This window comes from Ixodes scapularis, unplaced genomic scaffold (assembly GCF_016920785.2).
Source record: "Ixodes scapularis isolate PalLabHiFi unplaced genomic scaffold, ASM1692078v2 PGA_scaffold9__187_contigs__length_104089568, whole genome shotgun sequence".
Lineage (NCBI taxonomy): Eukaryota > Metazoa > Arthropoda > Arachnida > Ixodida > Ixodidae > Ixodes > Ixodes scapularis.
In genome coordinates this window covers 5,227,227-5,293,576 of record NW_024609884.1, presented here as the reverse complement: position 1 = coordinate 5,293,576, position 66,350 = coordinate 5,227,227, and the positions used below count along the sequence as shown (strand labels likewise).

At 45.6% G+C, this 66,350-nt stretch overlaps 2 protein-coding genes and 3 pseudogenes across 2 annotated transcripts; 2 read left to right on the top strand and 3 right to left on the bottom strand.

Annotated features, from left to right (window-relative positions):
• The first annotated feature begins 6,849 nt into the window (after positions 1-6,849).
• Positions 6,850-7,380, top strand: LOC8052889 (ctenidin-3-like). Its single transcript, XM_029994215.2, has one exon. The coding sequence runs from the start codon at positions 6,850-6,852 to the stop codon at positions 7,378-7,380; it is 531 nt and encodes a 176-aa protein (XP_029850075.2).
• A 9,416-nt stretch (positions 7,381-16,796) lies between these two features.
• LOC115331943 lies at positions 16,797-17,511 on the bottom strand (annotated as a pseudogene).
• A 1,450-nt stretch (positions 17,512-18,961) lies between these two features.
• LOC115331942 lies at positions 18,962-23,664 on the bottom strand (annotated as a pseudogene).
• A 137-nt stretch (positions 23,665-23,801) lies between these two features.
• LOC115331941 lies at positions 23,802-24,413 on the bottom strand (annotated as a pseudogene).
• Positions 24,414-49,539: 25,126 nt separating this feature from the next.
• Positions 49,540-53,675, top strand: LOC8052888 (glycine-rich protein 23-like). The gene is made up of 4 exons (XM_040206111.1): positions 49,540-49,551; positions 51,328-51,520; positions 52,558-53,030; positions 53,583-53,675. The coding sequence occupies exons 1-3, from the start codon at positions 49,540-49,542 to the stop codon at positions 52,980-52,982; spliced, it is 630 nt and encodes a 209-aa protein (XP_040062045.1). The 3' UTR covers positions 52,983-53,030; positions 53,583-53,675.
• Positions 53,676-66,350: the final 12,675 nt, after the last annotated feature.

Here is a 66,350-nt window from a genome sequence, read left to right as displayed (position 1 = left end):
CCAGAGCAGGAAGCAAACTACGTTCTGCACCGCATGCAGTGTCTCTCAATCAAGCACAAGCGTTTAGTGACTTTGTGATTACGGTGCTAGTCCAGGGCAAGAATAGTGACGAAATCGACGTTCACAGGCAGACTGGCTAAATAAGTGCCTGTGACAACTTGCGATGCTTTCCAGCTTGATTTCCATCCATATTTTGGCCCGGAACATTCTAAATGTGCGGGTCGTCCAGATTTTCGGAACTGGTGCGAGTTGCAACAATAAAAAATTCTCTAGCTGGTGCTGCGCGTCTTGGTCGTCTCGATTCTTTGTTGATCTATACCAAAGTGTAATCAACAAAAAAAGCTGCTCGAAGCTCTGTACTTCTTTCACCTATTACATTCAAGCTGAATACATTTTTTTTGTGATTATATTTCTATTACGTTACTAGAGCCTCGCACACTAACTCCCGAGTGTGCGATGCGAAATTAAAATGAGATACACAGAAACCCGTTGCAGGTGCCCTGAAGTCGCTGACGCAAATTTTAAGAAATGTATTTGGAAAAGTATTTGGAGGAGACCAAATACATTTGGTTGTATTTGTGTCTTGTACTTAAATGCTTTTTTTTGGAAATGTAATTAGATTTGTAATTACATACATTTTTGACGGAGTATTTTGTATTTGTATTTCGATACATATTTGCATGTTTCTTGCCCATCCCTGGAAAGGGGCGTGATCTGAAAGTCTTGTTTGCAGTATCACTCGAATAATGGATTCGTTTGGTCTCGTACAAAAAAAGAAGCACGAGACAACCTGACGGAGAAAAAGATGTGGCAGTCCGAGACCGCCCTTGGATATACACCGAAAAAGATTATCTCTGCGCATTGGTTCTCCTGCGTTTTTCCACACAAACAATGCTAATACACGGTGCACCTTCTGTCCTGCCCTCCCGCGGCCGAAGCGCGGAGCTTCGGCAGCGGGAGGGCAGGACTTCGGCCGCCAAGATGCGCTTTGATAAGAAAACAAAACCAGAGAACGCGTAGAAAAAGAAGGGTTTTTCCAAACGTCATCAAATGCCGGCCGTGCTTTATACCTGTCTAAATAAGGTTGACACAGGGGTTTTCGATGATGCCCAGAAAGTTCCTAAGTGAAAGCATGCCCTTAAACTCAATATTAGAAAAACAATTACGCGAAAATAATTAACAACTTAATTATTCGGAGCTTTAATAATTTCCTAAATAGGCCCCTGGCCCAAGACCAGAACTTCAGCAGCCTTTCTTCTGTGCCATACGTACTTTGGGCAGGAACGATTTGTTCCGGGTTTCGCTGAACACCCTGTATGTTACTACGGCTACGCTTGTCACTCTTCACTCAAAAAAAGCCGTGAAAGTTACACTAAAACGGTTTTTATCTGGACGCTGATCCGGACGCAGATACACGCACGCACGCGGGAGCACGCGAACAGACGCACGCGCACACAGTAGCACATGCACGCACACGACACACACAAACACATGCGCGCACATGCTCACAAACACGTACACACACTCATTCGCGCACACAACAGGTATATGCGCACACTCGGACGCGTGCACCACGTGCACATACACGTACACACTCGCACACGCCCACAGGCACACAACACACACTTCCGTGCACCTCACACGCGAAGAACAAAATAAACATGCGAGTCCCTTCTGCCCGTTCTCTCTGGCTTTTCCCCGCTGGCCAGGCAACACGACTGATTGCGAACCTCGAAAGCCTAGTCCAGCGTGACTTTGAGCGAACGTCGCCCGGAGCAACGCAAAAGGTGCTTCCCTAACGGAACTGCCCCAAGTTCACGGCCCGACGCCCATCTCGCCCCCTACTGCCATCGACTGCCGTCCTCCGAAATTCGAGAGCGCGAAGACAAAGACGTAGCCGCTCTTTTTCAAGTTCAATCGGCCGTGCCTACACGCCGATGGCCGGCCCTCTTCTACGAACGCGTGTCGAGGGAACGACGCTCGACAGCACCCCACTAAACAATATCACCCCCCCCCCCCCCCCCCCTTCCCGCGCACAGCTGGCGGGCTCGCAGGACACAGCTTTTCCTGGTGGCGGAACAGTGCGCTTCGGCCGTCATTAAGGGGGAGGCCATTCGAGTAATCGGTAGAAGGCGGTTGCAGCAAAGCGGAAGCATTGCTCGCTCACACACGGGCAAGCGCGCAAACACGTAGGACGCGCAACGCTCACGAACGCGATTGTTCCTGAATAATAACCTATATAAAGACATCCTTTACCCAGTCTTCCTCCTTCTCTTTTCATTCGAAAATACTATCCGCGGATGAAAACGGTCTAGATTAGGTTGGCGGGGGCTTTCACGGTAGACTTGGAACGTAGGGGGTCGAGGACACGTCGAGCTGCTCTATAGCCGCTTTTTTCCTCGGTCTCCCCCATCTTTGATGGAAATAAAGGCAATTATTAAATACCTCGCGCAGATAGCTATACCGTACACTACACAGGTGGGGTCCCGGTGCCTGAGCACATTTTGGAGTTCTTTGGAGCAGAGAGAAAATGGGGTGCGACGTCTGTACTCCATTCCCCGTTAGTCGATTCGGTCATTTTTGCTAGAACGAAGATATGCATGTATTGGTTCAGAGTTTTCTACTCGTACGAGTGTCAGAAGCCTCACGAATTTCGATCACAATATTAAATAAAAACCGTTAAAGAAGATGAGCAGAACAAAATAACTTGGTTGTACGGGAAGCTTATAAACACCGCCGGCTATGCGACAAAATATTAAAGTGCAGACTTTGTGGGCTCGCGTCGCCGCCAATGTAATAATGTTTTGCTTTAACTGACCGATAGGCTCGGTCGCTTGCCTGTCGGCGGACGACACCGCTCTTTTACCCGCTCTTTTACCCGCAGCGTAAAAGAGCGGAAAAAGAAAACATATATATTCGGTGTTTTTACGGGAGGCGTTAAAACGCTGCCACTTGCCTTAAATCTTACTACATACCGCATTTACTCGTGTAATAGCCGCACTATTTATGAACAAGGCCCTTGCTTCTACTTTCCCACAGAACACATATAGGGCCAATCACTGCGTTACGCATAAATAACATAGCAAATAGCCAGATCGAGAACACTATTCTCCATACAAATGCAATCTTCACAGACGGTATCTTCGCACGAAGATGCAATATTTGTCCTGTGAACAGCTGGAATCATGCTGTCGATCGAGGTGAATGGCAATCTGCGTGATCCACGGAAAAGCGAACCGTCAGATTTTCTTCGTAAACAGTGTGGCTATTACTCGAGTAAATACGGTATGAAATATTTAGTGGTTTTCAATTGTGTCTATGAGTTTATAATAAAACCGCACCTTTATATATATATTTTTTTTATTATTTTCACAAAATAAATGATTGATGGAAAACCATTGTCTAAGCGCAGGTTAGGCGTATTCGAAAGTGCATCTTCTGGTCAACGTATACACTCTAAAAAACGCCCGTGCGTCTACTTTCCCGCACAACACTCCGAGAGCCAATCTTTGCAACTTACGGACGCAGCTCAGCGAATGACGACGCCGAAACATATGTTTAGAACAACAAACGCAATCTGAGTTGTGACGTTAAGCAATGCAAGCAATGCAAGCGAGCAATGCAAGCGTGACGTTTTGCACTGCTTACTATCGCAACTCGGACTGCGTTTTTTGGTCTAAACATATGTTTCGGCATCGTCATTCGCTGAGCTGCCTCTGAAAGTTGCGGGGATAGGCTCTCCGAGTGTTGTGCGGGAAAGTAGACGCACGGGCGTTTTTTAGAGTGTATCAGCCGCGGGGGTGGTCTCTCAGAAAAGAGGGTGAGCACAAACTGTGCACATCTCCAAATAGCCCCATGTGCAGTGACCCATACGGCATCAATATTTTTTATTATTTTTTTATGTGAAATGCATAATTTGTTTAGAGAAAATTTGAGCGTATACGTTTTTATACGTGTCTCACCTTGTATAAAAATTGAAACGAAAATGCGTATATACTTAAAAAAGAAAAGAAAATTATCACGTTTCTTGCAGACATAAACTCTAAAAAAAGTCTGTGCGTCTACTTTCCCGCACAACACTCGGAGAGCCAATTAGCGCAACTTACGGAGGCAGCTCAGCGAATGACGATGTCGAAACATATGTTTAGACCGAAAAACGCAGTCTGAGCTGTGACATTAAGCAATGCAAGAGTGACGTTTTGCATTGCTTAATGACACAACTCAGTCTGCGTTTTTTGGTCTAAACATATGTTTCGACATCGTCATTCGCTGAGCTGCCTCTGTAAGTTGCGCTGATTGGCTATCCGAGTGTTGTGCGAGGAAGTAGACGCACAGGCTTTTTTTAGAGTGAGGAATGACTGCTCTTTATGGCGCACATCCAGCGACTGACGGACGGCTCAAAAGTTGAATCTGCACAAGACTAATGAGCATGACGCTTCGCGTTCCTTTTATCTCTGCGCACATCACGTTTTAAAGACCGTTTTTTTTTTGTTTTTTTTTTTATCCCCTATTTGTAAATTGCTGGAGGCAATCCTTACATCGTAGCGATTCGTCCACCGCGTGCTTTACGAGAAAGTAGACGCGCAGAAATTCCTTACAATTCACATACATGCCGCATTCATATTCACACGTGCATTTCGAAGAAAAAAAAACAACAAAAGTTTATCTATATCCGCATTGATATAACTGGGGGTGGAAAGAAATGTATGAGGTGTAACTTTCTCAGAATTCTAAACAACCTCCCTCTCACGTAAGGACGCTTTGCGATCAGTGTGTCCAAGAGAGTTTTCTTTATCAAGAGCATCATCACCCCGCGGTGGGCTAACGAGGTCTATCCATCTTCCCTTCCCCTTCCTATCACAAAGTAGAGCTCAACACTCGGCGCATTTATTTGCGGAACGCCGCTCTCCACTGACAATTAATATATACGACGAAGCATAAACGCAGGCAATCGGCACAAATAATGCTCTGAGCACAGCCGCGTACCGACTGTGCACCCACTGCGGGAGAGATATAATTCTGGTCTTCCCAACATTTGGAATCGAGGCCAGTCTGGCTCGCTACAAGAATACGTTATCCGCGTACAAAAGTCTGCTTTCAAATTCTTTGTTGGCCTTCTCACGCGAAGGGTGTAGTACCCCAACGGCGCGCGCGAAGGAAGTGCAGGAGGCTTTTTTAAAACTTCCAGGGCTGTTCCGCACGTCTGAGCGCGTACACGGGCTTCTAAATCCAGGGCCTCCGAACTGACAACAACACCAGCGGCAGAGGCGAACATCCTGCTCCTTCCCCCCACGGCTCGACCACGAGCGAGGTTGTCGAGGTGCCGACTGCAAAGCACGGCGGCCACCCGGAGAGGCCCGCCTAACCCTGGACGTGAGATGAATGTGGTCCGTGAGCTTCTTCACGAAGGGCAGCGCCGACGCATAACCAACGCGGCTGGCGAATTTGGCCGTGGGCGAGAGAGCGTGGGGCGTCCCCGCCCAGGCGGGAGCGACGTTCCTCCGGAACCACTTTCCTGGTGATTGGCCCAGATCCGGACTCTCCTGTCTTCCGATGCCCGGCAGGGAAACAGGATCCCCGATGTTTCCTTAGAGGCGTTTGGGAACCGTGGAAGTGGCCACGTCCGGGAGGCTTTTCGGTCCGAGGAAACCGGAGCCGATTGCTTTCCTCCCCACTTGCGCCGCGGTGTCCCCTCCCGCTATTTTTGGTGACGCGCTTAACATATATATGAAGCTGACTGTCCCCAGACAGCGGCAGTCTGGAGCGTGGCACGTCGTGGGAGTGTTGACGGCAAGCAGGGACCGGTCATGATCGCGCTCGTGAGTATGCCACGGGCCTCACGAACAGAGCTCGGCCACGTGCGTGTCCGCGAACGAGACTCGGAAGCCGTTGACCCCAACGACAAGAGGCGGCCGAATCGCCCGGCGAGGATGCGGACAACAAAGCCCGGAGTCACGTGGTTCCATCTGGAAAACCGGAACGGTGTCGGCGCTGTCCGTGTCGTGCGACGCAAGCGCGCTCCCCCGGTTCTCAGCGGCAATGAAGCGAGCTAGCAATTAGACTCTGAACGAGGTTGCGCTCTTTCGAACTAGCGGGGTGGTTAATGGCGGTAGACGCGCGCAGATGGCCCCGGTTCGCGGCGTACTCCAGTAAAGCCCCTGATGGTCGCGGGCTCTCAAAGTCCACCAACATGTTGATTCTGCATATTCGTCAAGTTGAACGAAATGCGAAACTTGAGTTCACGAGGAGGCCGTTATTCGAATGTTTTCTTACAGAGTCGCGCGATTTCAAAAACGAGAAAATCAGTCTTGAAAATCAAGGGGAAGGGGTAACAACCGTCAGGCGAACTTTGAAGGTGCTGTTGGTGAGGAGAATACGGGTCTTCACAGTGTAGCACATAAAGCAATGCCTCAAAACCTGAAACCAGAAAAAAGAAGCGACGGACAAAGCACGCAGAGTGTATTTTGCACTCAAGTTTGTTCGCTGACAGTTTTTTCTTCACTGGTTTCTGGCGTTTTTCAATGTTGAAATTTCATCAGCTCACCCGCGTCTTGAGTGTTCAGTACCGTACTCCTCACTTATTACGTAAACATCCGATTGACGTTGGTCGTACCCTCACTGCGAGCTCCTTAAAAGTTGACCGCAACAATAGATAAAAAAATCGATTGTGTTTTATGTTTGTATTTTAGTAAATGTTTTTTAGGGTGTTGCGATATACCAGAATTTTAGCGCACTGCTTGATTCAACGTCCGTTTTGTAAAGCTGGTTCAAGAGCGCAGTCTGGCCCACAAGAGAGTCGCGAGGGGTGCATGCGAGAAACCTGCAGGGCCACCCCGCAGCCACGGCTTCATGAGCCTCCTCGTGCAGGTCTTGCTCGTCTTCACCTTGACGTCGTCGGCCTTTGCCGGAGGCGGCGGCGGTGCCGTTGGCGGAGGGAGCCTGGGGTTCGGCGGTGGCGGCCTTGGATTCGGAGGCGGCGGTCTTGGATTCGGAGGCGGCTCCGTGGTCGTGGCTCCAGTAGCCGCCACACCTGTGGCATTCACCACGCCCGTGGCGCGGGTCAACTACGTGGCGAAACCCGTGGTGAACGTGAATTATGTCGCCAAACCCGTGGTCAACTATGTCGCCAAACCCGTGGCCACCGTTACGCATGCCGTGCGGCCGCGGCTGACCATCGCGGCGGGCGTTCCGGTCAGTCTGGTGGACGGACTCGGCAGTGCCGGGTACGGCGGGGGTCTGGGAGGTGGGTTCGGCGGAGGTCTCGGAGGTGGATTCGGCGGTGGACTCTTTCTCGGTGGTGGCCACGGGCTCGGTTACGGTGGCGGAGGAGCTGGACTCCTTTTGGAAGGCGGAGGTCACGGAGTCGAATACAAGTGGTAGCAGCGGTGCTCATCCAAGCTGCGCTGGGACGGCGAGAGCGGCCTCATCGCCCCTCTCAGTTGTACGTATTCGCTCTTTCTCGCGTGAGTTGAAACGTGGTGGCGCCAGTCTGCCAATATCCCTAGAAACCTTTTCGGTTCCCAGCTATTAGCGGCGAGATGTTTCGGTGGCGCCCTCCTATGGTTCCCCCTTGTGACGTCATTACCTTGCAAACAACAAGTTCGATGGTGTTTGTAAATAGCATGGTGGAAGCTTGAAATCATTGCGCTCTCAAAGGAACACTGCCAACACCGTCAAATTAAAGTTCTTTCATTCCCCTTATTTCCGTCGATGGTATACCCTTCCGACGTCATAGTCAGCTTTTGGGCCAATTGTGGAAGGCCGACCACAGCGACGCTTTCGGTCGCGCACGTCGCCAATACTCCGTTTCAGCTTATGTTGTACCGCAGCGAAGGCTAGAAGCGCGAGCTCATACCGTTGGCAGCTGCGCTTAATGCACGAGAGCTTGTGCCACCGATATCTGCCCAAGTAGCTCGCGCATGTAGCCTTTCCTGCGGTATATCTTAAGGTGAAATGGAGTATAGACGGCGTCATGACAGTATTTGCGAAATCAATGCTACGCGCTATTATCGGGAAACGGTCGATTATGACATTCTTACACATAATTCACTCTTATAATAAAAGAACGATGCGTAAAAATTAAAAAAAAAATATTTAATATATATACACGTACCGGAAGCGTGCCATGGCTACCGAATAGATTGCGCCACTGAGTTTGTTGCCAAACAGACAAGGGGCGAATATCAGCCACAAAGCGCGCTTAGCTCGTCTATCTTCGTGGATCATTGTCCTTCGTAGACCGTGGTTTTTCGCAAGCGAGGTGCACGAGCCTATGCTCCATCTCACAAATGTCTGCAGTAAAGAGGAAGGCACAGGCGCGTGAGCCCAGCTCAGAAGGCTTTTGTTTGTACGAGAACTCGTGCATACGAGGCACTTTCTAAATCCACGCGCTTGTGCCCATGCATTTGTGTTCACTGCAGGTGTTTGTGAGATGGAGTATGGAGTAGTACCGCCAGTGGGGCGTATAATATCATTTTCGAGACCTCTTCGATTGCCTGCTCTACTATGACTGCGTGGTTGCTGCTTCGATACGAAGGGTGCGTTAATTTTTAGGAAGCGCATTGTTTTCACCTAACTTCTTTTCATCTATATCTACGTAATATGATAATTGACAAAAAAAAGTGTATTTTCGAGGTTCTACTTAGAAAGGTTTAGAAAGTGGAGCAGGTGAACACAGTTGGTAGGGAAAGCAGGTAAAAGGAGTGCACTTTCAAAGTTACTACTAAGAGGTTTATTGCGATGCCTCGAGTGGTTTCCGCTCGATATGGCGTATATAGTTATTCGGACAGTACATGCCATTTTCGCATGCACGGGCGACGTACCGTATTGATTTTTGTTTTGCTGTACATAAACGGCCACTTGGAGGTCGGTAGATATGCCCACAGTCTCGATGTATTCCTCAGAGCCGAATGCACTTGAAACACTGTGTGCCAGTTTTGTCGTGCTCTGTTGGACCCACTTCTTGAAAGTGCATCATACCCACGCCTGGGCAACTCAATCCAACTCCGCAGGGACTGCGAAATGGCGTCCTTGCATGGGTTTTCTCCATGGCCCCGAACAGGTGATGATTTCTGGGGGGCCAGTTCTGGCCACAGTAGACATGAACGACCAAACGTCCGACGCGTCGGAAAGATGGTCGAACTCGATTGGCGCCGGCCTATCATGGGGTAGCGGGCATACGTTCACTGTGGCCGTGATTGTCTGGCGCCCGATCGGGTTAGGCCTTCTTTCCGACGCGTCGTACAACCCGTCGGGCGTTCGGCCGTACATAAGCACGGCCCGAACTGGCCCCCAGTGATTATCATTTTTCGAGGTCTCGAAGAAGCCCTGCAAGGATGCCATTGTGCAGTCACTGATGAGCTGGAAGAAGTTGCGCAGGCGTGGGTATGATGCACTTCCAAAAAATCATTCCGGCAGTGCGTGAAGAAGTTGTCGCACCGGTAGCTCAAGGGCATTCGGCTTCGGGAGGAATATATATATATAAGGTGGGGATACCTATTGATCTCTAAGCGGCCGTTATCTGCAGCCCGAAAAGAAAGTGTAAATCAATATGGTATGCCCCTCGTAACTATATACAGGGGAAGTGGTGTAATGTTGTCGAGGACACGTTAACCAGTAAAATATATTTACTTTCAGAGTAACAACTTAAAGGTGTGGACCTTGGCTGCCGATGATTGCATGCAATAAATAGTTCCACTTCAAAAACGTAACCATGAAAAATGGTTGCACCAGAGTGGTTTGCGCGGTCCCTCAACAGGGTACTAGCTTGCTAGCTATGAGCCTGAAGTAAAATATTCCAAATTTGTTCAAACGATGTTGCTCGACGTCCTCGCAGAAGTCTCGAACAAACTTATTTCTTAGTCCGTGTTCTCTTTTTAATTCAGGATTTCCCTACATTCCGCACTGCGGAATCGCACGGCCAGTCCAGAGTTAAAGGCGACCCAGAATAACGACAAGGACAAAAGTGGAGAAAGTGGGTTTCTAGCACGCGCCGTACTTCCGAGTCGATGCGTCACATTTATGTTCTAGTGGCCGACCGATGCGACTCGACGTGGAGCCAATTCGACGCTCAATGAGTATCGGAAAAAGGACAGCCAATGGTAAATAATTAGGGGCCGCCTGACGTAATTACACGTTGGATAGTGCGAAGGCTGCTGATTCACTTCCCTACCACTTTCGATGGACTGTTTATCCTGTAGAGCACATTTCGTCCTCTTGTTTACGGCGCAAGGGCATCGGTAAGCTAAACTTATCTCCAGGATATTGCGATGTCATGCAAAACAGGTTCTCGAAAGGGTAACGGTCCCGCGCATGTGGTCAAATGCCGACTTCCTGGTGAGATACGCAACGCTTTACCCTTTGTTTCAGGCGGATCTGCGGGTCACGAGCTAACAAGTTCTGGGCCACGTCGGTCTTCCTGTACATTTTTGTATATAGCTCTCGCGATACGCTTCTCACCAAATAAAACGCATTATACTATACGGAGCCTGTGTTTTTACTCCTTATATTCACAGTGGGAGGGAGGTGGCGTATACCCGTGTTTCTTTCCGCCTTCATCCGGGGTAGAAATACGGCAAATAAATGCCTCGTTTCTACAGCGCTCAGCGCAAGTTTGCCCGTGAAGAAGCATGTTGTGCCGGCAGCTGACATACATAGAAACATCATGGAAAGCCCCTGACTGGCAGCTCGGGTTTCGCTGGGACACTAATTCTTCTTAAAACCCCGAAGAAACAAAGTCGCTTAACGAAACCTTAGTTTGCCGTCTTGAACTTTTCCAGGAGGCTTCATCTCGCGTCGTATACTCCTAGATACTTAGTGCTTCGTTTGAATATATCTATGAAGGTCAAAGTCAGTGATTCTTTATTCAACCAAGTACGTCTGTCTGGGTGCCGAACAGAGTGTTAGCACCCCCCACCCCCGATCCCCCTTTATATTAACGTTCAGTATTGTCATGGATGACAAGGGAAGGAATTATAGATGACTTAAGAAAACTGAAGATTGAATGCGGTGAACTTGAGGCAAAATATACGTACAATAACAAGCCCTGCGGGTGTTGATCTAGGCGTAAGAGCAGGATCGAGCAGTGGCGTGAGACTCAATTTGACGCAGCGCGCCACGGCTACTGTTATGCCGGCTCTATATTCGGGAATGTGGTAAATCAAAACGCGCCACAACTAACGAGAATTAAGTGACCCTTTCCACATGAGGAACGAAAAGGAACAAGAAACAAACCACACCGGTGAAATTAGAACGTTTTCCTTACGCTTGGAAGCCGTCTAGCTCAGCCACACAGTCCCCTTGTTTTTCTTATTGCCCCACGCGGCAATATAGACCAATGTGCAAAGAAGATAATGTGTTGTTGCATAAAAACGTGAATATGTTCCAAGGTTTCCACACACCAGATATATGTATGTCAACCCTGTAACATGTGTCGGTGAACCCAGGTGGCATCTTTTACAAACTTAGAGGCAATGGCGACAGGGGGCCAAAAAAGCTGCGAAAACCTACAGAATGTCACGCAGGCTCTCGTATTAAAGATTGATGACCTTGAAAATCGGAGTAGGCGGTGTAATCTTCTATTTTACGGTGTAAAGAACGTAGATGCTTACGAGTCGTGGTCGTTATGGAATCACTCGTTCAAGAACTGTGTGAAACGAGGCTTGGCGTGACTCGAACAACACTTGAGAGAGCTCATAGAAAGGCCAATTCCGGTCGGACAGAAACCGACTCTTGATTGCAAACTTTGCGTGATTTAAAGAAAAACAGACCATCATAGGGAACGCCAAGAAATCTAAGGGCCCGGTATCAGTATATCCGAAGATTTCTCTGAAGCGATACGTAGGAAGAGACTGCATCTTTAGGGTTTTGCGAAAGAGTCACAGGAGTGACAATGCGCGGGTCAACCTAAGAAATGCCGCCCTTTATCTTTATGACGTAAAGTATATCATGATGACAACATCAACCAGGTAGGTAGTAAAGCTTGGGTGGCCATGCCCTAGCACACCATCAACTCTTTTCTTGTAATTAATTGTTCAAGTATAAAAAAAATCATGAGTCATTCCACTCTGTGAAGTTGGATGACCAGGAAAGCTGTTTAGCGCACGACACAGACGTGACACGGAATTTTGAAGAAAGGTACGAACAGGTTTATTGTCTTGATAGATGGTCATCGTGACGAAAGGATACGCCCACACATTTTATTTGATGCGTTCTCCACCCCGTGACGTTCGTCGTCTTGTCTGGTTTGCCGTATGCACTTGGTGTTCGTCTTCATCGGTGGTGTTTCCCGCCCGCCGCCGCCGCTGACATTCTCGGTGCCGTTCCCGCCGTTGCTCTTCGTAAGCGCGTTGCTCTTCGGGAGTCCCGGCTATACGCGGCCTCTCCATTATGACGAGAGAGGAGAAGTGAAATAGACCTTAGATCTATTGCTAAATTAGTGATTACCCAAGCATCAAGGAGAATGCCGGGAATGGTGTTCCAGCGCCGCACATGCCGGCGTCTGCAGCAGTAACTGTTCTAAAGCAAACGCCTAAAACAAATGGAATCTTGCACGCGCGTTCGTCAATGCTTTCTTTTGGTTATTTACCTCGAATCTTTTATACAGGGAAGGCGTACGCGTGCGGCGCCTGCGGCGGTGCGAGCGTAGACGTTTTGGTCACGCACACGAAAAATCCACGAAACCCTAGACATAAACAACTTCGCTGTAAAAATAAGATTGATGAGTTTTCTGACCTCAAATATACGGTTAAACTATCGGTTGTTAAAGGCACAAAATCGTGGCTAGCTGAACAGGTAACTTACCGCGAGGTGTTTCCTGATCACTTTATATGCTACAGGAAAGATAGAAATAGTCACGGCGGAGATCTATTTATCCTCGAAGACCAGAAAATTTCTTCGAGTAAAATTGAATTTGATGAGGGCTCGTATACGAAGCGGTATGGCGCCAGTCGAAATTCTGCAATGGTAAAACTTTGCCGCTATGTTCATTTTCCCGGTCGCCCGCAAGTTCGCTTGAGGTATTATCAAAACTCACATTGATGGCTGAAACAACTAAATCTGATAGTATGGTTATAGGAGGAGATTTCAATTTGCCCGACCTTAACTGGCACCAGACAAGAGTCTTTTCTGGGGCTACCCGTGGACTCTGCAGTAATGACAAATTTTGTTAATTTGTTCGCGCTTACTCAAACTGTGTTAGAGCCCACTCGGGAAGGCATTTTCTTTTACTTTTCTTTTTCTACAAGTGAGCCGAATCTGCTGAAGACTACTTTAGTAATTCCATTCAGAATTCACAAAGAGCAGTGCTGTTCTTTGGGAAAGGACTTTGGAGCATGTAAAAATGGCATGTAAAAATGTGCGATAGTGGAAGTCGATTTACATTTAATTACAATAAAGCTAACATTTCTGAAATAAATGTTTTTCTGGATGCGCATTTTATTCCTTTTGAAACACTTGCCGAATCTCATTCATTAAGTGAACTCGATACTTTTGAGGGGTCCCTTCGTATGATCGTTTTGGGGGGTCCCTTTGTGGGTTTGTAGCCAAAGGCGAAATAAAAGTGAGCCGTGATTTACAAAAGAACAGCGAAAGCTTACACAACAGAAGCAAAGAATCTATCGCGCTTTTAAAAAGCTATCCGTCACCTGAAAATATCGGAAAACGAAAAGTGATAACCAGTGAGCAAAACAATTGAGATAGCGAAGACAGGGTCTGTTTTCTTTGAGTAATTTTAATCTAAAATCAAAGACTACGTAAAATAAATAAATAAAAAGGATAACGTACCTAATCAGTCTCTCGTGAAACATAACGTCGTCACTGACTCCGCTCAAAGGGCAGAATGTTTCAACTCTTAATTTAGTTCCGTGTTTTGGGGGGCCTTACAAATACCATTACAGCCAGCTTTGTTCTAGATGAAACCTTGGTCATGGAAAATGTTACAGCTATATTATAGGGATAGCTGTGAGTGGGACACTTAGCGGTTTTGCGCCGTCTACCGCGCTTATCGACGCGGGCCCATTTTCGGCACTCCGCCAAAACATTCAACGGGCCGTCGATAACAAGTTAAGATAACAAGCAAGCAAGATAACATGCATGGTCGGTAAAACAGTCCCCACCGGGCAATCTGGCAGTGCACCGGGACAGGTGCCCATGTGACTCAGAATTAGCACAAACAACTATTCTTGGTATAGCACGCAGATGAAACTGCCTTAGAATTTTACGATGCATCCTCTATAGGAAGTATTCACTGGCGGCTATAGCTGTGTGCGCGACTGCTGAGCCCGTGCTGATTTAGAGCTTCCACAGTTCTTTTGTAACGTGCATTCCGCACCCTCAAGATTGCCAGTCTTAGCAGCCTATTAATGTGGGCTCGTTCTGAGCATGCGCTCTAGACAGCACCCACAAATATGGCGCCCAGTGAATACTCCTTATAAGTAAGTAAGCGAAAAGCGAGTGCGTTAGTTCGCCGTCAATGCGTATGACAGATATAGTTTTACCTTCTAAACGAACAGCCAGAAAGATGGTATTAATAGTGTGTGTTCTTTTTTCAATAAATCTTCATTTGAGAGTGCACTTCGTCTTGTCTACTTCCTTGTCCCTGTTTATTCGGTGTTTTTTGTTTTTGCACGTGTGACTATTTGTACCGAAGTGACGAACGAAAACACGCTCCCCTTTTACGTAGACAGTTGAAATGCCCCTCTAGTTAATACGCCCTCATTGGTTCCAAAACGCTATGGAATTTTCGTCTGGTGTGTTACTCGGTTTAATGCGAAACGGCCTACGCGGACTCTAAGGTGCGCATATCGCACCTTTACCGTTCATTCAGTCCAACTACTCCGAAATAACACCTTAGCGGCCCCGACGTCTAACCTCAACTTTCAAAAGAGCGTTTTAGTATTGCGTAAAAGAGCAAACGCAAGCCCTTTACGTTAGCGTTAACGCTGCGTCCTCCACACTGCGCATGAGCCATACGTACGTACTGCAGCGAGCTATGCGTACGTACGCTCGCTAGCGATTTTTGCGAGCGTACGTAGCGGTCCCCTGCGTGCCATCCTCGTTGCTCTCGTCGCACACGGGAAAGCGCGAGACTACTCCAGTTTGGAAAATGGCGGCGGTGAGGCAAACCAGTGGAAGTGCTACGCGCGTTGTACGGGTTCGCTTCACCATTGAAGATGACCTCAACCTCGTGAAAGAAAGAGAAAAAAGGGAAAAAGGGCGAGGCTCGTGGCGGGCGAGGAACGCGGAGTTCGGAGCTGGAGAGAGACTAAAGAGCCGGTGCCGAGCAAGGCCCGGCTCTTTAGTCTGAAGGCCCGGACCACCAGACAGCCTTGGCCCTCCTCTTCATCGGACTCTGAACTTAAGTACAGATTAAACCTTTTCCCAATGGTAGCGCTTCCCCGTGCGACTTCCTCGGAGCGAGTGGAACTCGGCTTGATCGGGCGGTATTGACAGGCGACCCACAACCTCCTCAAAGAAATCAGCGCGACGAACCCTTTCGAGCGTCCACAAATGTAGGTGTCAATAGCCAAGAACGTTGGCGACGCCGTTGAAGCCAAAAATGTGTTTACCGTGCGGTCGGTACGCGAGCGGTGCGACATATTGCTTGAATACTTCCAAAGAAATGACGAGGCCAACATAGTAGTAGGGATCCCACAACACACTGGAGGGAACCATAGCTCAAACTGCTGGTCGCACAGCCCCCCCCCCCCCCCCCCCCCCCAAAAAAAAAAAAAAAAAAAAAAAAACACGTTCACAACAGGCAACTGCAAAGAGATTCACGCACTTCGTAGCAAAGCAAGGAGATTCGCGGTGTTAAATTGGCTTGACCTAATACCCGCCTTGGATTGTTTGAAACAGTTCGCGGGAGCACATCGATGGCGCTGCAAATCTTTACGTATCGTTACATATCCGTTTGCCTTCCGCTATACTAAAAGTGCGCGTTCAACGCGCTCCGTAACATTACGTCGACAGCTAGCGTTCGGTGTACGCAGTGCTGACGCAAGGGTCTTTACGCTATTCTAAAACTCTCTACTGTTTCACCTTACGGGTTGCGTACGTGTTTACAATTTTGTTCAATACTAACGGGATAGCGGTATTATTATAGGACTTATATGTATCGGAGGCTGCTGGCCCTGATTGCCTGCCGACATCATTGCTAAAGTATTGCGCTTGCTCAGTGTCCCCATATTTGAAAATCCTTTTTGAATAGTCACAGAATGATTGCTCTCTACCAGATGACTGGAACATAGTTTGTGTCGTACCAGTCCATAAATTTGGGGCTCATAACATCGCTTTAAGTTACCGTCCTATTTCACTGACTTCCGTTTCTTGTGCAATTCTTGAACACATATTGTACACATCTATTGTTAAACATATTGATGCTCAGTCATTGTTGAATCCAAAACAACATGGCTTCCGGAGGGCGAATTTCCTGCATCACGCAGTTCAATTAAATTAAATTTTATTTGCCAACACAATGTTGAGGGTCCCCGGGCGAAAAAGCTGTCGTTGACAGCTTAAGAGTGCCTGGGGACAGCAATGTTTTTGTGAAAAAATACAAAAAAATACAATATGACGCGTAACAATATGAGTACACGTAAACACCATATTAATGTATATAATTCTATATGGCAAGTGTCAAACACCTTATAAAAATTATCAACAGTTGATGAAATTATAAATGGCTCAGATAAAATTTTCCCAGATGACTTGTTTTTTTTGAAAAAATTACAATAAAGGCTTGAATACCAAAACTTTGCCATAAACAAGATAGAGACTAGTGCATTATCATCTAGTGTTTACAAAAAAATTCTCGCATTTTTTTTTCTAGCAAATGTATCAAAGTTAATATTTTGTTCTACATACTTGTTTAAAATAAAAAAATAAGTAATATGTCAGCGACTGCGTGAAGTATCCAGTGCCTGGGCGCGGCACTAACCACCTGTCACAGCTGCGGGTGCGAGGATCCCTTATTTGTTTCGATAGGTCAGATGTCATTTTTAAAAATGATCTGAAACTTTAATTTGAAACAAATAAAGAATGCAATAAACGAAATTCATAAATTCATAAATATCATAAATATCAATGTGTGAAGAATTGTGCGGTTGATTGTAAGCGGGATGGTGTGTATGTTTTCTGCTCTGGTCGTGCCCCATACGAGCGTGCAGTAATTTATAACGAAAAAAATCCGTAGAGATGGGGGACAAGAGGGACAAAGGACAAACACAAATCTCCAAGAGATTTTTGTGTTTGTCCTTTGTCCCTCTTGTTCCCCTCCTCCAGGCATTATTTTCGTAACACTTGTTCACCTCGCTAGCACATTCGCATTTAATTGCATTATAATTAGTAATTTATATTTGAAGTGAATTAGGCATGGTACATTTGAAATTTTGCATTGTCTTGAAGGATGTGTTGAAATTGTGACAAGGCTCCTGTCGCCGATGATAAGGGCATTGCTAAAGCTTCAATGTGATCTGTCCATGTCATATTGGTAGAGAATGTAACTCCAAGGATGATGTGTCTGTTAACTATTTTAATAGGAGTGTCACCGAGTAATAAATCGTGTGTTATTTGTGTCTGCTTATCTGTAGTTTTGAATAAAATAGCCTTAGATTTATTTGTATTTATATTTGAGACCGTTCTCGTTGGACCAGTGCCACAGTTTCGAAAGTTCTCTTTCAGCTTTTAAATTATTTTCATTTGTGTCCCACCCGGAAATAAACAGGCTCATGCCATCCGCATAGATCACGTAGGCTGCGTTACTATGCTGCTGAACAACATCATTAATATACACATTGAAAAGGAACGGTGCTAAAACACTTCCTTAGGGAACACCGGCAGTAATTAATTTGGAAGATCAAATGGTATTATCTATTGCTACGCACTGCTTCCGGTCGTAAAGGTAAGATTGGAACAACGATTGGGCAACGCCAGGGACACCGTATGCGTGCAACTCCTTTAGCAATATCTCGTGGTTTATGCAATCAAATGCCTTAGTCAACGCAATCAAATGCCTTAGTAAGTTTATGTAATCAAATGCCTTAATAATGTAGTCAATGAATACTCCAAGGGTAAGCCGATTTCCCTCAATTTTATTAATGATAAATTCCTTCATTGTTAAAAGTGCTGTTTCTGTTGATTTTCCCTGTCGAAAGCCATGCTGACAGTATGTAAGTATGTCGTGTTTAGAGAAAAAGTTGGTGACACGTGAAAAAAGTATTCTCTCAAGTCCTTTAGTTAACACCGGAAGAATGGATACTGGCCTATAATTGTTAAAGTTATTTTTTTTCTCCTCCTTTAAAGATGACCGAAACTTTTGCCTTTTTCATTCTAGTTGAAAAGCAACCAAACTCTAGAACTAGATTAAATATGTAGTTCAGATAGGGAGCGATAGCATCAATTACGTATTTTACAAGTTTTATCTGGACGTCCTCTCTCTGTTGAGTGGTTGTTTTTTAAGCTTATAAAGTGTGCGACAAATCTCGATTTGATCCGTAGGGTTAAGGAACATGGTTCCGCTACATTGGTACGCGTGTCTCGAACGAGTGACGTTATTCAAAACCTCGTTTATTATCTTCCATACTCTTTCAGGGCGCTTTTTGGACACCTCAAAAAAAAAAAAAAAAAAAGGACTGTTATAGTAAGATCAATCAATCAATCAATCAATTTTATTTCCTCTACGTTTTTGCCTTCCTTAACTCGGCGGTTAGCTTGTTTCGGTTTCTTAAAAGCTGCGACATTACACGGTTCCCTCGTGCGCAGGAACGCTTTAAAAAGTTTTTTTTTTTCGTTGATCATTTTTAAATGTTCAGGTCCTATCAAAGGCTTTCTCATTTACTTTTCTTTTTTTTTTTTTTGCTTTTCGGTTATGTGAGGGATTGAGGCAATATAATTGTGAAAAAATATTGATATGAATTTGCCATAAGCGTCACTACCGTTGGTTTTGCTATAGACGGATGACCAGTCAGCATTTACGATATACCTAGATTCATATTCATATTCATATTCAGATTCAGATTGGTTTTATTTTTCATTAGTAACAGTACAGATTAATGAAGAAACCATTTGGGCCCATAGTCATTGGCAAGTTTGGGCCCATTTTTAATAATGCATGAAAACAGTCACTATTACATAGACCATAAAAGGAAACAAAGTTATGAAAGGTTTATATGCTATAATGTGTTATGACACACAAACAATGATAATTGTTGAAACGAAGGTAGTCAAGGCTAACAAAGATTATCTGTATTGTGTGGGTTTGAGACTCAAGATGAAAATAGGCATGTTCTTTCAAAAGAGATGTGTTCTTTTAATGAGGCATTGAAGTTTTCTGAGAGTGTGATTGACGATGGTAAATGATTTCAGATTTTAGTGCCGCAGAATTGTATTAGTCCCTTGCCATATACATTATGAGATATTGGCAGATTAAACTGACCGGATATGTTTGCCCTTGTTAGTCGTGTGCCTCGATTTAAAATGCTTGTTGGAAGTGGATTGTTTGCCTTTACTATATTATCGATTACACAAGCAATTTTGTACCGTTTGATTTCTTCAAATGAGAGGATGCGGAGTTTATCGAAGAGTATACGGGATGGTTGAGAGTTGGAAGAGTACGTTAAGATTCTAACAGCTCGCTTTTGTAATTTAATTATTGGCAGAAGGTAAGTATTGTAAGTTAATCCCCAGGCCTCAATATAATATTTTAAGTGAGTATGAAATATAGAAAAATATACAAGTATACAATATTAAAACACTGTCTTGCCTTCAATAAGGCAAAACAAGCATAGGATAATTTTTTCCGAGTCTTTTCAATGTGCGCATGCCAATGGAGATGAGAGTCAAATGTAACTCCCAGATAATTAAATGAACTGACTTCTTCTAGCTGTGAGTTCCCAATATAAATATTAAAGCAGCTGGTGTTAACATATTTTCTAATGGGACGAAAAACAATGTACTTAGTTTTGGTTATATCCAATGCCAATTTGTTGGAGGTGAACCACTCCTGGAGAACTGCTAGTTCTTGGTTGATAGTGTTCGGCAAGGTATGTAGTGACGTGTCTGTGTAGATTGAAACAGCATCATCGGCGTACATTATTATATCTGAGTGCAAGGACTTGTGTGGCAAGTCGTTAACGTAGACTGAAAAAAGTAAAGTTACGGAAACAGTGCCTTGTGGGATTCCGGTGGTTGTTGGTTTTATTGTGGATGTATGATCTGAGAAAGACACAAACTGTAAGCGAGATGACAAATAATTTGTAAGAAAGCATAAAAAATGGAAGCCGTTTACAACTCCCAGTAACGCCGGGTTATAGCGGACCTCTTGAGGAGGTGGACGGAAGGGTACTGAGGGATAGGTGACTCCCTGAGGTCCCGTGACCTCGGGGGGGGGGGGGGGGGGGGGGGTCACGTGACCTGGGAGGGTCACGTGTCCTTACGGTTCCGCCGACGGCGACGGCGGCGGCGGCGGCGACGCCGACGTCGATGCCGCTTAAGCCGGAAACGGGCGCCTAAGAGCTGCGCTCTAAGAAGGAACCTCTGAAACCATATCGTTGTACTTTATTAAGAGGAATATGATGATCGACCATGTCAAATGCCCTTTTAATATCGAGAAACACACCGACGCTTATATTATTTCTGTTTAGAGATTCAATAATTTTTTGGGGAAAGAGATGACAGCACTTCCAGTTGATTTGTTAGGACGAAATCCATGTTAATGGGGTGTGATAATATTGTACTTTTCTATAAATGTGTTAATACGTCGTAGAATTAGCCTTTCGGAATGTGCGTTAATTGTGCTTAAAACTGAGATGGGTCTATAATTTATTGGCTTATTAATATTGCCTCATTTGTAGACTGGACACACTTTCGCAATTTTCAATGAATCTGGATACATGCTTTTTGTTATTGAGTTGTTAAAAATATGCTCCAAGGGAATACTTAGTATGCCAATATTGAATTTTAAAACCTTAACTGAGACATCATCATAACCAGGAGATTTATAAAGAGGCATAGCGTTAACTATGTTTATTATTTCTGTAGACGTAATTTCTTCAAAACTAAAAGTATTTGGGAGGAATTCGGGTAGTGAAAGGGAATTTCAGTTGTTGCTGATAATGTTGCTAGCCAAATTGGTCTCCAATGCTTGTAAAGAAAGTGTTAAAGTCTTCTACTGTTTCATCCGAGCTTATATCGGGAGTGGATTTGTTTTTTGGGCCTGCTTTAATAACCGAATTAATCACCTTCCACGTCATTTTGGGATCCCTGTGGCTGTTAGATATAAGATTCGAATAATACTCCCTTTTGCGTGTTCTTATCAGTGACACAAAATTATTGCGATTTTTTTTGTATTCTGCTAAGTAATACGAGTTGTGTTTATGTTTTTTTTACTTCTACTGCCACATGTTTCTCTCTTCAAGAGAGCGTAGAATTCGACGAGTCGTCCAGGGACAGATAGCGTCCGTATGCGGAGGGCAAGTTCGTCTGCTTCTTGCGCAGGGGGTAGCGGTGACGTCAGAACGCCGAGCCCTGATTGGCTGATCGCAACCCCCCTATCCGAGCGTCGTCTGCTCGCAACGTCGTCTGCGTCTGTCTTACCTTCCCCGCGACTTTTAAAAGTGCAGAGGCCAGATTCACGAAACAATCTTACGCCAAAAATGTGCGTAAGACAAAACTTAAGAACAAATTCTTATTCACGAAACGAAATTTTCGTAAGTTTTGCGCAGGTTACGACGAAATCCTACGACAGCTCCGAAGCTGTCTTACACACGTCTTACGATCAAATCAGCATGGCCGACAGCGTCGCGGTCGCGACGACCCACGGACGTTTATTTTTCTACGTGCGCTTCTCACGCGTCCCGACTTCAAGCAGCAGGAAAAAAGTAAAAAGTACTCGAAACAGACCACGACAAACAAGAACGCTGGATCCACAGACACCCGGGAAAAGCTCTACCGGCCACGACTCCACCGAACGCGACCAAGCGAGCTCCGCAGTTAGGCCTAGCAGGCACTCCGCAACTCGGCGACCGTCTGCCCACGACCGGCTGGCCTGTTGAATGGAATATGCCCGCGCGACCCTTGACAACCCTTCGCGTATTATACTTTGATCGCTGACCTCGATTTTAGATTACAAGGTCAATTTCTTCCCCTTGTTATCTCCTTGTTTCCCGAGGTAACGGTGACTCTCGCCGGTGAAAAAGCGGTGAATCTCCGACAGACGCAGGAAAGGTAAAGTAGCCATCGCTTTGACTAGCAGACGTAAAGCAGACGACGTTAACTGCGCCAACCCGCCGACGCCGTTAAAGAGTGGGGGGTTTCGCCGCACACGAAAGGAGGGAAAAGGGTTTGGGAGGGAACTTGCGGACACTAACACGCTCACCTCTCGGTTCTTAGCAAACAAACCTCGGCACCCCGGGACACCTCGCCAGTGAGTCCTTTGACTTTCCCCCTTCATGCGCGTCTGCTAGTTGTTAGACAAAAACAACGTACCGTTCGAGTTATTTCGTCTGCCCTCTCTGAAAGGCTAAGTCGAGCTCGCTCGTAAAGACCCGCACTTCCGAAAGTCAAAGGAAAGGTAAGACAGACGCAGACGATGTTGCGAGCAAACGACGTTTGCAAAGGAGCAGACGACGCTCAGATAGGGCGTCGCGATCAACCAATCAGGGCTCGGCGTTCTGACGTCACCGCTACTTCCTTTCTCATGCGCAGAAGACGAAAATGAGCCCACTTGCGAGGCGTATAACTTTGTTTTGTAATTTTAATAGATGAATCGGCAATTTCTGTTTTGGGTACTGATGCAGAAGTTCGTACTTAATGCGGTGGGTAAGATGAGGTATATTTATGAGATGAGATTGGTCAGCATTTGTGGGCAGAAATATAAATACAGGAAATTGTTCGGGCAATGTTTGTATCATAAACACCAGCACCGTCGTGCACTTCATGGTTAGAAAAAATGTGATCAATTGACGTCGATGACTCAGGTGTTACTCTAGTTGGTTCTGTTATTGCATTTGAAAAATTAAATGACTGTATCAGATGGAGATAATCCGTAGGCGTACCCTTGCACAAATCTATATTGAAATCAGTAGAGTCGATTGCTGGGCTAGTTGGTTTTGGAATTTGGAATACATTTTAGCGCTCAAAAAAACAGGGACAAAGAGGCGAGAAACAGACAGCACAGTGCGCTACTAACAACTGATCAGTTGTTAGTAGCGCACTGTGCTGTCTGTTTCTCGCCTCTTTGTCCCTGTTTTTTTGAGCGCTAAAATGTATTCTATATTGAAATCACCACAAATAACAGACTTCTTATTGCTTTGTGTAATCAACATTAGAAAGTCTTCCATTTTATTTAGAAAAACAGGCACAGATAAATCTGGTGGTCTATAAACAACAGCTACTATAATTCCGCACAATAGTTCCAGAAAAAGAGCTTCAATAGTATTAGTGGAACATGTTACATGGTGGAGCTCATTAAATAGTAATGATGATTTTATATACAAAGCAACACCCCCTCCTCTGTGAGCTGCGCCTCATGGGAAAAAGAACCATAACATTCCCAGAAATATAGAACGACTCATCTTTCTTTAACCATGTTTCAGTTATGCCTATTACATCATACGTAAATGAATGCTGGGACAAAAACGCAAGCAGTACATCTTCGTTCCTGTTCATGCTTCTGACGTTGCAATGTAATACAGACAGGCAGGTGGTTTCTGAGTGTAAGGTATTTATTGTGGTAACAGACAACATTTCAATTATAGTTAAAAAAAGAAAATGAAAAGGGGGGGGGGGGGGGGGGCGGGGTAGGCTTACACAATTTGAGCGAAGTCGTTATCACATGTAATCTAACAACCTTAGAAGTATCTGCTTTCCTCATCAATACCCTTCCCCGGGATGTCCACGTGGATTTCCAGCTCTTTTCGAGCTTCAATTGAAGCGCTTTCCCGAGCAGTATCTTATTTCCTATGCACAAGTGCTCATTTATATAGACTGGTTCGTTCACTGTGAAACCAATAGGAGCAGTGGTGAGGCGCAGTTTCTTTGCGGCTTGAAGTGAACTGTCACGAATGGATGGTGAAAAAAATCGAACAATTATGTTCGGTTTTGCTTTATCTTTTGACAGTACCCGGTGAATGGCATTGATATCCTGACTTGTAATTTTTGTATAAAGCTTCGCGCCGATGTTCGCGATTAGCTCGTCAAAAGACTCGGTCGATGTCAGAGGGATTCCTTTTATCTCGATGTTGCTCCTCCTGCTATACTGTTTTAATTTTATAAGCTCTTGTTTCCGAGAGTTCTTGTTTTAAGTCAAGGCAATCTTTGCGGGTTTGTCGTTGTTCCTGCTTCAGCGTAGCGACGTCAGTTTTTAATTCGTTTATTACTTCTTTGAAACCTTCAATGCTGCAGTTCATTGAGGACATCGACACTTTCTGGCCTGCAAGTTCCTCTTGTATGGCCGCGTTGAATGACTTACCGCTGCTTAGTTCGCTTTTGATTTCTGTGCTAGTTCCATCCACTTTTGTATATACTTCGGTGAGTAGTTTAGCAAGCTCTTTTATAGTTGGCGGCTGTTTTTCGGTCAGTATAACCCGAAAGAATGTTGATGTACACAGGAGAATAGGTCAGATCTTCACTTGAGCGATCTAGGCATAAAGTACAATAGAAATAGCGTGTTCAAATACAACGTACCTGTAACAGTAGATTTCTTTTAGGTGACTATCAAACAGAGGCTGCCTGGATCGCTCAAGGAATGTGCTGCCGTCCGTCGTTGGGCTTTTTGTAGGGGCTAACAGGAAGCCGGTAGGGTCCAAGTAAACGGAAGTGGGTACGTCAGGGCAGGCGTCCGGCTCCGATGAAGGGTGACGTGTCGATGAAAGCAAGTTACCTCGGCGAGATGGGTTCGCCCATTTCTGCTCGACCCAAATCTGCAGACCTGGGGCCCTAAGCTGGACGCTTGGCGGAAACGACGGCGAGAAATTTGGCGGCCGCGATTGGCCAACACCACACTTGACCTTGGCGCCGGCCAATCATAGCCGCCGAATTTCTCGCCGACTTTTCCGTCAAGCGTCCAGATTAGGGCCCCTGGTCTTGATGTTGTATCGCCGACTCACGGAATGCCTGTAACAGTAGATTTCTTTTAGGTGACAATCAAACAGAGGCTACGGAAGGTATTCAGGTTTCTGCTTGATAAGCACCGATATGTTAATTTAGATTGACGTGTTTTTTCCATGATGTAGAAGTAGAATACGCTATAAAAATTGGACAATGATCACTTATATCGTAGCATATTCTACCAGCCGCGTGAATAGGTGTGTCTATATTTGCAATGAAAAGGTCAAGATTGGATTGACCCGTGAGTGATACACGAGTTGGGGTTGTGATACATTCTGGAAACCTCACAAATTTATTCTGTTGATAGAATCACGGCATGCGTGTTATCATCGAGCATATTTATATTGAAATCGCCCCCGATTAGCAAGCAATACCAATGAATTGATGCGAAATCTAATATTTCTTCAATAAAATCAAGAAAAACGTTCCGGTTACCAGAGAGGGACGATACACAACAGCAAACATTTTGCTTAACTTCGCAAACAAAGTGCTTCGCAAACAAAGTGCTATTGTGATAAGCGTGAATCTTTCAAGCACTTTGCATGACAATTGCTGTTTAACATGCATATCTACGCCACCACCTTGCATTCCACTTCGGTTTATGAAATAATGATTGTATTCATCCAAGACGAACATATCGCTATTTGTGTGATAAAAAAACCATGTTTCAGAAAACATAACAATATCGAATTGGAAGAAAAAAGTTCCGGTTACCAGAGGGGGGACGATACTCAACAGCAAACATTTCACTTTACTTTGCAAACAAAGTGCTTCGTAATCTGTTGTGATAAGAGTGAATTTTTTAGCACTTCGGCATGACAATTGCTGATTAACATGCATAGCTACGCCACCACCTCGCATTTCACTTCGGTTTATGAAATAATGATTGTATTCATCCAAGACTAACATGTGGCTATTTGTGTGATACCATGTTGCAGAAAACATAACAATATTAAATTGGAAGTTAAACTCCTGAAGAAAAGTAGACACTTGGTTCTGCTTAGGCGCTAGTGATCGCGCGATAATATGAACAGAAGAAAGATAGTCATTTGACTGCTTACGTACCGCAATATCAGATGGTAATCCGAGCTCCTAATATAGCATTTTAGAAAAAAAATAGTAATCTAGCAGAGTTTACGCTTATACAATTTTCCACAAGTTACTTTCAGATACGATGTGTACTAACCGACTTTGCCCTGTTTTGCGTGCAGAGATATTACCGTTCCGCGTCTACAGACATCGCCATTGGCACTCGCGTTTCTTGAGAATCGCCAGAGAAAGAAGACGTTTCAACGCGGGACGTAAGTGCTCATTCAGATAAACTTGTGTTTCGTTCTCAATTCCGACATCACGGTTCCTGATGCGACTCTTACGAGCCTTCTCAAGAACGGTGTCCCTTTTCTACCTGCTTCTCAACTGCACGATGACGTTGCTCTTGCCCTCCTCTCGCGTTGGTACGTGACGACAAGCCTCAACATCGTCGGCGGCAATTGGTGCACCAATCATGTCACCTATCTTGCTCACGAGCTCAGTCACGTTTTCATTATCTTTCTGCACAAGCCCTCTTTTTTCTATGTTAGACCTGCGCGAGTACTGCTCACACTGAACAACCCTCATCTGAAGTTGTTCGAAAAGACTCTCGTTCTCTTTGCCCCTCTCGCGCAAGCCCTCGTTTTCCTTCTTCAGAGCCTCCTTTTCTCCACGTGCTTCTTCAAGCTTTTTCTTTATATCTTCAAATTTTACGTTTATAACATTTATGCTCTCCTTTAGCCCCCTCATTTCAATACGGAGCTCGTGCAGCTCACTACGATCATCTCTCCCTGACGTAGACGCCGCGAGTTTAGTCATCGCACTTCGTAATCGAAAACAGCGATTAAACTCAGGAGCAGCGACAGCAGTAATAATGTACAGTTTCGGGAAAACGAAACAGTCATGACTGAAGCGACCAAAAATATACCAAGTACAGTCATAGCATTAACAAGCGATAGCCGTTTTTTTTTAAATTTTCTCTTAAAAGTGAATGAATTTTATCAATGCTACTAGTGTAATGAGGCACATACTCGGCGCTTGTCGCTTTTTTTAGCAACACGCGAGAAAGCTCGAATGCTGTTTTCGCGATAACTGTACCAAGCAGTGTGCACCACACAAAGGATGGTGATATCAGTATACTAGAGATTTTTAGTAGATCGTTCCCATGACTCCGATAACGATACCCGATACTCCGCCACCGCCTCCCTTGCGCATGCATAGTATCGTTATCGGGGCTATCAGAGGTATTGGAACGATCTACTAAAACTCTCTATTGTCTAAACTAATGTAATTCTTGAAAAGATAGGATGTACAAATCTGAACATTCTAATAAAACCGATGTGGATAGATAATGGTCACTGGAAACAAGGATGTTGAGAATAAAACACTGCGAAGCGAAAAACATCAATTTCAACATACGAAGAGAAGCGATCATCCACTGGTGAAATTACTTATGGATCAACATTTCCCTAAAAATAATTTGTACAGTGACCGCAAATAGACCTTTTTCAAAAGTCAGAGTCACTTTGTGGCAGTCTCAAAAGCTCCAATACTGCCACTCTAAAGGTGGTAATAGGAGATAATGATCGGCTAAATCAATCACCCTCTATTTCGTCAATCAAAGCTGACGAAAAAGTACCAACATCCTTGCCCCTTTCTGCTCTATGCTTTCGAAGACGTTCGCTTTTTCTGGTGTGGAGAAGCTGAGTAGTGCCGCCATTAGAGCGTCGAGTTTGGCTCTGTAAAGGGTGGGTAGACTGACTTTCGGAAAGGGTCAATTTCGGTAGACTTTGTAAGGATTTGAAAATGGAGATAAAAGATGAGTTCCAAGATTTTTTGTATTTGTCTTTGTCTATAGACACAAAAAGATCTGCGAAAAGAGCTGAAAGTTTAAGGCGTCTCTAAACACATTGGAAGAGGATAAAAAAGAATGAGGGCTGAGGTAAGCATAATTAAAAAACACGCTTGAAGAAATAAAACGACCATCTCTTAAAAATGTGTAAAATAAAAATAAAAAAAATTGGTTTGACGATGAATAGGATTCATTCGATGGAAATGCGTTAGCATTTGCATCGAATTCAATTCAATGAACGCGTGGCCTCGGCTTTCTTCAGTCGCCGCTCTTGGATACGGTCAGCCATATCACTTGTGGAAAGAACCACATCCATCGCCGGAGCGGCAACTGAGCTGTGCGCATTCCAAAGCGACGTGGCGCCTGCTTGTCTCTGGCTCCGCGCCAACTGTGCGACGCTCGTATTGGTTCAAAGTGCTGATGTCAGCACGCTTTACCCTCTCCCTTTCTCCCCGCCGCCGCCACTATTCGTACTCACCTCCCCACTCTCCTCGCGACGTCATACATTGCGCTGACACCGGCGGGTTTTCGTGAAAACGAGCGTTCTAATGCTAACGCATCAAAATATTAAACCAAATGGAATGAACTCCGGCCTATGCTCTTTGAGGATTAGTCTAGAAAACGCAACGCATAAATTAACTAAGACCATTTTATTAGTGTCCAATAAAATCTTCCACTGGTCGGGCGGCAAAATAGTAAGTTGATTGGGGAGCGATCAGTATTTCCCATGGCGTACCAGCAGGTAATTCATCAACATGTTCGCTCATCGTTGCGGTATCTCCCTGTCGCTCGAAAATGGAACGCTGCTATAGAGTGAGTGAGTGAAAATAGGTTTAATAAATGTATGGGTACAATAGTGCACTTGTCATCGGACATTAGCACTACGCTCTAAAAAAAGCCGTGCGTCTACTTTCCCGCACAACACTTCGAGAGCCAATCACCGCAACTTACGGAGGCAGCTCAGCGAATGACGATGCCGAAACATGCGTTTAAATCAAAAAACGCAGTCTGAGTTGTGACATTAAGCAATGCAAGCGTGGCGTTTTTGCATTGCTTAATCTCACAACTCAGACTACGTTTTCTTGGTGTAAACATATGTTTCGGCATCGTCATTCGCTGAGCTGCCTCCGTAAGTTGCGGTGATTGGCTATCTGAGTGTTGTGCGGGAAAGTAGACGCGCGTTTTTTTTAGAGTGTAAGGGGATTGGTAGTTTTGTGATAAGGAGGTTATAGGAAGAAAGATAAAGTTACATCGAAGGTGATTATATACATTGTTCTAAATCCGCGCCACCCATTAGCAAGACGCACTGCTTTTTTTGCGGTCAGGTGAAAATGTGAGGTTAGTCCAATCACGAGGAGATTCTGAGCCGCACTGTTAAGAGAATTCGCGTAACTGCGCGAGCCCTCGCAATAAAAGAACAATTGCCATGCTCTTACAACGTATTGGATACCAGGTCATGAAGACATTCAAAGAAATGACGCCGTGCAGTTATAAAGAAAGCGCGAAGAAAACGACTACCAACAACTGATCTAGGTCACGCCACGCCTACCTCTGTCTGTCAATGAACATGTCCTAAACTAAAAAAATCTGCTTGACATAACAATAGTTCTAAGTGGACATTTTGCGCGAAATAGAGCGTAGAAAAAGTAAATGCGCAATAAAAAAAAAAAAGAAAACGGAGGAGTCGAGTGTTACCCAATCATAGTATTAACAACCTTGCCAAGACGATATCAGCACATTTAATGTTTTTAAAGTTTTTTTTTTTCTCAGGGCTGTTTCCATGCGTCTTACATAAAACTGTATACCCGCTCTTTAAATACAGCAAAAGAAAATTGCACTTTTTCATTTGAGGCCGCGCTGTGCACGTTATATGGAGGACGAGCTGTACTCTGTTTTAAGATTGGTTTCTCGTATGACGTCATTATGATCACCAAGATATAAAATTTTAAAAAAAACCAGGTAAAGGTACTGCAGCAAGCTAATTGCAGATCATTTTTTTAACTTATTTTAAAACGGCGAAGCAATACAAATTTATTTTAATGGTACTTTCGAGTTTGACCTCATTACTGATTTTTTATTCATTGGATGTGTTTTTGAAATATAGGCGTTTAGTTGTGGGCAAGACATATGAGGGTGGACTCAAAAGAAGCCGGAATCTATTTTTACAAAATCGTGTGTTTATTTTGACACGTTGAGATATCACTAACCATCAAAGTACCCTCCGCCTGATGCAATGCACTCCTCGAGACCTTTCTTCCAATGCTGAAAACAGCCTTTATACTCGTCGATTTTGAATGTCCCAGTGCTTGTGCCATATCTTGTTTCACTTCCATTTGAGAGCCTTTTTTATCCGGGGAAAGAAAAAAAAAAAAACAAATGTCCATCGGGCCGAGGTCGGGTGAATAGGAAGGGTGGTGTATGAGCAATCAGGGCGGTATGGGCAGGTGTTGTCACGGCGGACCAACCAGACTCCTGTTTGCCTCAACTGGGGTTGTTATTCTCCTTCACCGCCCTGAGTTTTGAGCAGTTTTTGACCGGCACGACCCCCTGTAATCTGTCTTCTCTTTTTGTTTGACTTCGCTCCGTGTCACTTTTCTTGTTTCCCTGGATGTAATCAAAGTTCTAAAAGGGAAATAGTTTACCGATGCAAAAAGGGTGAAACTTAAAAGAAAAAAAGGCAGAATCACTGAAAAACATCAAGATAGGCTAGTTTAAAGGCTATTTTAGGCATGGAAGGAAATGTCTCGACAAGTATGTTTCATCAGATGGCGAGTACTTTGAAGGTGCCTGACACTTCAACGTGTAAAACCAAATACACGATTTCATAAAAATAAATCGGTTCCTTTTGGGTCCCCCCGTGTACCATTTTTTGCATTTCCCCCCTTGTAGTTAGTTGGGTGTATGGGAAGTATTCACGGGCCACCATATTGTTATTCGTTCTTCGTAGCGCGCATTCCCAGGACAAGCTCCCAGCGCAGCCAAGAACAACGATCCTGAATGGATGGGGAATGCACGTTGGAACGTGCGCCCATTCCTTCCCTTCAAGAGTTCTTGGCATAAGATATCCGAGAATGGGCTGCTAATGACGACCAACAATGTGGCATCCCCAGGCTACAAAGTAAGCCACAAAGTGCCAACTTCGAGAACATTTTATATCCGTCCAATACGTTCTTATTTCTTAAATGCGAATAAGTATACTCATTCCTGGAAGTGGGGATTTTCATATTAACATGCTGAGCCTGTGACTGCGCAGTAGTCATCTATCCTGAAGCGAAGAATTTCGTCGACATAATTATTTTGCGAACGCATGTTGCAAACGTGTCGTCTACGCTCACTGATCTATTCGTCCCCAACGTTGACGTATATTGCCCGACAATGTCAACACAAACAAATAATCGCCATTTTATTAAATGTTTTATTATGTTTTTTTTTTACATTAGACGCAAAAAGCTGTCCTCAAAACCGCTAGTTCAGTGCAAAGTGTTCATTTGGGGCACTAGCCTAAGCTCTAAAAATGGATGCGTGCCAATACCCTATCGGAGCAAAATGCAAAAAGTGCGCCAAAGTCGTGTTCGTGCTAAGAGTGTCGCACAGTGCACGTAACATACCCTGTGGAGTTATTGGTAATTATTTAATTTTACAAACAACGCCGCTGTTAACCATAGTAAGACAGTAATAAGCACACTTATGTTGTTTTTTTTTAATATGAATATTGCTACACATTGTAAAGTTTTAAGTTCCCGATTAGAAACGGAATCTGGAGCATAGTTCGCATTTCAAGTTCCCCTAAAGATGCGTATTTCAAGTATAAGGCTCAAGACATACCAATCGACTGACTCAAACTCTAAGGAAAATAAGGAGGGACTATTTACACTCTTGATTTAATGAAGTACATAGAAAATATTGAGAAATTATTTAATTCAGATCGATCCACTGGAAACGATAACCTTGCAGAAGAAATAAAACGTTAAGAATGAATATGTAGCACAAAGACCTCGCAAACTTACTTCGCCGTTATTTAGCGCAAATTGTTTACAGCGCGATCATAACGCGCTGTCGACTACATGAACCCCTAATGAAACGTGCCTTTTTGGACCCAACTGACGAATATGGGGTTTTAGCATATTTAACTTGATAAAAAATCAACGATATTAAAATAAGGCCCGTTAAATACGTTTCGAACTTATTATTTCCTGTATTATACTTCTTAAGTTCGTATGTAATCTTCAATCTTGCTCGGGTGCCTTTATACGCCAAAGGCAAATAGCCGGAGAGAGAGAGAGAGTTCTTTCCAAAGATGAGAACAAAAATTGCGTGTCAAATTACAGGCCTACCTTCAGTTTACACGTGTTTTTTTATAAGTATCTGAAAGAAGCATACACAGCAGAATTATTTTGTTTTTACTAAAGTTTTTCCGCATGACCCCTCACAACACGGTTTTCGAAAGATTCGATCTACCGAACTCATTTTACTAGGTGCACGAGAATAATCATTTTGAAACTAATTTGAAGAAACGTGCATTACAGTGGGGGTGTTGTAAACTTTTCTAAGGCGTTTCATCACATAAACCTTGCGACTCTATTTAACAAACATGAGTTTTACAGCTTTCGCAGTATAGCTCTCGAATTAATGGCTTAGTACCTATACGATTTTGTAAACAATGTGTCGTTATCGGTAATGAGTTTGTGAGTCTATAACTATGAACTGCTGGTGATCCCCAGGCGAGTACAAGTGGCGGTCTTAAACAAGGTATTGGTCATAAACAAGGTATTTTTGATCGAACCGGAACCAAACCAAAACCAACATTTGAGATCGAATCTGAAACGAAACTAAAAAATTATTGTGGCGGTTATCGGTTAATTGGGAAAAGGTTCGGCGTAATGAAATGTGAACCGCGCCTGGTTTGGCGGGTGGCGACGCATGGTCAATTTTAACATTCACGGCGGGGCGTTTTCGGCGCAGTGTTACCTAAATTAATGGAAGCGACGTGGAGACAGCTGAGTAATAGCGAAGGAAATCAATAAATTTTCTGTCTACGAGCGGCACGACTTGGAGTCGGCCAGTCGGCGCATATGCGTAGACTTCTAGCTGACTATGCCAAGAAGCTAATCAGCTATTCCTTCTTTTGTTACTTCTAAACAATATTCCATCAGAAAAGAATAGGCGAGCATAAAAAAGCTAAATATAAAAATGGATGGGCTGTCAGCGTGATTGTTTCTGCTGCGGTAAATCCTGAAGGCGCCACCGAGAATACTGGAAAGGAAAAGTAAACACACGTGAAGCGCGACACAGGAGCGGATCTCTAGAGCCTGCTTGGGGAAAGTTTTGTTTTTCTTCGTGTCTTTCGAATGCTGCGTACCGCTAGTTCCTTTTTATCTATTTTTTTATCATCTTTGCATCCCAAACCGTAATGTTCCCGGAGTCTTTAATGGCCTGTGTATCATATAGAACGCAAATCAATTAGAATTTTGATATTTCCCTGAAAATGTTTTATTTAACGGAATGTCCCAGGAAGTTGGCCATGCAACATCTTTCAACTGCCTAAGGCTGTCTTACTCGTTACAAACTCAGTCATTCGGGGCGGGTGGTTTGCGAGAACGGTGAGTGCTGGCCGGGTTGACTTCGCTTATACTCTTATTCGGTACCGTTTCCGAGCGGCCGTATGATCACGTAATTTTGATACTCCCGTTTCCGCAGAACGACTTCTGGTGACCAGAGTTTTGTAAAACTCGCTAATGCAGGTAAACGCCGAGTTGAACGCAGTTTTCTTTCCTTGGCGACCGGGGGTTGTGAAATTTTATTTTTAGTTTAGTGCAATCGGTAATCAAACCAATATTTACTTTGCAGAACTGAGCCCGAATTTAACCAGAGTAATGACCGTTTCGACACCGTGAATTCAATAATTTATGCAGCACTTTATACCGCTCGTAACGAAGATGTCTTGAAAGCACCCCACAGTATATAAGACGAACTACGAAACCAATAGATGTCAAGACGCCACCAGAGTAGGCTCTGCTCGATACGTGAAAAATAAAACCTCTGCTGCTGCCCACAATTGTTTTCTACGTGAAACATTAAATAAGAAAAAAAAATTGCCATAGAACTTTTTTTTAAAAATCGAAACTTATGGATTCTGCTTGCACGTGTCTGCAATGTAATACTATTAGTGTTTTTTTTTATTTTACTTTTACGAGTGTTTTTACGTTTCCTTCTTTTTTGTAAAGCCTGAAGTATTTTATGTTTTTTTTTTTTTCGTTTGAAACTATCTGTTATTGTTTGCCAAGAAAACCAAGGAGGACCTCGTCCAGACAACATACGCTAGACTCTTGACCGTGCCCCGTCAGCTGTACATAGAGTCATTAAGTAAGCTCCTAGACGTATTCATAGACGAACAATAAAAAGTATTTGAATAAGAAAAGGTCCGTGAAAAGGCGCGCACTCCAAAGAACGCTTGAAAGTGGCGGCGCAAGCTTCCGAAAGCAACTGGGCCTTTTTTGTTCGGCAAATAAACTCAGTGGCGCCATCTGTTGGGTAACCCTGGCACACTTCCGGTCCGGAAATACTTTAACATTTTTTACGTTTCATTCTTTCACACTAAATTTTAATTATCTGTAACAGTGGCATAAGGGGCGACCATTTCCCGAAGATAGTCCGTAGATTTGATAGTTAATATTAAAAAAAGAGACAGGGGAGAAGGAAGCGACAAACACAGACTTGATTGTGTCTGTCCTAATCTTTTTTTTTCTGTCTCTTTTTTTTAAGTATAAACGTTTACTAGCTAGCCTGTGCCGTGACCTTTATTTCTGTAGATATGATGTCGCAAATACTGCGGAATTATATGAGGGATATTAGCACATTGGCGCCACCACGTTTCAAGTTTCAACGCACGCGAGAAGGGCGAATATGGTGTAAAGCAAGCGCCAGACGCAGCGAGGTCATTGGTTTTTGGGGTGGCAAAAGCCACTGGGTGTGCTCAGTGCCTGCTCCCGTGTTTGTAAAGTGCACAGAGGAGTCTGTTTCACGTGTGACCGTTGCACCAGTTTATTGTTTACCCGTCTAGTACAAAACGTCCGAACTTCAATGTCTAACCCGGCCAAGTTCGTCTCATTACAAAAGCTCATATGTTGAAGGCGCACGAATGCTGCTGATATTGTGACATCGTCCAAACTCTCTCGATCAAAGTGGTGCGCGGAGAGCGCATGCAGTGAAAAGAACTGGCGCTATAGGTCGCCGGTTCGTGCCGTTACAATCACGAACCGCAAAGTTATACGTGACAATTGTGCGTGGTGCCCCGAATGTTTGGAAACACCACCCCCATGGTCCTGCTATAAGCTGGACCCGCGGGTCGTGGCTTTCGAGACTGACCGGAAAGTCATATATATACATATATAGAACCTCCCCTCATGAATATACGTTCTAACGAACGTCTTAGAGGGTGATAAACTTGAACTGGGATATGTAATCCCCAAAATACGGCGTCGCACGACGAACGCGATTCCGGCGTACGTCTCACAAACAAATAGGAATGCGGAATGGTACTGCAAAAACGCTGGACGGTAAACCGCCTGAACGCACTCTGAACCGCAATGCGCACTCCGCCTGAGACTCGATGTAGGCAGAGCACTCAGCGCACTGAGCGCTTCGCCACACGCGTGTCTTATTGGCAAGGGAGCGCCATAGTTCCCGAGCGTTATATTTGGTTGGACGCACGCATCGATCAAGTGTACGAGTCCGGCCGCTGCAGGCTCTATAGATCCGTACGATCCGAGAAGGGCCCATCAAGCGGCGCCACATCATCATGGCGCTCGTTGTCTCACTGAATTCGCTATCGCTCGCTCAGCCAATCACGCGCAGAAATAAGCGCACGATCACGGAGCATTTATTGCCCGTGATCGGTTTAACAATAGTAAGTGGTACGTGCCAATTTTCGAGTTTAGATGCTAGCGAAACGCACCCATTGTTTCGCGCGTATTTTCCTCGGCAAAATATAGTTTCACTTTCCGTCGCGGATGTCGTTATCAAAGTGGTTATCGTGGCTGTTTTCCCTTTCACACGGAACTCACAAATATAGAGCAGGCAGAATGAAATTAGGCGAGCGACCGAGTTTCTAGGGAACCAGCAGAACACGAAACTAGGGAGGCCCGAGCTGGCGATATGGGGACATTCGGAGTTCAGCCGCGAATTCCCTAGTGCTAAGGAGGTTAATCGAACGACCACCGACAGCGGCTTCCTCCAGTCGTGCGTAGAAACGTTCGCAAAATGTCCCCAAAAATAAGGAACGTGCACCTCCAGATGGCACCAGTGAAGCGCGTCAAATGAGTGCGTATTCACTTTTTTTTCTTCTTTTTTTTAAATTTTGTGTGGGGCACTTCTTATCACATACTAATGAGCATGCAGCCCAAAATACTTACAGCTGTTTCTGGTTTCATAAATTGTTACTTCATCCCACAAAGTTTTAGCATTTTTCTTCCTAAAATACATTGCGACCCAAAAAAAGAAAAGAAAAAAAAATGGCATAGCCTTTTGCTTTTATAACGTCGTTGGAGGCAGTGAAGCGTGAGAGTACTTCTTATTCGGGCGTGTAAAATTCTGCATACATAAAAAAATTCTCGTTAACTTGTAACCTCTGTAATAGATTTTAACATCAGAGCAATCCGTACGACTCACTTAAATTGCTTTTCAATTTGCACGAAGGCTTTTTTTTTATTTATGTTCTGAGTTGTCTATTTTACATTAATTATTTAGTATGTTTTCCAATTATAGGCTACTTATTAGCAATGTTTTATGCGATCGAACAGGAATCTCGATCACCCACACTCAGACAAAAAGGAGGGGGGGGGGGGGGGGGGGGGGGACGACGACATGAGGCACGGCTTTGGTGTTGTTCTTCGATATAATTTGTCTACGAGCATGCCTGTTTAATGCCCTTTAATGACCTGCTCGTAGACTGCTTTCTACATTTATTTTCGCGCGCGGAAATATAAAATGCGTAAAATATAAATAAAAAAATATATGTATATATATCGCTGGTTAATTACTTCACGTTAACCTAAAATATGGCAATATGCAACACGACGATACATTCCTCGTGAGTATTATTGTAACTATTAATAAATGTAAAAAAAAAAAAAAAACTTAAATAGACAAGAACAATTAATGACGTTGACAAAAAATATGAGCTTTGAGTTCTGCGAATAGTAGAGAAATATGGTCACCTAAATTGTTGCTAAAATCACTCAGACTGGCTCTTATGAGGCAATCAAATTAGAACAATAAAACAACTTTGCAAGACGCTCGGCCATTAAATGCATTTTTCGAGAGGAAGCCACCGGACGTGAGTCGTAAAAAATTCATTATTAATTTGCCAAGTCTACCTCTGGAGACACGGTCTTCGGTGAGTTGAGGAAATGTTCCTGTCAGGGCACGTAGCCAGAAAAGGGGGGGGGGCATGCCCCCCCCCCAAATTTTCCATTTTGCTGGGGCCTCCTCCTCCCCCCCCCCCCCCCCCCCCCCCCGAAACAAAATCCTTGCTACGTACGTGCCTGGTTCTTGTCATGTATTTCCACAACAGTGAGTTGAGCAAATGTTCATATCATGTATTCCTATAAATAAATATAAAGAGTTAGAAATAAAACGAAACTCAATCATAGTAAACGCCGAATTGCAGACTTTGCAATATAGCAGGAGTGAGCTTCGATAAACGCCACAATTTCAATGAAAAATGACCCCAGTATTGGAATTCTACTTCTAAGTTTTTTTTTTTTATTGACGTCACATGGTGATATATATTGGTGGTTTGGGCGCCCGAATGTGCGGCCTCCTGCGTACGGATTCTACAATCACGCAACGCTCGTTAGCGCGTGACAGAAGAGTGAATAGCTTTCTGCGCATTAACAGGACGCTTTGGACTCCAACGTTGCGGACAGAAGTGCGCCAAGTTCACGTCCCTTACGGCACAAACGATACAGGTAGGCAGTCAAACCTAGCGCGCGCTCTCGCGTGCCGAGGTCGACGTCAAAGCACTCTCGCGAGGGACGCACAGCGTCCAGAAAGGCGACGAAGGGAGAGCTCCCCGCAGGAGCAAATTCCCCAGACGAGCACCAGTCCGACCGCGAATGTCCCCGATCCGCGCGCGCGCCAAGAAAAAAAGAGAGGGCCAAACGAGGACGACTGGATAGAGCGATGCCGCGGTCTCGGCGGAGACGTGCACAGCTGCAGGCGGAGCTAACGTCCTCGGAGAGTCCGCGCCAGCAGCATCAGGAATGCCGGTAGCGACAAAAACCAACGCCCCGCAGCAAGCATGCGCGAGGTGCAGTCGATGAGGCGGCGCCTGACTTCCTCAACCCCACCACGATGGAGCTGCTTCTTTTCTATTTTATGTTTTGAGGGACCCGTGTTTAATTGCAGGCGCCGAGCCCAGTGGCGACTCAAAAAGCAGGATAGAGAGGGAGGAAAAGAAAAAAAAAAGCCACTTTCCTGTCCGGTATCTGGAGCGGCAGACGAACAAACGAGTGGAGGGGGCCGTTACGCCCTGCGGCTCCTTTCTCTCGTTTGTTGTCGATCGCTTCCTTTGGCCAGTTCGAGTCGAAAGTCTTCGAATATCGGTAGTTACGGCCGGAGGAAAGAATGGGCGAAGGATTCGTTCCGGCTCTTTTTTAGGAAGGATCGAGTAGCCTCCTGGGGAAGTGTCAAGGCCAGTCGAACGAGTTGGGAGATATTTCATTGTTCTCTCACATGCCACCGTCGACGTCGGAAACATCTTGGCCCAACGAGCAATTAGAGTGTAACCTCCCCCTTTCGGCGAGTGCGCGCATGCACCTTCGTACGCACAGGCGTTTTGTAACCTTACCCTAACACAGGTCTGGAAAGGACTACCGGAAACCTTACCGATGGAAGTAAAACGTTTAACGATTGAAAATGGGGGGGGGGGGGGGGCACGTTAATATGACGTGCATATCGAAGCGCAGGTCATAAATGAGGTTCCGTGGTTTTTCGGGGCAGTCTTGTACACGTCACTCGAAAAAAAAAATAATCGATTAGAATTACTCTGGGTTAAAAAGTATTTACTTAGCTCACTCGATTACTTGAGGAGAAAAGTGATTGGCTGTTACTTGAAAAAGTAACCGCTACTTATCCGACTACTTCAGATATTTCTGCCGTTTTGAGAAGGGCTCTTTCGGACTGTCCATTATTCGATTAATATCGCCGACCTACAAACAACTTACTTTCTTAATCCATCATTTTTTGGTGAACCGTTTTCCCGTCGAAAACTTGGTTCGAGCATTTCTTGGTAGGAAACAAGATGTACCAAGAAAGGGCTCCATTAGGAAAGGGAGGGTAACATCGTAACCATTGCGAGTAATTTTAGGACTTGCAAAAGCAATAACATTACTCTTGCGATTACTTCGTAATAAATGTATTTAAATTGTTACAAAATTACTCCAAAACGTAGTAGACTACAAGTAATTTGATTACCTGTAGTAAGCATCGTACAAGACTGTTTCGGGGGTTTGCTATTAGGGTTTCGTGTTTTCTATAAATGCCGATAAATCCTGATAAATAATCCCCGAAGGGGTTTTCACGGAAACAGGGAAAACCGAAAAAGCCCCGAATAGGAGCTGCCTTTCAATAGGAAAGCCCCTGGTTGTGGGGAAAGAAATCTGCTACATTGTTTTTGTGACCCTGAACACAAACCTGCCATTGAGGTTTCTTTTTTTTTTTTATATTATTATTATAAACCACAATTTTTGCCCCCCGAAAGAAATCTGCATCATTGTTCTTGTGACCCTAAACACAAACTTGTAGTTGAAATTGTTTTTTGTTTTTTTTTTGTTGTAAACCACTTTTGTTTTTGTTTTTGTTGCCGGCACCGGGATGACGTATTTCAAGTATTTGCGTCATGGGCGTAAGCTCCAAGGACCCCGGAAAGGGTCACACATTTATATATATGCAGTCGTTTTATATCATTAGCGCAGGTAAATTCCGATACCTTTCCTGGCGCTGAAAATAAACACCGAAAAACACCGATTCTGGGGTAAAAAAAATAAATCCCGAAACAATACCCCCGAATTTGAAGAAAAAATAAACCAAGAAAACACCGGAACCTTATTTATTTTTCACACGAATTCAACGTTGTTCAGTGCCGGACAAAAAATCGGCGTTTATGGGGGCACATGTCGAAGACAAGTGGAATTGCCCAACACGCCGGGAACATACGCGGGACCCAAATACTTGGAAATCGTCCCGGTGAAGATCAGAAAATTAAACTAGATAAGGGGTTTCTGAAGAAGACCATACACGACAGCTTCATCCTGTCGTGTATGTTTCTTCAGCTCGTCTTCATCGCTTGACCTGTTTTCATCATGTATAACGTTTACCAACCCGCCCAGTTGGCTACCTTACTAAAGAAGCAACATTGCGGAAAGTTCAGTGTAGTCTGGATTCTGGGTCAAACCAAAATAACGCTGCAGATAAAGATTTATTTTCGTGAAGCTTGGCTTTTTTCTTATTCAAGGACAGTTCCAATTCGGGAGTTTTTGGCTTTCCCAGTTTTTGATAAAATCGTCTCGGGGGTTACTCTGCGAGGTTTATCGGCACATGCTGAGAACACGGAACCCTAGACATAAACCTATACGCGCTCCTGAGAAAAGAAAAAAAGAAAGAATACAACGTGATGAAATTCGTCACGATTCTTCAGTTATTTTTTATATTAAACGGTGACCATGGTAATATAGTTTTTAGTGTGGAGGCTCGTCCCGCCGAAGTCAATCAGGGACCTCATGCACATTGTTTCTAGCTGGGTCTTCAGCCCCGAGTGGGATATCCTAACCCTTCGAAACACTTCTCACTCCGCCACTGGGCTAACTTCAAAGATAACTTTCACTGCTATCACCTCGAAATCACCGTTATTGTTCCAGTCAAAAAAAAAAAAAAAAAAAGCGTAGACGGATTATATCGGTTATGATGTCCGTGATACGCGATACTGTTTTTCAACACATAATAGATGTTACCGCATTTAATTAAGCTTTAAATGCAATGCTTAGCCATATAAAAAAAAAGAAAAAACTTACGCGCGATTATACGCCTATTTCCGCGGAGTATGCGTATAGTCAACCATCACGATCGAAGTAATAAAAACCAGTGACTTACGGGACCAAGATCATATCCTCGGGCGAAAGAAAATGTGATCTCTGGAGGTCGCATTTTTGCGGAGAACCGTATTTCACGACCTCCTATATGCCGCGTTTCTTATGTAGAACTCCGTGATTGACTGCATCTGTGCTCGGGAGGGGAAAGTAGACCCACCGGCCAAGTTCATGTATTGCTCGAGTAAATACGGTACACTATTTGCTGCATGATACGTGCTTTATCGTAAATTCTACCCAGAGAGGTAGCTTTTAATGAACGTTTTACTGCAGCGTAAATATCAAATCTCTCTTTCTCTCTGTCTGAAACACACACACACGCACGCACGCACGCACACACACACACACACACACACACACACACACACACACGCACGTACACACACACACACTCGCACACACACACGCACACACGCACACACACGCGCACACACACACACACACACACACACACACACACACACACACACACACACACACACACACACACACACACACACACGCGCGCGCGCGCGCGCAAGTGCTACGGACAGGTTTCATTTTCAGTGTTTGTACGTATTGCGCGTGCTTTCCACAAAAGAGTTCACACGTTCAGCTGCAATTTCATCAATAGTGAGAGGTGAGCTAAGTTGGTACATCGTTCCTTTTGACAAAAGCACCACAAAAAAGATAAGGACGTAGAGTAAGAGACACAGCACAAGCGCTATTATGCTGTGTCTCTTACTTTAGGTCCTTGCCTTGTGGCGCTTTTGTCAAAAGACTCAATTTATTTTCAAATATGAATGTCGTCTTTAAATAAGAAAGAAAAGAAGAAAGTTATGGGAACTATATTTTTTAGAGACATCCGACCTTTAATGCCACATTTATACGTACACAATACTGGGCTAATGTATCCTTGCATTGTGAAACGAAGCCAGAAGGTCATTACTATAGCAAAAGGGTTCACCCACTCATTGGCCAAATTGAAGCAACTATAGGGAACAGCTTTTTTTGGCAGTGAAGCCAAAGCCATGAGGATCCGTACGCTCGCGCACATTGCGTGCCGACCACAGCTATGCTCGCTCAGTCTTCACTACTTAGGAAATGCCAGAAAAAGTTGTCCCCGAGTTTAGCAGCTTGGCCCTCAAATTTCTGCTTTCTTTGCGTTAAAGTACGAGACTAAAATACTGCTTAGCACGTATACCTGCTCTATTGAAATATCAGCGACTGACTTTTTTTATTTGCGACTCCAACTGTCTAATGTTGGCGATACCGCTTGACAAACATCTGTGCTCTCTTGTTCTCCGTTGTTCTCCGTAGTTTTATTTATTTCCTTTTATCTTTTCTAAATCACGTCTTTCTTGTTTGTTGGACTGTATCTGTTCTTTTATTGTTTGCAATATGAGCGCACTAATAAGGCCTCGAGCTGTTTGTGGGCACATTAAGCAGAATAAATAAATAAATAAATAAATACCCGCTTTCCAAAATGGCGGTTATAGCGAGGGTCGGAGATGCTTACTGGTTTACCAGTCTCTGAGCCTGCCTAGTGTGCTGGTTGCACGGGGCCATACAAATTATTCCCATTTATACAAGGAAGCTAGAGTGCTATGCGCGCAGGTCACGTCTTTAGTCTAAAAAAAAAAAAACCGGTGTTTAGCGTTATAAATACGCCATGAGGCAGGTTTTGATTCAGGAACGAAACCGAAACTACGATAACTTCTACTCTAAATTTAATTTCTCGATATATGTGTTACTTTCAGTTTCTCTATTTACTAAAGATGTGCCTGACAGCATAATTATTGCGCTAAAGAAATTCGAGGAAACTTTATTTTGTGACATGTTGGATCCAGGAACTTAAAACTAGTTTGGAGAGTTCAGTGTCCCTTTAAAGACGAGGTCTTTCATACACCTTACAGGTAACAGAATATTGAACCCATTTGTTGAAAAAATCAGTGCTAATATTTGTTGTGTTCTTGCTCTTTTTTCTCACTCAGATAATTGTCACACGAAATAACCAACTGCGAGCCCTTTAATGGGGTTTTTGGGCTTTTAGACGAACAATTGTTTTAGCATTATTCCCAACAGAAGAATAACAAAATCAATTCAAATTTTGCGAAATATCGCCATGAATGATGACCTAATATGTTAACAAAATGTATAAAGAAACTAAAAGTACCGGTCTCACTGCAAAAAACTCCAAAACAGGATCCGAGTACGACAACAGAAGTGTGTGTGTGTGTGTGTGTGTGTCTGTGTGTGTGTGTGCGTGCGTGTGCGCGTGTGTGTGTGTGTGTAAGTGTGTGTGTGTGTGTGTGTTTTATGGTATCGCGTGACGCATAGGATTGTATATTACATACATTGTTTATGGCAATCTTGATAACGATGTCAGAGTTTTTCATATGCTAAAAAGAAAACAATACTATACCTTTCTGTAATGACTAATATGGTTAACTGGCGTATTTTGGTGATTCTGGCGTTTTTTGGGGACCTACATTACCGGCAATTTCTATTAGAAATAATACAATTTAAATAAGTAGGTTTTCAAACTCTAATAGAATTTGTTGCTTATAATTTAATTTTAAACGCGCGAACAGCTATGGCAATCCAAAGTTGGCAGATTATCATCACTGGTGCCAATTTCAGCATTCTTAATTAAGAAGTTATAAAATAAAAATAGTATAAAATCAATTAAAACATTCTAGCCAATTTCGCCACCAATCCTTCCGGACAAAATGGCCCAAAATACGAGAAAACGAATTTCTTTTTTGTTTTTGTTTTAATTAAAAGAATTGTTAGAATTTTTTTTTTTTTTACGTGCCGCTGTGTTGCTAATTTTAGCCTTTCCAGTTCGAAGGAACGCACAACCGCTTGCACGTCTACCCAGTGCAGTACTTCAGTACGTTTCATTGGCGTTGGAAAACCGGTGAAACAGTAGTCACTTTTAGTATTGCGCATACTTGCGAATGCAAGCACCGTCTGTTTGCGTTAGCGTTGCGTGTTCAACACTGCGCGTGCGCAGAGCCCAAAATTTCGGTTTTGGATTAGCGCATAGCAACGACGCGCATGTGCAGCGGCACGCAACTCTATAACACAAACGAACAGCACTTGCGTTTGCTTCTATACTCAATTCTAAAACTCCTTAGGGAAAATCCCATACCGGCTGCAGCACTACATTGGACCAGCGAAGAGTGTTGTTTGCACTGACAAACGACTGCTCGCGAGCCATGATCGGGAGCAATTCCGCCGTGGCCGCTGAGCAGGAGAACCGGGAGACCCTCACTAGAGCGCTTCCCGTTTCCGCCGCGAGAGGGCGAGCAACGAGCTGGAGGCGCGGGGAATTTTCGGTCAACGTTCATCAGTTTTACGAAATCGCACGGTTCAGTGTCAAGATGTTTGTAATTGAAGGTGTGCGGCCAGGCAGAAAAACACTTAGGATGCAATAACGGCCATACGTGCTTACAGGGAATGATGCTATTCAATTCCATTGAGGACCCTGTTGATCGTGGGACGATGGAGAATGGCATAGTCTCATTCGTACAATGGTCTCACAGTTGAAAAGCACTAGAGTCCTGGCCCGCAATGTGCGACTACTGGGGATCAAGTGAACACGGAAATGCCAAAATTGACTATCCAAGTATATACAAAAGACCTATTGCTATATTACCCAAGCACCAAGGAGAATGCAGGGATTGGTGTTCCACGAGCCGCACGTGTCGACCTCAGCAGTAGTAACTTGACTAAAGCAAATGCCTATAACAAATTGCATCTTGCACGCGCGTTCGCCAACGCTTTATTTTCTTTATTTACTTCGAATCTTTTATACGGGGAAGGTGTGCGCTTGTGGCGCGTGGAACACTAATCCCTGCATTCTCTTTTATGCTTGGGTAATATAGCATATGGTCTATTATTGCTATTTGGTCAGTCCCTTTGCTGGGTAAATTTCAAGCGCAAAGTGTACAACCATAACACGTTCCGTAAAAAAATGCCAATCACATCACCTTAATGCCGTAGTATTTCACCGCACAGTGTTTATAATTGAAGTGTAAACGCCGAGAATCTTAGAAAGCAAAATTTGCCGTCGATTTGTGTCCGGTTTCGGTTTTAGCGATGAACACAACATGAAACCTTAGTAATTCTGCCGGGCATAAAAGAAATCTCTTACATCTTCGAAATGTTCACATCAAACTATACTCAGAGGGTCGACCGAAGAGCGCGTAGACACTAATGTTCGCAAGAAATAAAAGCTTAGGAAAGCGTTAAATGTGTAGTGATTGGAACATTACAGTCGCTATTACCACTGCAGATACTGGGGAGAGCCACGTGAAAAGTTGCACGTCCTAATGTATTCACAGTGAAGAATGGCGGGTACGTTTCTCTGCATTTCCTTCAGTTCAAAAATTACATTAAATTATTATAGTTACTGGAAAATAACAGAGCAGCCGGCTGCAAGTTCTAGTCGTCCAAATACTTTAAGACTGTCGCCTATCAGCTCTCTCTCTCTCTCTTTGTCCCCTTGATGGGAATAAATATTCAAAAGACATTTCCCCAAAATCTGTCTGATAATACCCGCAATATTTCGATATTCATAAAAATTACATTACTTAATTCTCCCCCCAAAACTTTTTTCTTTAAGTTTTGGTTTGTTGAAGCTATTGAAAACTTTGAAATTTATATTTTTGACGCACACCTGCGTAAAATGAATAGCATATTTCCGCAGATTCGAATTCGAATGTCTGTTCCACAAAACGTTCCTTTTGATGGCGCGCTGATCGTCGTAAAACTTCCGTTATGAAGGTTTGTGGAGATAACACGAATTGGAAAAAAAAAACGCGCACATTCCTAGAAACCGTGAGAGTAAAGCCGAGCGAAAAAGGGAGTAACCCACATTAGCTCTGCAAGATTAGCTATACTACGTAACCGGTTTGCTCTGGTTTTGCTTGTATTAACCTTTTCGAGAAGCTAAACAATGGTGGCGCAGGCAAACATTTCTGCATACCCAAGCGGAAAATAATCGAAGCCCCACCTTCGATGAGTGCTGGCAAAACATACAAAAGCTGTTGCCTATAATAACCTGCAACACAACAGGAAAACTAGGTGTGTCCTTAGGAGTCTCTTTCAGAAGGAAGTAGAATTCATTTCATGACCAAGTTGAAGGCAGCCTATTTCGGTCTTCCTTGACGCCAAAGCTAGCTAGTTCGTGAGCTCGTTCAGATGCGCAGACGTCCCAGTCCATGTATCTGACGAGTAAACCGAGTGGAACATGGAAATATGCAGAGATCGGGTGACCTTGAAGAAGAAAGAAAGTCAGCGGGGTGTTACGTGGCACGCGAGCATCAATCATGATTTCGGAGATGCGACGCCTCGCTGTCTTCAGATACATAATCTATACGACACATCAAAAATGACACACACGCTCAGGCCGGAGACAGATAGACGTTCGACCCAAACACGAGGTCGAATGTCGCATCACGACGCTCTCGGAACGTTTCCTCTTTAGACGCGACACGGGAAGACCGCCTGAGAGACCGATGTTTGGGGCGGGAACGTTGGCAGCCCAGCGTGCTAAGTAAGCCACCGCAAAGACGACTCTAATCAACCGACGAGCAAAGCGCAAGTGAAGCAAGGGAGCGGGAATCGCGGGTGCATCGAGGAAGAGCGAATGCCGGGCGCAGCGACCGGTCTGCTTTCCCCCCGTCTATGCACGCCCATCGGGAGAAACCGATGCGCTAAATACAAATCCGACGGTGGAAGCACTTTCTGACGCGACTGCGCCGCGGCCGACGCGCTCCGGTGGTGGTCCCCCCCCCCCCCCCCCCCCCCCCCCCCCCTTGTTGTTGCGATCCGGTTTTGTTTTCGTTCGACTCAAAACGGGCGAACAGGAAACGCGAGAATGACCGCGCGCGCTCGGGACGCATCGGTGAAGGTCTCTGTCAACGAGGAAAGACAGGCGTTTTTTGGGTATTTCGGACGTGTCCTTGCCCGATAGGCGGGGCCACGTCCACCGAGAGTGGCCCCGCGGAAAGAGAGGCATTTACGGCGACGAATGGCGGTGTTGAAATAGGAGCGTTTTTGCCTATGGGCTTGGAAGCGAGCTAGCTGCTGCTGGCTGCCGTTCGTACGTGATTCAACAAAGACGATGCCGATCGTCTCTAGCGGCCCAGCCGGCCTGGGTTATTTTTACCTCGACGATTCGATAGCTAGCCTTGAGCGACGATATCTCGACGGCGACAGAGTTTCGAACCCCTTCCTCGTCTTTCTGGAGTAAAGTTCGACGAACCAAGTCGCTTGGAGGGACAGTGCGGGGGACACGCGCTGATATTCGCGCCACAGGAACATTCCGCGACAGTGTTTCTGCTCTCTCTCATTCGGGAAGGTTATCTGGCCAACCTCGGGAAGACGTGTTTACCTTTCGTGGACGCGCACGCCGATGCGACGCGCGGAGAGTTATCTCCCGCCAAGCAGGGTGCGCTCGTGTAGGAGTTCTATTTACAACCGGCCGATTCGTAAATACACCTCACCTTGACAAATAATGTTGGCACTGAAGTGAATAAATGTTTTAAGGACGTGAATCTCTCAGTGAGTCTCTGCGACTGTGAGTTTGAGAGTAAAGTGATATTTCCGCTGTAGCCGCAATTCAATGCGTTTTGAATTCTCTTTGTGGTTATCAAACAAAACCTGGCCAGATGCATACGTTCGGTTTTCGTTCCATTCTTTCCGTTGGTGTTACTCGCGGCATGTAAATTATTGAACTAAACAAATCACAAATAAACTTAATATAAAAATTTGAAAAAAAAAAAAAAACGAACAGACGGCATGTTATTTTGTGGTGGCGGAAATATTACCAAAGCAATAAAAGGTCCCAATACCGGCCCTCATTAGGGTTAACATAAACACGCGTGCAAAAAAAAAAAAAAATAGAATGATCAGCACAGAAATTTGATCCCGAAACCGAAACGAAGACAAAGCAAAAATCCACCAATGTATAAAGGATCACGAAAGGAGAAAGAAAATTCATCGAATATTACGCTCGTAAATTGCGTCGCAAGCTATAAGTATGTCGAAATAAACCGAGCAAATATTAATTTTTTTTTTTTTTTTTTGCTTGCGGCAATACATTTTGGTTTTCGTTTCGGACAGGCAACATGAGACGCATCAGGTTGATCACCGGCCGACAGCCAAATGCCGCCGAGGCGATGATGGCCCTTCATATTGAAGCGCACTCCACGTCTAAACGCCCGCTGACAACCACAAACACCGCACTTCAAACAGCGTCCTCTCAGAGCTAACAAGCAAAGCTAGAACCGAGCGTCTAAAAAAAGAAAAAAGAAAAAGAAAAAGTCCACGCCAAGCAGATGGGCCCCTGGGAAGAAGTGCTTGTTGAGCCCGCACAGCTGACACACTCGTCAGGCGCCATTCGAGCGAGGGCCCAACGGTAGCGCGTGGTCGACTGTTTCGAAATGTCAATGTCAGTGCCTCTCGGACGTCCTGCGCCCGAGTCAGGCAGGCCAGCAGCAGCAGCGGCTTGGGCGTGGGTCAGCTGCGAGCGCGTCCCGGACTGGGCATCTCGAGACTTCCTGGAGGGCCGACGAAAGTCCTCGGTGAGCGCACGGCGGGATGATCGGGAGAGGGACGCCACGCCTCGAACGGCGGCCTCGAACGTGAAACCAGTTGTTGTCGGCGTTGCTGTTTGGAACAAGAAAACTCGCTTTTCCTAACCGCTTCTGCCTCGTTCTATTTAAAAAAGAAAACAACGACACGACACGAACGAGCAAAAAGAAGGCTGGTCGCTTTCTGGCCGTCTAAACGGGGACGCCGCCTGGCGACCGAAAATAGGAGCACAGCTCACTCGTCGAATCCGGGCGTGGAGCGAGGGCTCGGCGAGGAGGGGAGCACCCAGAGCTGCTCGGAGCAGTGCACGGGACTTTCTTTGGGGCCTCTCTCGCATCCGCGAGCGCCTGGGCGTCCCCTTCGGCTAATTCGCGCGCGCATAATGGGAGAGCAGAATCCTCGCCGCCGCTGGGGACCTCCCCCTCTCCGACGCCGAAAGGAGCAAGTTCACAGATTTCCCGCTCCAATGTAGATCAAGCCTCCTTCTCGCGGAAACGCCACAGGCTCCCCGCAGTGGACTTGACCGACTATTTTTATCAAGGTCCGAAGTGGCCCGCACTCATTCAGTGCGGCTGCTGTTTGTTGCCGTCTACCGTGCCCTCTCCAGATCTCCTCCTCCACGCATCTTTTTTTTTTTTTTTCCCTGTCTGTATTGCCGGAGATAAGGGTTGTTCCTGCGCCTCTCTCATCCCACCTCGCCGCTTTTTCTTTCTTGCCTCACTGGTATAAAAACATGCAAGGCCACCGAGCCGAGGCATCAGTGTGCATTGAGTCGTCCACCGAAGCAACAGCTCGAGAGGCGGCTCCCAAGGAATTCTAGCCATGAAGACGCTTGTAAGTCGGATTTGGAAGCATCTCTGGACGCCGCCGCACGGCTTCGTCCAGGGAGCGTTCAAGGGCATCGTCCTTCGAGGAGTGAACCACGAAACCTGTAGCCGCTTCCACGGAGTGACACACGCTCAAGGTCACGTCGAGGAGCCGACAGTTGAGTCACGGAGGAATACCGTACATAGTCCAGGTTAATTTCGAGTCGTTCGCTGCTGTCAACCACGTTCCGTGGCGCCGTCGACGCGGGTTGACGCGGCAGCGTGGTCGTCAACGCCGGGCTTCTCAAGAGGGGTCGAGAGCAGCTAGGTAGAGCTCGAACGGACTTCGGAGCACGCCTCGATGTTTCGGTCAGAGACTGACCCTCCTGACCGAGGCTTCAAAGGCAAGCTCCGGGGGTTCGTCGAGACTCGCCCCAATTTTAAGCCATCTTCCTTCACTAGCAAGTTTAGAATGCGAACAACCGCGAGTGGTTTGGGCCGGTTCAACTTCGAAAGGGAATGCCTTTCCGCCGACATTACAGTTCGACATTCAGGTGGGGCTGGCAAACATTCCACGATCACAATAACCTCGAACTTGACCTTGAATCTCGGAAGTGCAATTAGGCGTCGGTCGGTCCTAGTCCCCATGTCTACGCCCATTCTGGCATTATGATAGTTCGACGAAGGTCGCGTTTAAAATAGAGGTAGACGGACCTTCCGAAACCTCACGCTGAAGTTGCTTACATGATACGAATACTGCGGCGGCTGGCAGACCTGTCATAGAGCAATGCAAATGGGGAAAAAAAAACTTTATCCGGCGCTGTCGTTCAACAAGGATGCTCGCGTTTGCATCCCGCACTGTGATAATCAAATTAACTTTTGCCGCTCGGGAGCTAGAGCTTTCCTTATGTGTGTCGATTTCATAGCTTGTAGACGGCATCCTAATTTTCGACCGGCGAAAAGTAAAGAAAGGAACGAGCAGTGTGTCAAGGAGCAGGTCGAGCATATTAGAGCACATACAGGTTAGTCGCGCGTAGAGGAAAGAGCGAGGCCGTCGACCTAAAATGAAGCTAAAGGAGGATTTTTCCAATCAATAGTACGCCCATGAGTGCCGAGTAATTGCGATCAAGTAGACAATTTATAATAAAGAACCGGCATATGAGAGCGAAGTCGATAGCAATAAGCTGAGGAAAGACGAACACGAGCAGTAAGCTGAAACCACTCGAGAAATCAGAGACACCAGCCACAATAGAGCAGAGTCGCGTTGATAACCTCGACGGGCCACAAATGCTTCCGGAGACCTACCTCAAATGTTTTAACCTAGGCAGCGTAACGCGTTGACCAAACCTCAGAGAGACTTCGGTAAAGGAGCCATTAATGCAACGAGTAAATTCTCTGGTTTATCGGGATCTATTTATAGGGCTCGTATCACACCTGCTTACGTGACTCGTACTTGAGGCAAAATGTTCACTCCTACCAAGTTGGAAGGTTTCACATAAACCGGTTTCGGGAACCTTTTTAAGCCTATCAAAGATCAAGTGGAGTCAAATTGCGGTCTCACCCCGTGCAGAAACGCATATATCGCCATATCGAAATTTGTGCAAATATAAGGCCGTATATAGTCATATATATATATTATATGGCTATATATGACGTTACCTGCCAAATTCTTGATATGGCCATGCATGACATTTCTGCACGGGGTCTCAGCAAGAACCTTTTCCCGCGTGACCTTGACGTCGGTTACCCCTAAGCACCGAGTTACGCGATCCGATTGCTCGATACGTCCCCTGACCCCTCGCAGGTACTCGTCCTGGCAGGACTGGCAGCGACGCTTCACAGCGGAGTCCATGGCGGATACGACATCGGCCACCTGCACGCGCTGGGCGCTGTTCAATCTGGAGGCTACGGAGGTGGCGGCGGCGGTGGATACGGCGGTGGACACGGTGTACCCATCGTCAAAGTCGGTTACGTCAAGAAGCCCTATGTGTCCATAGGTAAACTCGCTGCAACGGACTCAAAATCTTTCTCCTCAACTCGCGCGCGAACGAGCCCGAATCCGCCATTTTATGGCGAACGAAACGGCGTCCTACCGACAGGTTTAGTGGAGGAGTGCGTGAAACGCTTCCTCGACGTCGTTTACGACGCAAGGGCAAGGTCGGGCGCACAAAGAAAGCCCATTATTTCGCCTCAGACGCTAGGTGGATCGCATCATCTCTTCCAGCATTTGTGACCCTCTTCCGGGGCCGCCGTTACGAGCTACATTTGAACTCTATCTCCGAGAAAAGGGCAGCGAAGCGTTTAAGAGAATCGCTTCTAGAGTGTCGTAATTTCACCGACGAACGAGGGAATATTTACAAACTCGTGTTGGATTTTTTGTGACGCAAGGGGCACGCACTTCCCTGGGTGTATTGCAGTGCCCACAAGGTACAGTCACCTGCAGGCTAAGTGTCTCAAATATCCGTTGATTGGAGAGAAAGGACTGTAAATTCGTCATGTTGCGTGGCTGACAACTCTGAAGTCACTTGAAGGAAGGCTGAGATTTATCTACTGGCAAGCTCGATACACCTTTCCTAAGATTCAAGACGTCGCTAGGGCCTTGGCTGTTTTCAGCTTTAGGGTATCTTTGGTTGACAAGCATTTTAACTGTACTCTCAAATATGTACATTTGTGAACCTATGCAGCGTACACACCAAGACTAATTGTAAGCACAACGCGGCACACGATGCATTTACTAAAAGCAAGCGAGAGGGGAAAATACGTAGAGTATCTCTGATGACCTAAAATTATCGATGATATGATGGCAGTCTCATCAGCTATACATGAACAGAAGCAAGCGATCCGCCCTCTACTTGAAGGTGGTGAGAGGACGTATTCGAGCGAGTATGCTAACGACCTGCTACACCGAAAGGCAGCAGAGTGAGGCTTGGTGCTGGGATGTTCGTTTTTTGTGCCCAGACTCAAAACGGCCATTTACACAATTTTTAAGCTCAGGGGAACAACAGTGTCCTAATACCGAACCCTTTCCTTGCAGGCTACGTGCCAAAGAAAGTGGTCAAGTTCGTCAAGGTGCCCGTGAAAACGGTCGGCATCGGCATTCGGCCCGTGCTCACGTACAAGGTCGCCCACCAGGTGAAGGTCGGTCACCCTCACTATGGTTACGGTGGTGGCTACGGAGGCCATGGTGGCTACGGCGGCGGTCATGGCTTTGGTCATGGACATGGGTTTGGAGGCCATGGGTTCGGCCACGGTGGCCACCTCGGACACGGCATTTCGATCGGCTTCGGTGGCCATGGTATCGGCATCGGGTTCGGCCACGGTGGCTTCGGAGGCGGCGGCCACCACGGACACTACGGCGGATTCGGCGGCTTCGGGCACGGCGGCTACGGCGGCCATGGCTTCGGGCACGGTGGAGGGTTCGGGCATGGCGGCGGTTATGGACACGGCGGCTACTGGTGAACTGTGTGCGTGTCGGCTGCATCATCTTTGTCATCCTCAGTGGTTGTGGTGAGTCTCTCCTCGCTCCAGTGCCACTCCTTCTTGACAACCGTCGTCGCCTGGTGGATCACGAGCGCCCCCTTGTGCAATCGTTGACCGAGGGATTGCGTGTGGAAAATAGGGTATATGCGACGTTCCGCTCAATTTTGAAGTTTCATATATGTCGCATCCTTTAAAACTGTGCCTATGAAACTCAACCAGTATGGTCGAGGAAAGATGCAATTGATAAGAAAGGTAATAGAGTAGACGTCAATCTTTCCGACATAGCTATCAGCTATCAGTGAGTACAGATCAATCGAGGTTTTGGTGCGCTTGAAACACCCTTTGCTCGCCTGCCTAAGCCATCTCGAACCAGACGAACGGTTATTCGAGTGTACACTGGGTTTTAAGTACTGTACACGTTGAACTCTCATTGCCAGTGCGGAGCCCAGAAGAGGCGTGAAGTGAATACTCACTCGAGAGCGTATCGTCTTTGTCTTCGGTCACGTTGTCAGAACATTTGCCGTTTGCTATTTACGAGTGAAGGTTACTGACGGGCGTTTTTATTTGTTTGCCTTTCAGGAGAAACTCAACCTCATCTGTACATAACCTCATCCCCGAAACCATCTAGGTTTAATTTGTTTATTAATAAAAATCGTATACATTTTTACCCCACCCTGTCTGCTAAGCATTCATTTCTTTCGGGTACTTTCCGTAAATACAAGGACCTTGTCATCGTTCTATAAATGGGGTTTATGAGGGAGGAAAAGCGTAGCTAAAGCTACTTCAAAACTATTGGCTAAAAATCGGATAGATGCTCCTACTGTGACTCTGAGTTCAAACTAATAAAATTAATGTAAGTATAAAACTAACTCACACCTACACACACATACACACACACGCAGCAACTCTACAAAGTTGTTTCTCTTTGTATACCGTTTTTCAAGTATGCAACAGCTCGGAGAAACCTCAAAACTGGACTTTTTTTTAATATACAATTCAGCATAAAATAAGAGAAAAAGAGGAATAATCACGCGAAAGGATTACTCAAGTAGGGCCAATTCCTTGCGCGTGGGTATTCCTTTTTATTTTTTATGTATGAAAAACTCAAATAAAAAGATCACTCACGCAAAAAAAAAAAATTGTTTCATAAAAAAAGGTGAAAAAAAAGGATCTTCATTTTCCATAGTAAGTATCGCACGACGAGAATTCTGTGAATCAGCAAGCGTGCAGAGGACATCAGCCAACCCAAACCACAGGTGCGTGTGCCTTGCACAGTACTTCGGGGGTTTCATTACCGTAGACGTCTGCTCGTATAAACTTTAATAAACGAGGTCAACTGCTCCCGACGGCACGGAATCACCAAAAATAGCTGGCGGAAAGGAATGAAGTTAAACCCCAACCGCCCCCTTTTGAACTGATACTCGAACGACTTGGCGTGAATCTTCCTTTGAAAACTGCTCGTTCCTGAGAGCCAATATCACGCTTCTCGTTAACGACTCCCCGCCCTAAGCTGTAAGTAGGTCGTTTGCAATGTTTAGTTGTAAACGACCTAGGCAGTAAGTAGGTCGTTACAACGTTTAGTTATCCAGCAGGTGTCCGCAGTCTTTGAGCTTCCCGCAACGCCTTCAATATTTCTTGTCAAGTATTTTTGGCTGATGCATTTAGGCGTAACCTTTGCTTTTTTGTTGTTTTTAAAACGAAATTTTAGTTTTGACCATTCGTTTTGTTTTTAAAGGTCGAATAGCAAGAGAAGGACCTTTGAAGATGGCTTCCAAAGATCGAACTTGAAGGGACCATGAATCATTTTTATCGATTACGCTAAATACTGCTTATAAGTAATCACAACGTTCATAGAATCGTGAGAGCCTGGTCGAAGTAAATAGCAAAAACCAGCTTTGCACGCTTCGAGACCAATCTACCATAAACGTGAGGCTAGCTAGTGCATTTGTTTTGTCAAATTATCGCAGAAAACACACGCCTTAATCGGAAGTTACAAATAAAAAAATAAGTTCCCAATCGCTCAATGGGGAGTTATAACTTTTACAAGTCGAAGTGAAGAAAAACCTTTTCCGCGCATCTGCCGGCAATGCTTAGAGCACGCGATGTTCTCCGAACATTCTTACAGTTCGGAAATTTCCTTCTATTTTGTGGCATATTGTAGAGGTGACGAGTGACAGTGAATAGTTTGCGATCGACGCTCAGCGAGCGCCGGCGTGCGGGAGCCCAGAGTTGTAAATGCATAGCTTCAGGAAGTTGTCCCTGATGAAAACCTCGATGTTTCCCTGATTGCATACAAGCCGACAGGAGACACACGTAATCGTGTCAAATGCGATGGTATGCATTTCCCTTGACGCCTCCGCCACCATTGGCTACCGGGCGGATCGCGATAAAGTGATTCAGCTCTTCCAAAAGAGAGAAAAATAAAATAATAAATAGTCCGTTCATATCTTCCGGATTTGTCAGTGGATATCGCATTTCTGGCTCATAGGCCTCATGTCGGTTTCTTTTATATCCCATCGCGCGACATGCAGTTAATACATTTCGACGCCAATACCATTTCGCGCTCCCTTTAAGTGGCGTCTGGGCCTCGCACTTTCCTATAAGATGACTGGGTTCCTGCAGCGAGTGACTTTGGCCGGAAGTAGTCAACGGTGACTTCAGCAAGTTGCCAGCGGCAGCCCTCTCATCTACGTTCGAAAATATAGGCCATGCAGACGGTTTACGGGGCGAAGCTTCGATATAGGGTGCCCAACGTCATATGTTGTCTCCTTTTTTTTTTTTCATTTATTCTTTTCCAAACCGCCCTCCGTCATTCTTTTTCTTGTATCTTTTTCGTCCAGTGCCCGATGACAGCCGAACTTTTTTTTTTTTTTCTTACCGAACAGAAAACACACGATCGGGGTCCCAGTTACCTCAATTTGTTTTTCTTCGGGCCGATTATTGTGTCACGCTCTGACGAATATCCGGCTCTCAAAGAGATGGCTGAACAGCGGCCTATACTGTCCTAAGTACTGGTATGATCATTCGAAAGCAATGCTGATCGCAATAGGCTGCAGCTAGTAGCAGGAGCGTGTGTGCCCATTGCACATGACACGCGCCTTTCCATAAACGAGAGAAAGAGAGAGATCGCCACAGTGCTGACACATCAAACAAAAGACACAGTGTTCTCTCCGGACACGATGACGGAATTATTTGTGGTCACGCCTCTCGCATGTTCCAAGCATGATTGCTTCCTACATGCTGCGAAACATGACATGTTTTGTATGACCAAGGAAGACCGAGCAGCGTTCACCCCCTCAACTCGCAGCAGCAACATCAAGCGGCCACGGATATATGTGGCCGATTATGTGCCACTCGTGTTTATCGTACCCACGCGGTGGGGTTGGCAAAGCACGGGGCACGCGCGAAGTTCAAGACATTGTTAAGGTGTGACCATTGTTTTCATTGAAGTGATTGGGCAGGAGCTACTACCCGAATGCTTGTCGAGCTACTAATTATCACGAGCCCAAATCGAGCGCTCACGCAGTGGTCGGCTCTAATATATGAGCCGCATTGAAATAGCGTCACTCCGGGGTCTATGTTAACAATGCAACCTTTAAGCTACGTCATCAAATTTGCAAAAAATAAAAACGAAAAAAAGAAGAAAAAAAGTGTTCGAAAAAAAGGGAATGTTATTATTTTAGAAATTAGACCCCACCAAACAAGTTTCCTGGTGAGTGGCTTTGGTTCCACCAGTGCCAGTAAGCTCGTGTAGAGAAAAACATTCCAAATGAATAGCTTTGCACCGCCCTTTAAAGTTTAAGCGACGAATTTTGTAACTATTGATGATGTAAATTTGCGCCTGCATGCTTTCCGTATTTTACGTTATGTACAGATCGTCTCAAAGGCAAATATTGGCATTAGTGTTCTCGTTAAAGCGCACATAGTGGGCATTCTCAAAGTCCACCGCCGTTCCAGGAACCTGCCAAGTGCCCATTGACTGAAGGGAATCAAAAAGGGTCTTTGGATGGAGCTGGAAAAAGAAAGCACCCAGGAAGACTGGAACGTCTCTCTCCATGAGGTTTCTTTCTGGATTCTTTCCCACTGGCTTCTGCAGCTTTCGTGCTTTCTTCGGAACGCTTCACCGGGGAATTCCGGACGCTGTTGGGTTGGGACGTACCACCCCCAAAAAATTCCTTTTGTGCACAAGACACAAGGTGAGCGCGAAAGTGCACGCACCTACGCAAGGAAGATATATCCTTGTTAGTCATTTACCACTATTGGCCATAAAAAACAAATCAAAAGAACATATTAGTTCTTAAGAGCGGGAAACTAAATGGTCTTAGGATAGCGTCTGGTGTGTCCACTGTAGGTGTGCGATTTGGCCAGCGCAACAACTGCGGTCGTTTGTTATGACCAACTTTAGGGGCGTGTTGCACGTCAAAAACTACTACCGTTAGTGGTTTTGGCGCATGCAATACCCATCGCCGTACATTCCGTATTACCTTCCGACCTGCCAGAACGGACGTTCCACACGAGTCAATTCATATAGCATAGCTCGAAAGAAGGGGGGGTGACGTGTTGGGAGGAGCGACACTGGCTCCTATAGCGTTCGTCGCCGTTCATCTTAAGGTGAAACGTAATGACGTTCTCCAACGGTGCGCGACTACAACCTCGGCTCGGGGAACGTACGGCGTCCGAGCGACATCGACGACTTTAACCAAAGCCTACCGGACCGGAATAAAGTTCAAATGTCGCGTCATTACCGCTCGTGTAGTTCTCTCTTCCTTTTCACGACTTGACACACCTTCAACGTGAATTTGTTCGGGCGGATCGATCGTTGCTTCGCAGACAATCCTGCTCGCTCAACCCTTCGCAGTCGCCACGATAATCGGACAACGGCACCGTTTGACCTCCGTGAAAACCAAGTTGGCAGCTTTCGCTACGCGTCCAGCAGGAACCTGCCACGAGAAGAAAGATCAACAAAAAAAAAAAAAAAAAAGCGGGGGAAAGGAAATGAAAGGGTGAACGATCGGCGACTCACGCGCGCGAGTTGGTTTAAAACGGCGACTAGCAAAAACGAGTGTATACAGTGGTTATTTCACTCGCAGTTTCGCTCCAAATGATAGGCTAAGCGAGCAGACGTGCTTCCGCGATGGGTCCACGCGAAAGCGGCTAACCGTCCCACGGGAATCATCGCTTCATTTCGCCGTAGACAGCGTTGAAAGACGATCGACCCGGAACCAAAGCATGGACCGCACGCCGGGCACGGACGAGCGACGGAACTGGCCGTCTATCTATAGACTATACAGGGATTATTAGACGCGCGCTGCACCGTGATGCCGGCCCTCGAGGGGGTCACAATTACACGCGCAAGCCTTATGGTCACACATTCCCAATTCGAGCGGTACTAAGTGCCCAATCGGCATCTCAACTCTCCCATAGGGGAAAAAAAAAAAAAAAAAAAAGACACGTTATAGACGGCTTCCTTCATGCGTGTTCGTCTACAAACGTACTGCACCGTAAAATCAACCTCGATTCTTTCGGCTGTATCCTTTTTTATGCTGTTCTGGACTAGAATATTTTAGGCTATGAACTGTACTCTAGGGGGATAATAAAACTAGGATGTACTAGAATGGGAACGTGTACCGGTCCGGCAGCCGTGCGGGCGTTGCGATGTGCAAGCATGCCGATGAGGGCGCTTGCTGACAGAGAGAGGCCTGGTAGTCGCAGCAGAGATCTTTTATTCGGCGTGAAAATGGTCGTATTCTTCGTGTATTTTTGTCGGCTCGGTTATGAGAAAGAATACGATCCATTCTATCTAACACATCTGTGAGAAAGCGAAACTTGCGCGAGCGGCAAAATTAAGCTTACATTCAAAACGAAAATGCCGTTTGGGAGTGGTCAGTTGCTTACATAATGTCTCACTTCATTAATTTGTTTTTCGTTTTTTTTTTGTTAAAAAAAAAACTGTCTATTTCACCTTACATGTCAGCATCAGGAAAGCGAAGTTTGAGTATGATATGATATGCGATGCTTTCCTCTCCACCTTATTGTCAAAGAACTTTTCATTATTTTTTCGGCAGCTCTACATTTTGGAGAACTTTAATTACCTAGTTTTTGTTCTGGTGTCAATGCATTTTTTTAATAGCACATATTAAAGAAAGTGAGCTTTTATTGACTTATACATTCTCAGCCAAAGCTTATAGGCCAGGAAATGTCTAAATTTTTTTTATCAATTGAGCATGCATCATATGAAAACAAACACCGAGACTGGCAAGATAAATGGAGCAACTTCAACTGCTGTCTTTATTAAAGAGCAATCCCACTTGGGTAAATTTATTTTCTCTAAAACGTAGCACAGGTCACACATTCTTCTTGGACTTTGTTTTTCCCTACATCAATTCTTTTTAATAGACGATTCCAGTCCGCTAACAGAGGCGTCACTCGGCACTCGAAACAAGGAGTGTTTCTCTTTGCATGTGCTGTAACCCAAGTTTCACCTCGGCACAAAACACCATCTTCCTCTTCGCCGTATTTGACATTGTTGTGAGTCTCTTGTCTTTTCGGCACAGCTAGCCTCCTCCCCAGGCACACAATATTGTATCACTTCACACACAAGGAAAAACAAGAAATAGTCACGCCAAGACGCCCCAAGTCAGCCTCACTAAGCGCTGCCTGACCAGCGTCCTGGCCCCGCTGATGGCGGACAAGGCACCGTGTAACCTTCGGTTGCATTCCAAAACAAGATGGTGGTGTAAATTAATCATCAGTCCTCCACTGGAGCGCGCCAGATGCCCTTCGTTAGTTTGGCGTGTAGCCGCCACGACTGTTCTTATGGACAAGCGTGGATCAGAGTCAGCCATTGACGGAACCGGAATGCTTGTATAGTGCGAGTGAAGAAAAGCTAAAGAGAGAGCGAGACCCGAGTCCGACTGTGAGACTGCAGTCAAAATCCGAGCAAGGTCAATGGACCTCTTTCCAAATAGGTGCTGCCACCTTTCGGGACGTCTGGATATGAGATTAAGTTGCTCCCAGAGCCGTTTATACTGAGAGAGTTTGGCCTTCTTAAGGAGATTTTGGCAGTCTGACAACCACAGCAGCGTAGTCTGACAACCGGGGGATGACTACTTCCGTCCGCCATATTGTGGATCTGACTCATAGGAACTCTACGCGATTTCACAGGAATGAACAAGACAAAGAAGTAACGCCATATTGTGTTATCGCGAAATCCGCTGGTTCTAGCGGCCAACAAGCTCCGCCCATCGGCCAAACTCTCTCAGTATAAACGGCTCTGGTTGCTCCTAAACAGACCCGCCATCTGGGCCCGTTTGCTCGAAGCGCTAAGCGCGGCTAAAGTTAGCCGCACTACCTAGGAGAGGGATTTTGAAATCATGTGTTTGGGGGGGGCTCGGTAGGGATGCGGGGAAACATGGCGGTGCTTCGGAGAGTGAGCGCCGCTCGCTTTGGAACTAATATCATGTCGTTGTAGCTGCAACTTCGGGCGCGTTAGTCAGCAACGAATGGTGCAGAAGGCTTTCGCTTTGCCTTACCTCACTTAAATCGCAAAGCATGAGCAATGACCTCGCCGCATTCTTTAGGTAGTCTTTTGATTCTGGCCATTCCTAAGCCTAAATGAACGCGATAATTGTCGGCATGGCAACGCCTTAGGAAAGCGGGTTGCCGTGACTCAATAGGCCCGTAGCTCTCAAGTTTTGAGCAGCGCTCCAGGCGAGCAAAATAGAATATTTGGCTCGCGTTTGGAACGTGCGTCATCACGCTTCTCCACTACAGTTTTTTTCTACTCTGTTCTATTATAACCGCTAGAGTAGCAGAGGCTACAAGAGCGAGTTCCGAGCTTGCAGTGTCCCTCCAAGCGCGCGCGCTCGTGCAGTGCGAACATCGTTCGGGGGAACATGTTTCTGCAAGTAGCTTCAGCTTCGCTATCACGTAAAGTGAAACATACGGGCTCGCGGGAGCTATAAAAGAACACAATAAACTAATAAAGCTGAATGGGACGCTGAGTCCGCGAGCTGTATAATCCTTTTTTTTATATTTTAGTTTTCCTTTTTTCAGACGTTTTGTTATCGCGCGTCTACAGATGCTGACAGACGCTTGCATTCGAACGTTGCACGTGCAAAAAAAGAACGTTACAGCGCCGCCTGGATGATGCTGCCGCATAACATGGTCGCGTTTTGCGGACGCGCTCGCGCCCCCTGCCCGAGAGCAACGGGTCTATCGGCCGGATATTCATAGCACACGAAAGCAGACAGCGTCCCAAAAGACCTTTTTCTAAATTACCCATGCCACACGGGCAACTCGAATGCCATTTACAACGAATGACATTTGTGTGATCGGCAAATCAGCTCGCAATCTGTCGCATGGCAAGCGCTACGCCCGGAGTGTCGCGCGCTGATTGGCCGTCCGCTCAAATGTCATTCGTTGTAAATGGCATTCGAGTTGCCCGTGTGGCACGGGTATTAGTGCTGCGCTCGGCATGATCTTCCTAATGGCTGCACGTTGCACGTACCTCGTGCATCGACGCACCTTGCGCTACTTTTGAAACATGAAGGAGATTTATGCTCTGTTTCATACTTAGCGTACAACGCTGTCAAACTGGCGCAAGCGCGTGGCTTCATGTACGGTTTTGTTTGCGCGAGAACTCGTGCAAATGATCAACGAGATCAAGCCCCGTGCTCGCGCCAGTAGCTTTGAAGGCGTTACACACTATGTATGAAACAGAACTGCGTGGAATGGAGGCCATGCATAGCTTGCCCGTAAAACGTCATTTGAGGCCATGGCGATATTTTATGTGCCACGAGCGTTCGGTTCACCGTGTTAGTTTCACACTGCAGAAGTAGTGGCTCGAGGAACCAGTAAGTAGAAATAACCTTCATTACCCAGCAACGCAGTCTGAGTTGCGACATTAAGCAATGCAAAACGTCACGCTTGCATGGCTTAATGTCACAACTCAGACTGCGTTTTTTGGTCTAAACAGATGTTTCGGCATCGTCATTCGCTGAGCTGCCTCCGTAAGTTGCGGTGATTGGCTCTGCGAGGTTTTGTGCGGGAAAGCAGACGCACGGGCTTTTTTTTTTTAGAGTGTAGTTGGTTTTTATCGCCCAATGCTGTATCCTGATTGGTTGTGGAGAGATAATGAGATGTTCGGGACGGACCCCGACCTGCGTTTCGTAAGGTGGCAATGATTAGGAAATCTGTTGCAGGTTCCAAATAGCAAGGTGAGCCCCACCAACACCACCTGAAATAATCAAAGCCTCCGTATCGCCTCCTCTCCCTTCATTAAACCTCATCACAGTCGGATCGCACTAACTTGGCTATTGGGCCCGAGTCCGACCTCCGACGCGCTGATTGGACACGAGCCCCGGCCGAACGCTGACGCACCACTCGAGCCCAATCTCAGGCCTCGATCGATCTGACTGTGATCACGGTGCGGAGGTCTTCTGCTGATCTATAGTCAGTTACAGGTTATGAAGGTAGCGGCAAATGCCCCTCAAAGGGAATCAGATATCCCTCCGCCACCTCCGCATCCAATTGCGTCCCACCGTTTCCGTGACGTCGCGGACAACGCGCGAGGAGGGTCTTGCCTTTCTGTACATATTTGCTTTATCTTTCGACTTTGACTTAGCATTGTGGAAGCCACAAGAGGGAGATTAGAGTTTTCCCCCACCGACGGAAACAAATACGACTTACGGGGATTAGCTGCCCCCCCCCCCCCCCCCCCCCCCCCCCCGATGGATACAAAGGCTGCTTTCAGGGGCTCGGTTCCCTCTCCGTTGAATACAAAGGTCGCTTTCTTAAAAAGTGGGATCGGAGACGAGTGGGAATCCATTGAAGCGGAACAGGGAGCGTTTCCAGTGAACTCTTCTTTCGACTGCGGAGAGATTTGAAACGGGCGCATCACACTTGTGGGAGGAGCTTCTCCTACCTTCTTGACTTGTAACCAGACTTGGACGTAGTTCAACTACTCTACTCAAACTACTGTAGTTTAACTACTTTTCCGAGTAACTTGGTAACTTTCAATTACAACTTTATTTGGGTAATTAGTAGTTTACTTTAACTACGTTTTTCAGGTAACTTCTACTCAAATTACTAACTACTTTCGAAACCTAATCCCTTTTTTTTCTCATCGCAAAAGTTTGAGCGCAGAAATAAATAAGACGCTGGCAGATTCAGTGGTATTCACGAACAAGGGGCCCCCCACATTTCGTGCCCACGTTCGGCAGCCGTAGAAACTGCATCACAGGCGTCCTTGGGCCAAGGTGGCGACGAGCAGCCAAAACATAACGCCGGCGCGCACGAACGCAGAGAGCCTTTGTCGGGTATTGACCTAATCCGGTAATGCAGGCAGGCGCCGCGCCTCTAGCTGCAACCGTGAAAGACGGGGACACTCCGAGGGTTGTTGTTGTTTTCGTGTCGTGTGCCTTTAGTGAGTTCTGACTCAAGTGGTAGGTTCCACGGTAGACGCCAATGGAATGACCTCGCAGCTGGGCGCCTGTTCCCATGGTCGCCTCGTCGTCAGTGCACACTCCCTTGCAAAGCCGGACTCCTCCGCGCGCAAACGTAGACACGGATAATCTGTTCATGGGAGCACGTTTCTGCTTTCAGCTGCAACTGTACGAGCGACGATGCTTGTTCACGTAATCCTTCGCGTCCTTCCGACCTTCCACGCCAGGGAGACCTCCTCTTTGTTAAAAACGTTTTCTTGTCAGGCGTGTCATGCGCGTCAGGATACCGTAGTCGCCGGGGAGGATTTCGAGTCACTTTTAAGAGATCCTTTTGTTAGACCCAACGTCAAGGGCAAAAAGCAATTTTTTTTTTCTCAGTGGCGTAGCTATAACACTACAACGAGACGTGCAGTCGTCCAAATGATCTCATCGTCATGGCGCGAGACTTGATTCTTTGACTGTCAGGTGCACTCGCTTGGCGAAATCTTCGAACGTCGTGAGAATAAAGAGGGGCAAGTCATAACAATCTCAACTTGCCGAAGAAAAAAAAAAAAAAAAAAGAGTTTAGTATAAAAGACTTTCAGCCGAGGCAAGCCTCACATGTTTCGCCATGGACACCAAAGATGCCGACACCCACTTACCCGACCCTGCACAGCCTGCTTCTGAAATTGAACGCTGCCTTTGCATCCAGCGCCACGGTGGAACGTCTTTTTAGCTTGACTGACAACGTCATTAGAAGGAAAAGGGGAAAACTCTCCGATAACAACTTTGAAAGACAATTGCTTCTGCGAGCGAATAAACGATTGTGAAAGTTATAAAATGACTGCATTTATTTCAGGCTCGCAGGGTTTTTCACTGATAAAAACTGCTGTTCATTTTGCTGCCACAAAATATAAAAAGTAACTTCGAAAGTAACTTCAAAGTAACTCGCTACTTTTTTACAGTAGTTAGTAGTTTACTCAATTACTATTACAAATGCGTAATTTCTACTCTACTCCAACTACTTTTAACGTCGATACTCAGTAACTTAACTTAACTACCTTTTTTGAGTAATTTGTACATGTCTGCTTGTAACCGACTATAGTTGGTGTTGGCCTCACCTACAAAGCTCTCTGCTCGCTATGATTGCTGTCTTTCTCCTCTCCACTCGCCTGCTCTCCAGGGTTCGATTCCCTCTGCTAAAGAAGCAAGAGTTTGTTGAAGCAGCTTATCCTGCTATTCTTAGCATGAGTGAAAAGTTCACAAACACTCGAACTATTCTTAGCTTGAGTATTTGTGCGCTCTTTCTTCGAGTCCTCCGCTTTTTTTTTTTTTTTTTAGCTGTTGTTTTTACTCAAGCTACTCTAAACCAAATATACTTCGTTTCAGCTTCGGTCCGAGCGCGGCCGCTGTTATCAGCCGAAGGGCCAATCAAACACCGCAAAACGCGCAGGGTCATGGTGTGCTCTCTGTGCTTGATAAGACTAGCCGGCGGAGGAGCGAGCACAGAGAGACGGCGAATACCCAGGCTGGTCCTATAAACTACAGAGAGCACGCCATGACGTTGTGCCTCTTTCGCTGTTTGGTTGGCCCTTCGACTTATAACATCGGCCGCGCTCGGACCGAAGCTGAAACGAAGTATAGTCCAACTCCGAGCCTTGTTGCCGCTTTCATAACCTGGAAACATTGTTCCAGAACGAGGAGGAGGACGAACTGTGGCAGTCTTCTATGGTTAAAAATTGTGGTCCCTTCAGTTGAAATGAGTACACATCAGCGACAACAAATGAGTAGCCGATGGAATCTCGTGTAATTGTAGTATAGGCAGCAAATTATTTTCCGACAGAATACATCCCGTAACCAAATTTCTACCAGGAAAGAAAAAAAAGTGTTTATTTTTAGATGACTTTACGGGATTTGTTTTTTTTTTTTGTTTTGCTTTTTACTATAATCTTCTAATAAAAAAAACACGTACGTAAGTGTCTTATCACCGAATAAGATTAAGTTGTAAAACTTACATATGAAATGTGGGAAAATATCCAGGAACAGTGAAAAAAAAAGTTGAACCCTAATAGGAGGCAGAAGAACGTATAAATAAATAAATGGACGAGTCGGTAAAACCGCGGGCAACTGAACGCGTGCCTGACGTGTCGACGGGCACAGCCTGTGCCAAAATGAGGCATAAATGGGGCAGTACACTCGGGAAAGCGGGATGCACAGTCCGGTAAGGCGTGCGGTAGCATTAATGCGCGTATCTCACGCAAGTCTGCGCTTTCACGCGAAATGCGACTTACGAAAACAAAATGACAGAGAGAAGCAAGAAAAAAAAAAAAAAAAAAAGAAAGACGCTGACTAGTAACGCGAATCAGAATTCTTCACAGACGAGGAAACATTCGATCGTTTTCTCCAAACGGCCACAAGACGAAGGCCCCACACGTTACGGTAATACGGAAAAATAGTTGGTCCTCCCTCGATTTCGGTGCTGTTCACTTTTTTTTTCTTTTTTCGCTAGGGCTTGTTGGTCCGATCGCGACGAAAGATTGGGAGCGTCTCAAGGAATCGGGTCACCCTGCTCCGCAAAAACGGCGCTGACCTCCTCTCGTTTTCTGGAAGCATCATGGCCACGGAGTGAAGCGCCCGCCAAGCTTCACTTTGCGCCCTACCGTGACTCCCATATACAATACCATCTGCGAATCATGACCTTCAAGATTGCGGGTGTGCGAAGCTACCTAAGCAGTGGATGAACGTCACTCTTGGTAGAGCCCCAGCTAATTTAGTGTCAGGTCGCTGGTTCGGTCTCGTCCTCGTACAATATCAGGGCCGGATTCCTAGAATCGCCGTCTTATCTTAGACACTGTACAAGAAAGCCTGCCAATCCTGAGGAGCTCGAGCGTCCTCGACTTCACGTGCTACTTCTCCCGTGCGC

Bases quoted from the DNA above. Each gene is read 5' to 3' on its own strand.
- LOC8052888 (XM_040206111.1), top strand. The intron at 51,521-52,557 runs GTAAACTCGCTG...CTTTCCTTGCAG, and splicing joins GAAGCCCTATGTGTCCATAG to GCTACGTGCCAAAGAAAGTG.
- LOC8052889 (XM_029994215.2), top strand. From the start codon at position 6,850: ATGAGCCTCCTCGTGCAGGTCTTGCTCGTCTTCACCTTGACGTCGTCG.